The following is a 72,089-nucleotide window of genomic DNA, read 5'->3' as shown; positions in this document are numbered from 1 at the left end:
AGAGAGGCAAGGGAGTATATTAGGAGGGGAGGGGTGATGGGGAAGTTTTGGAGGGGAGGGGTGATGGGGAAATTTTGGAGGGAAGGGGTGATGGGGAAGATTTGGAGGGGAGGGGCAAGGGGGAAGATTTGAAAGGGATGGGGTGATGGGGAAGATTTGGAGGGGAGGGGCAAGGGGGTAGATTTGGAGGGGAGGGGTGATGGGGAAGTTTTGGAGGCGAGGGGTGATGGAGAAGTTTTGAAGGGAAGGGGTGATGGGGAAGATTTGGAGGGGAGGGGTGAGATTGGATTTTGAAAAGTGTACGATTAATGGGAAACGAACATTTATTGCAAAATGAGTTTCTTGAGACCTTCGAGTCAAAAATACGTTTGAGGACGCTGAAGAAGGGGTGGAGTGCAGAAGAGTTTCGGGAATGTAGAAAAAAGGAACTGTAAGAGATGGAATTTTTTTTTGGAATGAATAGATTTGGTGAGCAAGTCGAAAGCATCCTTTTATAGAAGAAGAAGAAGAAGGTGTTATAATATACGACAGAATACAGTTCTTCAGGGGAAAGTTTAAACATTTTTAACAACGTGATCACGTGATCATGAACAATGCGGTCGAAGAACGAACGAACAAATAAGAAGAATGAATAAACGAATAAGAGCAGAGAAGGAAATATATATATATTTTTTTTCTGAGTTGAGATTTTAAACAAGGAAGTATGGGGTGAAAGACTGGGAAAAAAAACAGGGAACGAAAGTAATTGCAGTGCAATCGACGAACCGCTGAGAGAAAAACAAAGCCTCAAGACATCATTGAGTTAATGCAGTACAGTACCGCAGTGCGTACTGAACTGATGTTGTAACTTGTAAAATGTTAGCAGCCATGTCTGCTTTTTACCAACACAAGTCCGGTGCTCAGTGCGCAGTGTGGCCCAGAAGTCATAGGGCAGTTGCCGAACAACAGTCACTACAATTTCATTATTATTTTATAATTTATTACCTTCGCAAAAGCGGAAGGTTATGTTTTGATCGCTGTGTATTTATTTGTATGTCTGTGTGTGTGTGTGTGTGTATGTTATTCGCATAACTCAAAAAGTATTCAACCGATTCGCATGAAATTTGGTGGGATGATAGGTTATTATCCGGGAACCATTTGATTAGATTTTGGAATCGATCGGGTCAAAGGTCAAGGTCAAGGTCATGAAAAGGTCAAAATCGTCTTTTTACCATAGCGCGGTCAATTTGTGTCCAATTTGTATGAAACTAATGCCAAAATGTTCAGAATTCAATGCCCAATCTTGTGATATGCGACATGACACTCTGACGTCATAACCCTTGTTAGCGGTTGGGGGCCAAAGGTCAGGGGGGTCACGCCCTTGCAAAATGTGCGGTTTTTAAAAAATCATAACGCGGTCAATTCGGATCCAAATTGGATGAAAGTAGATGTGTCATTCTTATGTGTCATGATGTTTTCGACTGTTGGTGCAATTTGAAGAGATGAAAAACAGAACATATATATATATATGCATATTTTACAGTTGTAAGGATGCATGTAATAAACTTGGATTAGCAGCCGTAAACATGGTTCTTTCCGTGCAAATCAACGGGACTATGGCACAGTGACAACGAATCAGCGCCGAGATCTTGTAGTCATCGAGTGTCATTCCCTCGAATCTTGCTACACAGATCTTGTAGTCTTTTATTTTGGCAACAAAAGTAGCTGCGGCGAAGGTATGCGCTCTACCGAGTGCCCGTTCTAGTTGTTATTATTTTGATTATTAATTGATGTTTGTTTGATGTTATTTATTGATGATTATTTTGATTTCAGAATCCCCAAAAGTGGACGATTTGAATCATGGAGGACGGTAATGACCAACATTACACAGACATGTCTTTATTGTGAAGACATTTTACAAAACGGTCAATAAGAGTGAGACGTGCCACATTTTTGAAGAGCACCTTCACTGGTTAATAAAACGAGACACAGTGGCCAACCTTATCAAGCGCTTTGAAACCACTGGTTCAGTTAAATACTTGGTAAAACCTGAAAGACCAAGGTCCATCTGCACCGGAGAAAACAAACACGTTGTTGAAGCTGCTTTTAGCCGAAGTCCAAAAAAGTCTACCAGGTGAGCAAAACAAGAAATTGGTATTTCAAGAACATCCATTCAGAGGATGCTTCACGAGCTCAACTTGAAACCAGATCATCCTCATTTGCTCCAGGCTATGACTGAAGACGATCCAGATCGGCCGGCGAGTGGGGTTTTGCAAAAATTTTAGACAAACATGTGTCGAGGATGACACCTTTCCTGAAAAAAGCTTTTGGAGTGATGAAGAAACTTTTAAGTTGAATGGCCATGTCAATCGGCACAACACTGTTTATTTGGCAAGTGAAAATCCACAAGTTGGAATTGGAAAGGATGTCAACACCACAGGTGTCACCGTTTAGGTTGGGATTTGTGCTGCTGGTCTCGTGGGCCCGTTCTTTTTTGACCAGTGACAGGTGAGAGTTATGTGGCTATGCTGAACAACTGATTTCTTACAACTGTTGCTAACTGGCCTAATATTGACGAAATGTGGTTCCAGCATTATGGGGCACCAGCCCATTACAGTATCGTTGTGCACAATTGGTTGGATGAACATTTCCCTCAGCGGTGGATTGGTTGCAGTGGACAAGTTGAGTACCTGCCCGATCACCAGATCTTACTCCACCAGATTTTTTCCTCTGGGGCACTCTAAAGATTGCGGTTTACACTCAGAAACCCCGGACGATTCAGCAACTTAAACAGAAAATTGTTGATACTTGTGCACAAATGACTGTTGATTTATGTTGGCAGGTTATGCTACTCTGTGGTGAAAAGAGTTGATAAATGCATTAATGAGAATGGGCAGCACTTTGAACAATTTTTGTAACAGCCTCTGTTTTGTTGTGTGTCTAAATATCTATTTATGTCTAAATATTATGTTCTGCACATACATTGCATACATATATTATGATCTGCTCATAAAAAAATTCTGCTTAAATGTGGATTCACTGACTGCCCGATTACTTCTGGGCCACCCGGTATATAACTTGGACGATCCTCCTTTTCATCTGCATCCAGTGGCTGCTGGTTGCAGCATTGCTGGGAATGCAGGAGTACATAATATTACCTGGTCAGGTTTAATCCTGATATATAGGCCTCAACCTGAGGCCTGAAATAGTGCCAAAAAATGATTTTCGTTCCGAACTCGTGGGACTACGATTTCTATGCATTGTTTTATTGTATACAACAGGCCTGACCTTGTGTTAAAAGTTTAACTCTGAAATCCTGCCACTTTCCGTGAACGACCACGTCAAACTAGGTCATGTAGAGTCAAAAAGAAGGGTTTTTAGCTCCGGTGCCGACTTTGCGGCCTGGTATCTCCGTCAGTACACATAATTCAGCCTAGGAATTTATGCTAGGCATCGACCCTCCCATGGTTCTGTGGCCCTGTCAGTTTTGAAGGCTCTTCCTTACGCATGCATCATACAGCGGCAATGTAAAAAATGTACTTTTGTCGTACATACCTACTGTAAAATTCAATGAATTTCTCCGAAATTAACCCAAAATATTTTCGAAACCATTAGAGATAATGGTTCTCTAATGGTTTCCTAAAGAAACCATCCTCTCGAAAATGGGTAAGCTTGGCATATGGAAGGGATACTGCTTAATGACGACGTTTCGTGGTTGTCTGGAAAACAACGGATGAAGGGGGCGACACTAAAAATGCCTCCAGATGCATATGGGGACCGCATGATGACCAGGGATAGCAGAGTGAATGTAGAGTAGGCAAGCTTGGTATTATGGTCGGCGGTATGAATCCGATGAATACATGTTAATCCATTGACACAATAAGTATCAATCCATAGATAATAATAAGCCACACACCTGAAGTAAATCGCATGATAGTTTATTCACCGTCGTGTCAATACGCAAAGATACAGGCTTCGATGTATGCGAAAATTCTGAATGTCCACGGGCTCAAGTAGCATTCTTTACGTCAAAACATTACAAAGTGAATGGAAAATGCCATAAACTTAGAACATAAACTTAGAACTTAGATATTACATAATCGTCAATTTGACCGATGGAAGGCTTCAGCGACCGTAAGCCTTTCTTCAACGATTTCCTTCTAGAATGACTGGTGGCCTCACTAACGCGCGCTTGTACCATTATACCGTTGGTATGATGGGTAGTACCTCGCCCAGAAAGTGTCTCTTCCCCGAAATCAATGTTGTCCCATACAAGAATAGTGGGCACGCTCTTTGCAAAGCCATGAGGAACAGAGTCATGTTCATTCACCAGTCGAAGTTCGGCCAGACTAGTTTCTAACCCAATGATTGTGTCAACTGAAGCACTATGCCCGAGCTTATTGATGATAGACAGTAATCGAGACGAACCAGTCAAATGACGAATGGTCATGCCTAGTGCGAGGGATTTGGGTGTCTGTGTCCGGCCCTTAGATTGGAAGCCAGGTAAATGATATCCTAGCAGATTGATGTCAATTTGACCTCAGCAGTATTGTCTACCTTAACATAATTCGTGGCTATGGGATCATCGGACACACCAACAATCCATGCAAGAAGGTTATACAATTCGTTTGGAATAATACCTTTCGCAGAGGACAGCGTCAGATCGTTGGCAGTAGGAGGCCATGGACAGTCCATCACAGTTGTTGGTTGTTGAATCGCATTCTTGATGATGAGCGCCGCTTGATATACAGTCCTCAGTTCGTCTACTTTGGGTAAATGACTTGACGGTTTCTCCAGGGTTTCATCTATCAAAGTGGATTCTGCTTCGGAGGATGAACCGTCTGACTGCCCTGAGGATACGTCCACGAGGCGATCCAAAACCGTACCGGTCGAGAGGACGTCCACAAATACCAGCTGACTTTTGTGCCTTTTATTTGGCTGGTGGAATACAAGCTGCGGGTAGTCTTGCTGTAGCTTTCGCTTGAGCTTGTCCGACCGGTAGAACACACCGAATACACTGACATGAAAGGGACATCAATTAGACCGACTTCGAACCAAGGATCAGGACATTTTTTCAGTGTGGCCGCCAAAGGACACCACCTGTTGATCCAACAAACAAAATACGCAGGAAGGCAAATCAAATCATGATCCATCTACCTGAAGTCTGTGATACCAACTCCCTCTGCTTCAACCCATTTTATGAATAAGGTGACAAGTTTCGTCATCCGGATCACTTCATGATTCTTGATCACTTGTTCTACTACGACCGAACTGCAAAATGCTGCATAGGCTTTTGCATGCAGACCACTGAAATTAGAAAGCAAACGTAAAATGCAGACATATGTATTCATGTGGAGTAACCGGCCATGTGGAGAGATCACCTTGTGCCTTAGGCCCTGTGGAGTCAACTTCACAAAACAGGAAATTGTTAAAGTCACTGAAGAGGGACAGCGAACATGGCTGGCTCAGCCATCTGGCAGATGATGCTGGTATCATTACTTGGCTGGCACATGTGCTGAAGTGTTGCACACATTTCTTCCAGCAGGACATTAGCCAGAAAAACACATCGCTGCATAAATTTCAATTCATGTTCTGGTACAAAAAAATTATTTCACACTTTAGCAGTGGTTTCGAAACTTACCTCTCAGCTGTACTGCTTTGCACTTTCATCGGGGTTTTCCACAAAATTTTACAGTAATCTTTGTAATAAAGCGCGGCGTTACTCGCGCTGCTTGCGAGCAAGGAGGAAGCGGACAAGCGGTAACTTATAAGCGTCTTTATTTCAGGAGCTCACTGTAACACTCGCGCGCTCCGGGCTGCGCGCCCGGTGTATATCATGAGGCCACGCCTACCCCTCGGGCGTGGCCACCGCCCACTTGGTGCGCGGAATGATGTCACCACGCCAGTGGGCTTTTGTGTCCGCCACACGCGCCCCCCCCAGAATTCCCGCGCACCTGGAGGGCCAGTTTGCGGGGCAGACGAATGACCCGGCCGAAGCGCCCCCTGGCGATCGGCGGCGTCCGGGGTGCAGGGATGCCAGGTGGGATGCCCCTGGCTGCCCCTGGGATGGGTGCAGGACCAGGGGGCGGCGGGGTGGCGGGGCTGGGCGGTGCCGGGGGTCCGCCCGCAGGGGGGCGGTCCCAACGTGGGGGTCGGGCCACTGGCGGTGGATGGTCCACGTCGAGGTGGGCCGGCTTGAGGCGGTCTACCGAAACGCGGTCAGGACTACCGCCGATGTCCAGGGTGAAGTGCTTCGCCCCGGTCTCCAGCACGTGGAAAGGCCCGTCGTACGGGGGCCGCAGTGGTGTCCGGTGGGCATCGTGGTGGACGAAGACGTACTCCGCCGTGCGAAGCTCCGGGGCGACGTGCATCGGTGGGTGCCCGTGGCGAACCTCTGGGCGGTCTCTTGCAGAGCGGAGCGCTGCTGTGCCGCGGACCATGGTGCCGTGGAGTCGGGGAGGAACTCGCCCGGCACCCGCAGTGGTTGCCCGAAGACCAACTCCACCGCGGATGCGCGCAGGTCCTCCTTGGGCGCCGTCCGGAGGCCCAGCAGGACCCAGGGGAGCCTGTCGACCCAGCCGCCATCGCGGAGGGTGGCCCGGAGCGCGGCCTTCAATGAGCGGTGAAATCGCTCACACAGGCCGTTAGCCTGGGGGTGGTAGGCCGTGGTTCGGTGCAGCCAGACCCCGAGCCCCTGCGCGACCGCCCCCCAGAGCTCCGAGGTGAACTGGGGGCCGCAGTCGGACGAGATGTCTGAGGGGGCGCCGAACCGGGCGACCCAGGTGGCGATGAAAGCCTGCGCGACATCGGCCGCCGTTGTCGACGCCAAGGGCACGGCCTCCGGCCACCGGGTGGTGCGGTCCACCATGGTGAGGATGTAGGTGAAACCCCGCGAGGGGGGCAGAGGTCCCACCAGGTCCACGTGGACGTGGTCAAACCGGCGTTCCGGCACCGTGAACGGGGCCAACGGGGCCTGGGTGTGCCGGTGCACCTTGGCGCGCTGGCACGCGAGGCACTTCCTGGCCCAGCCGCGGACGGCCTTCCGGAGGCCATGCCAGACGAACTTGTCGGCGATCAGCCTTTGGGAGGCCCTCGCGCCCGGGTGGGACAGGCCGTGGATGGCGTCAAACACCTGGCGCTGCCAGCCCGTGGGCACGATGGGGCGAGGACGCCCGAGGGAGACGTTGCACAAGAGGGCCGCGCCCGCGCCGTCGAACGCCACCTCGGTGACGCGGAGGCCCGTGACGGCGGTCCGCAAGGCCTGGATGTCGGGGTCAGCGGCCTGGTCCACTGCCATCCGGGCATAGTCGATGCCGAGGTGGACTGCATGGGCGACGGCCCGGGAAAGGCAATCCGCCACCGGGTTGCCCTTCCCCGCGACGTGCTGGATGTCCGTCGTGTACTCGGACACGGCCGAGAGGTGACGCTGCTGCCGGGCCGACCACGGCTCGGTGACCTTGCCCATCGCGAAGATCAGCGGCTTGTGGTCGACGAAGGCAGTGAACGCACGGCCCTCGAGCAGATGGCGGAAGTGCCTGACCGCCAAGTGAAGCCCGAGCAACTCGCGGTCGAAGGTACTGTAACGGCATTCGGGCGGGCAAAGCTGCCGGCTAAAGAACGCCAGCGGTTGCCAAGCTCCACGCACCCATTGCTCGTGCACCACGCCCACCGCATAGTCCGAGGCATCAGTGGTGAGGGCAATCGGTGCATCGGGCGCCGGGTGCGCGAGCATGGTGGCGTTAGCCAAGGCGAGCTTCGCGCCCGTGAACGCCGTGTCCATCTGCTCGGTCCAGGTAACGTCGCCTTTGCCCGGCTTACCTCGGAGAGCTTCGTGCAGGGGGCGCAGGAGCTGGGCGATACGGGGCAGGAACCGATGGTAAAAGTTCACCATGCCCAGGAACTCCTGCAGCCCTCTGATCGTGCGGGGGCGCGGAAACCCCTTCACCGCCTCCACCTTGGCCGGCAGGGGGACGGCTCCGTGCCTGGTGACACGGTGCCCCAGAAAATCGATTATGGCGGCGCCGAACCTGCACTTTGCGGGGTTCACAATCAGGCCATGCTGGCCCAGGCATTCGAAGAGCGTGTGGAGGTGGCGTAGGTGCTCTTCGCGGGACGCGCTGGCGACGAGGATATCGTCCAGGTAGACGTAGACAAAATCCAAGTCACGCAGGACACTGTCCATCAGTTGCTGGAACGCCTGAGCCGCATTCTTCAGACCGAAGGGCATGCGCAGGAACTCGAAGAGACCGAACGGCGTGATGACTGCCGTTTTAGGGACGTCGGCCGCCCTGACAGGTACCTGGTGATATCCCCGTATGAGATCAATTTTCGAAAAAATGACCCGTCCCGCCAGACGGGCGGAGAAGTCTTGGATATGCGGGATCGGGTACCTGTCGGGGGTGGTAGCGTCATTGAGACGGCGGTAGTCGCCACACGGGCGCCATCCACCCCCCGGCTTTGGCACGATGTGCAGTGGCGAGGCCCACGCGCTATCGGAGCGCCGCACGATGCCGAGGTGCTCCAACGCGTCGAATTCGGCCTTCGCCATGGCGAGCTTGGCTGGGTCGAGGCGGCGGGCCCTGGCATAGACCGGCGGCCCGTGGTTGGTCTGTGGTGCTCGATCCCATGCCGTACTGTGACGGCCGAAAACGTCGGCTGCGTGAGGGCCGGGAACTCCGTGAGCAGGCGAGCAAACTCGTTCGCCGCCGGGACGGCGCATGCCAGCTCGGTCGGCGCAGAGCTGCTCAATGTGCATACCAGGGAGCTGAAGGTTTCGGCGTTGATTAAACGACGCCGTTGGACGTCCACCAGCAGTCCGTGTGCGCAGAGGAAGTCGGCGCCTAGCAGAGCCATGGGCACGTTTGCGGTTACAAACGTCCAAGCAAAGCGTTGGCCGCCGAAGCAGAGGGTGACATTGCGCGGGCCGAAGGTGCGGATGGTCGATCCGTTGGCCGCAACCAAGGAGGGGCCGCAAACCGCGGATTGCCTGTCCTGGTCAGAGGCGGGTATGACGCTCAGTTGGGCGCCGGTGTCGCACAGGAAACGCCGTCCGGACGCTTTATCCGTGATGAACAGTAAGTTGCCCGTGTGGCCGGCGCTCATGGCTGGTAATGAACGCCGGCCCGGCCGTTTCCCGGCCTGCCGAAGGTGCACGGGGGTCGGCATGTCCGGGCCTTCTGTCCGAACCTGGCATGATAGTAACACCATGCTTGGTCAGGTGGAGGCCCCGGTCGTCGTGCTGGAGGTGGTCGGCTCGGTGTAGCGGCCGCCAATTGCGTCGGCAGTTCGGTCGTCGACCGTGCCGGGTGCTCGGGCGCCATGGGTGTTGCGTCGGACGGCGGTGAGTCACATGTCGCCGCTGCGATGCACTGTCCTGCGGCGGAGATCTTGTCGGCTTCTCTGGCAAGGGCCCGGGGATCTGTGATCGTCGTGCTTGCCAGGGCGAGGCGTACCGGGTTAGGCAGCTGACGGAGGAACAGCTCCCGGAACAGGAATGCCGGAGAGTGCTCGCTGAGCAGTGAAAGCATGTAGTCCATTCGCTCGGAAGGGCGCGTGTCGCCGAGCTCGGGCAGGTCGAGCAGGCGCCGTGCGCGTTCCGCCGATGGGAGGGCGAAAGCGTCGAGGAGAAGCTTCTTAATCGCGCCGTATTTGTCAGCGGCTGGCGGGCTCTCGAGGAGGCTCAGGGCGCGGGCCGCGGTGGCCGAACCGAGCGCTGCTACCACATGGTGGAAGCGGGTGTCGTCGGCCGTGATGCCTCGCAGGGCGAACAGGGAATCCGCCTGTGCGAACCAAACCGCCGCGTGAGCCTCCCAGAAGGTAGGCAGTTTAAGGGCGACTGCCGTGTCCATGTCGGTAGGTCACCAATGAAGGAGCTGGGGCTCCCACGTCGATCGGAAGAATGGACGCGACAAAAAGCTGGAATTCATCCGAGTTGCTTTAATCAAACCAAACACTCAGGCACTCTGAAAAGCCCGTTTATCGGGCAGCAATATATATACATATTATCCCGGAGCGTTTGCCTAGGAAAGGCGAGAGGGGGCGTGGCCCAGCGTCCTGGCTGCGGCCTGGCAAGTTGAGCGCGGGCCTGCCCGGGCGTCCTGGACGAGCCCGGCATGGTGATCGCTCCGCGTCCTTGATAGGTGCAAGGCGATTGTGAAAACCCAGCGGTAGCCGCTACAACAACATCCATTTTTAACGTACGCTGGAACGACCCATTGTCCCTGTGTCTTGTCCTATTGAGGGGGCTGATGTCCCGTCCTTTGGGGGCCCATACGCTGGTTACAGGGGTGGGGGCTGGGAGGGTGGTGCCTGGAGCCCGCGGACAGGGCCCAGGTGTTGGGAGGGTAGGTGTCTGGTAATTATTTCCCCTGATGCGGGGTCTCTACTCTGAACCAGCGGCATCAATCGCTGGTTTGCCTGCTTAACTATTTCTTTGATCGTTTTCTCCTGAACTTTATCCGCTTGCTTCCTTTCTCCTTGTAGTTTTAGTACTTCTCCTGTCAGACTAGCTTGCTTCGACGCTGCCTGTCTTATCATAGCTTCCTCTTTCCACCAACCATAAACCTTCCAATAGTCGGATGGGAAATGTTTTTTCTCTTTTTCCAGCTTGTCTAAAGCTCCATACAGCGCTCCTAATTTCTCTAGCGCAAATGATCCTTCCTCTGGCCAGGAATTACTTAGGTCCTTCGTTAGCTCAGCCCATGATTTACCTGGTCTAACAGCAGCATAACTATGCTTGTTATACATAAAATATGACTGGGTCTTTTTGAGGGGCTCACTCTCCCTTCCTGGTTTGTTTCCCATCTTGTCTGTCTAGGCCTTCCTTCCTGGGATGTTCTTGGTCTTACAGGTGTCGCCCTGCGTCTACCTCACAATCCCCTTTCCTGCTAACTGTCCTACCCTTGGTATTTCAATAAAACTCGTTACTCTGGGCAAAACACCCGTGCTTACAGTTTGTCCATGGCCCGAGCTTGGACGACGAAGAGGAGGATGGACTAAACCCAGAGCGAGAGAGTGAAGCACGTAATTTTTTGATAACCCCAGCACAAAGGCTCACCTTAGTCGAATCGGATGCTGGCCAGTCTCTCTGCTCGATCCCTCCGGGGTCCGTCCTCTCCCTTGACTCTGAGTCGAAAACCCCACTCCTGGTACCAAATGTCGGTGAATCAATCGAAGTTCCACCAAGGATGAAAAGGAGTAACAAGATTTATTAATATACCAAAAACACGATCGCGGAGATGCTGGAAAGAGAAGGACTCACAAAGCCTTCAGACTCTCCAAACATCTGACTCTACCATACCAAGAGTTGAGTTTAAATACAAAATCTAATCTAATTATTCTTCCGCGAAACAAAAGGCAGTTTCAAAGGCATAAAGAATTTGAATTGCCCCATCCTGTCTTTATCGGCTTGAATTGTTAATGAAAACCAGACTCAAATCTTATCCCCTTTCCTATTGATTGAATTGTTCATCTTAGCCCTGGCTCCAAACGTTTATCAGAGAAGAGCTGTTCTCAGCTAAACGAAATAATTATTTATTTAATAACCTAACGTAAGTAAAGCAAATTGCCATCATTTTAATGGTACAATTTCCCACATTTGTTTGCAAAGGAACTGTGCTTCAGTGATATTCCCCATTTTTCCAACCATTTATCGACTGTGGATTGCTGGATGGCCTAGAGGTACGCACGTTCACCTCTGAGTTGTCGATTCTGGATTTGAATCCTGACCCAGCTGTAAACAGTCATCCTGTTGTTTCACAGGCAGGGTAATTCATCAATGTGTGTCGTCCCTCAGATGGATAGTAAATTGGGGGCCCATCTGCTAGCATTAGTGGTGGACTTTGAAGATTTCATGGTGTCCTTCGCAAAGAGTGGACGAGATATCGCCCGCACCCTAAACAAATTCCATATTGTTGCCCTGACTTCCTGCGTTGGAGTTTGTAACCCGATCCTAGAAACCTCTTCGGCAAAACCCGCGCTCTGCATATAGAGCACCGTTGATGTTTATGCCTCTCGGTGCTGCAAATGTTGATATCGATGGCGGACCTTTCCCACAGCGACACCACGAACCCAGGAAGGACCAGCAGCATTCGTATCGCAAGCAGAACGTCACACACACACACACACACTCACACACACACACACATATATACATATATATATATATATATATATATATATATATATATATATATATATATATATATATATATATATATATACACACACACACACACACACACACACACACACACACACACACACACACGTATGTACACAAATGAATGAATTTGGCAGCCATTGCCAAGTTGCAAATAACCCTTATATTTTGCTTTCTACAAGACACTAGTATATCTGTAGTTCACCTGCAGTGGGTGTGGTGGTGTCAGAATGCTAACCAGCAACATTTTGATTGCCACTTCCATCCAATGGCATTCTCTGCTTGAGCATTCTTTATTTGTGCCACCTGCATATGGTTCCATTTGCATTTCGGGACCTTGCTTGACATTTCGCCACAGGAATTTAGACCCCAGGGAAGCACGTGCAAGACACATAGAGGAACCCTGGTGTAGTTCTCTCTGTAGTATGGCGTGCAGCTATATTGCTCCTTCCCAACCTTAAGGGCACACTACTCACACCTGACACTGTTTTCCTTGAAGGCACACGCAATCACCACCTGCAGCTCTCACGACACGTTGCATTACACCATCTACTCTCCTCTTCTCTCTTACCCTCCTCCCTGTTTTGTTGGGACCAATGTAAGCCCCCAGCTTGCCTCCGTTGAGCGAGAGGCCACAAACACACCTCGTACTTCTTTCTATTCTCCCTATGCCTCTTCCTTACCTCGTTTTCCCGGAATGACTGAAGCGCTTGTATTGTAGAACTGCGACTACGTAACTGGATAAGAAGGGCTTCTGTGCTAAGGGTAAGAGCTTTTATTTGTAACAACGCCTTGTAAATACGTGTCTTTGGTTAATTTGATAAACCTTTCCAAAACAGTCCGATTTTCAGCTTCTATTGGTTTGACGTAGTGCGTGAACCGGGAGTTCCCCCTTGCCATTTCGTTATGGGTAACCTCTAGCCAATTTTTTCCACTTACGGTATCGCTTGGCCATTTGATAAATCGCAGTGGAACATTGAGAGCACAGTATTTTATCTGGGGGGCGGGGGGGGGCAGGGTCAATTTGCCGGAAAGCTAAAGTGGATTAGATGCTGCACCCTGCCTGAATTAAACATCTTGGACAGCGTCTGTCATTTGCTTAGCAACCCACTGCACCACGGAATTTTTCACGGTTCGTCAGCTTACAGGATCGATCGTCAGCTGGATAGTTCATTCAAGAACTTCCCTCATCATCCATACTGCTCTAAATCTGCAATGATACATACATACATACATACACTTACACAAACATGTACCCATGCATACACACCCACACAAACATACATATCCACACAAATACACTCACATACAGTGCTCTCCATAAGTATTGGAAAAGTATAGTCACATTTGTTATTTCCATATACTCAAGAAATTTGGATTTGACATCAAAATAGGAATAAAACCACCATTTAGAGGCCATTTTTCCCCGCAAAGCGGGGGTTGGCCTTTTCGGGGACCGTGGTAGTTGTTGTTTTTTGGTCCCCTTTTTGAAGCAATGTTTTACGGCCGGATGCCCTTCCTGACGCCAACCCTTTTTTCCGCCTTCAACGACAAACAGGGAATTACCAGTGAACTGGTACTCAATTAGCCGACCTCGGACGGATGACAGGCTGAGTCAACCCCCGTGGCATTAATTCGGCGATCGACCGAGATTCGAACCCAGGATCCTAGGATCCTAAGCCGGCACCCTAGCCGCTAGCCCAACACCAGGGATTCAACACCAGGGACATCAAAATAGGAATATGAGGCAAAAATACAGAATCTCAGATTTATTTCTTGGTATTTCTTTGCATATATGTTTTACCATTTTAGAACAATAGCACTTTTTATGCTCAGTTCCTCATTTCCCCTCCTCCTCCCCATTTTAGGTAAGCATAAGTATTATAACAAATGATTGACAGGTGTTTCTTGGTGCTCAGGTATTCCTTGTTGCATTGATTGGTCACACATAAGAGCAGTGAATGTCTAGTCTTGGTTTTAGCCTTTGATTTTACCTTGGGAGTCTGCCTTTGGAGTCAGTAAGCATAAACCAACATGAAGACAAGAGAACTGTCTATGAAAGAAAAGGAAGCAATTTGGAAGGTGAAAGAACAGAAGAATTCAATTAGAATCATAGCAGAAAAATTGTGTATAGCAAATACAACAATTTGGAACGTTTTGCAATAGAAAAAGAAACCATGAGTGTACTTAGCAACAGACAACGGTCAGGTTGGCCAAGGAAAACAACTGCAGTTGATGACAGAAAAACAATCAGTGTGATGAAGAAGAACCCTAAAACAACTGTCAGTGACATCACGAACAACTTCCAGAGTACAAGGGTGAACGTATCACAATGTACCGTTCGCAGAAGACTTCAGCAGCAGAATTACCAAGGCTACACTGCACAATGCAAACCTCTCATCAGCATGAAAAATAGAAAGTCCAGCTTAGAATTTCGGAATTTTTTTTTTCCCACTGATATTATGGGGTATTATGTGTAAATCAGTGACAAAAAAAATCTAAATTTAATCCATTTTTAATTCAGGCTGTAACACAACAAAATGTGAAACAAGTACAGATACATTCAAAGTACACCTCACCCATGCCAAATAATTAAATATCCTCCAGCACAGCATTGCCGGGGCACCTCTGGCGCCCGGCAATACCGCCGTGCAGCTCATAGAGACTGTATTTGGAGGTAGAGGTGCTCTAATATTTGATTGATTAATTGCATAATTAAAATCAATAAAAGATTGTCATAAAATATTTTAAAAATCAATTGGCTAATAGCATAACTAAACCACTAGTGCTTCATCCGAAGATGTAACTTTTAGAAATTTAATTAAATAAGTCATTAATGAAAATTAAATAATTAATTTATTAATCAATAAATAATTAATCGATTAATTGATTAATCAATGAATCAAAAATACCCTTTACAGACAAATCACGTGGTCATTGTCATGTCCAAATATCAGCTTCCTAGCTCAAAAGGTGCCTGAGATATTGGCGAGATGAGAAAGAAAATAAATAAATGATTAATAATGAAAATAAATAAATAATAATCGTAAAAAAAATAAAAAATTAATCAATTGCCTCATAGAACACATTAGTCCTTGAGCCCAGACCCCAATTTTCACATATTGGTACCACCCAGAGGGACCAAACCAAATTGCTATTTTCAGCTTGCTAGATGTCCCTAGTTTACATTTTGGTATGATCGCCTTTGTAGATGAGTAGCTTAATGGTGGTTATCACCTCATATATAAACATACCCTGCGCAAAAAAGACGAAACACACGTTTTTCCTTGTACTTTACGCTAAGAATAACAACTTTATTAAGATAGTTAGGAAAGAGTCAAAAGTACATTTTGAGTTATTTTTCAGTAGAAAACAATCTTAAAATGTGTCTTTTTATGAACTGGGATGTTTCACACACTTGAAGGTAAATTGAAATAAATGTGTTCATACACTCAATGTTGTTACTTCTGGCAATGTCATTTCAAAGAACTTTTTATATTTACATGGATTCACACCCTTATTCTGTTTAGAAAAGCCTAAATAATAAAATAAAACCAATATGTCACTTATCATGTCATCACTTAATAACCCAAGTCAAAATTGAAATTTCTGTTACCATGATACACACTCTCATACATGACTGTACACTGCCAAGTTAATCAGTGTCATCATCAGTGTCCGAGTCTGACAACTCTACTTCCAGCTCTTTTTCTCTGGCTTGGTTGGTGCAGGTTTGTAGTTTGCACATGTCTGTGCACTTCAAGCTATATGCCAGGCAGGTACAGTCCGGTAGTTTGCATGAGCGCACACATTTGCAGGACAGCAACTGGAGCACAGCTTCTGGTGCAGGTGATCCACGCATCCACTGCACAGCAAGCTTGCCCTCTTCATCTGTGGTCCAACCACAGTCCTTGGGGTCAGGGATGAATGGGTGACTCTGCAAACATCTCCTCCAGATGGCCGCTTGATAGTTCGCACGGAGGGCATGCAGGAAGAGACAGTCCTCACAGGGAGGCAGCTGGCTAGACTCCACTTCACCACGTCTCGCACAGAACAGTTGGTAGCGAAGCTTGTTGACTGTGGCAGTCTGTGCAGAAGGCATGTAGAGATGGCAGGTGACCTTTTGGAGTTTACTGAACAGCTCCCCAGATACCTCCCATGACTGACCAAGTTCAGCAAAGGCCTCCAGATAGGTCTTGTCAGACTTCATTCGCTTGAAGGCAGCCAACTTGCCACGTCCAGCAAATGCGCTGACTGTATCACAGCCTGTGTAGCCATGCATACCAATCAGTGCCTCACACACCTCACCTCCCAGAGCATGGCTCAGCTTCTGGATGTCAAGGTATCTTGTCCTGGCCTTGGTTCCGCACTTCATGTACATGGGACATGGGATGGACTTGGCAACAGCCAGGCACAGCACGAGGACATCTGTGTCTTCTGCACTGATCACAACGGACCTGATGCCAGATTCTGCTGCATGAACACCATGTAGTAAGATGCGGGTGTCAGCTTCTTCCTGTGAGGACTTTAGCTCTGTGGCCTCCTCCCAGTGCTCTTTCGACAGTTTGTAACATTGATGTCCACAGGTCACATACAGTAACTTGTTGTCAAGCTTCTGCCTGTGTTCTGGCCCCTTCCACGTCTGCACAAGGAACTCGATCAAGCTGGTCTTGTTAGATAAACTGGAGGTGAACTTTCTCCACTGTTGAATGTTGTGCCCAGGTGCTGTGGTCTTGAACTGCAATGCTGTGTCTCCTCCCCTGTTGCCCCTTTCCGCATTTTTGATGGATGTGTCTCTGTAGACATCGAAGACGACATCAATGCGGTGGCTCTTTCCACCTTCGTGGAGGACTTGAGACGGTGCTGATTCTGCCAGCTGTGAGAAGGTCTTTTCATTTCCTTTCAGTTTATGGACTAGGCTCATCCCATCAATGACTGTTGCTGAGGGCTCTGGGATGACCTCTGCTGGAGAAACATTCTTTTCCAACTCCCTGGCAAGGGCAGCTTTGTTGGTCTTGCAAAGAAGCCCATCACCATTGGCCAGAGCCCATGGCAGGGGCTCCAGTGGATGAGCCAGCACGTCACTCATGTGTAGTTTCCTGCTTTCGGCAACAAGTATAATCTGGCCAAACAGTTTCCTGTCAGCTTTGATGACTACTTCTTTGGCAGAGCTTTTACTCCATGACTTCTTTCTGATGTCTGAAAACGTCTTCAGCTTCTTCTTTGACATCTTGTCATGAAACGTTGTAGCTGGGGCAGCTGCTTCCAAGCGCTCTTGTTTGAACGTTTGATATGCCTCCTCTCCTACCTTGCGGGCGTCGAGAAGGTCCTTGGCAACTTCTGCTGGGGCCACCGCACCAGTTGACAGACTGACAAGCTCTCCATGGTCAAGGTTGAATGGATTCAACCAGCTGGTTTCCATCAGTGGAACCATGGACTGGATGTCAGCCTCATCTCTTCTGATTCTTGGCATCTGTAGGTCAGGATGACTGAAGTTGTCATGTTGGCCTACATGAACCATGTCCCTTAGCTGTCTCATATAAGTGCTTCGGTACTCAGATGTCAGGTAGTATCTAGCCACAGCTCCAGGTTTCAGGCTGAACCCTTTTGTGCCTCCAGGTGTCTGAGTGTCCTTGTTGACAGTCTCTTCGATCGTCTGGTCCACAGGTATCCGCCCAAAGGGATTCTTGCAGCCGATCTGCACAGAAAACCCACCTTGCATAAAGTGGGCATGGATGTCAGGATGTTCGATGGGTAGCCGAGACATTGTGGCATAGTAGTAGGTCAGGAACCGGGCGTAGTTCACCTTGTCATGGGCAAAGCACCAGGGAATCATCTCTCGAATAGCTACCAGGTGAAGCATCCAGTTACCTTCTCGAGATGCTCGGATGAGGCCCAGCATAATCTCAACCATGTCTAGGTAAGACATCCAGAAGGCTGCAAGGCTGTTCTCATCTTTGAGGGAGTTCAGGTAGGTTTCGAACAGCTCCAAGATACGTGTGCATGATTCATCCTGAAGCAGGTCCTGCAAGGATGCTTGGCAAACATTGTTGTGGAACTCTCCAATGCTCTTCAGGGCTTCTTCTAGGTGTTGGCTGTCTTCAGGATGAGTGTTCTCTATCCACAGAAGGAAGCCTTTCCAGGCAAGCCTCATCAGTTCTTCATATGCCGTCTTGTGTGCTCTAACTGCCCGGTTGTACCTGCGACCTTCCATCAGCCCAGCCACAGACCCTTCTGCAATGACACCTGATTCAACAAACACATCTCTGAGTCCTGCATCTTCAAATCTCTTCCCTAGGATGGACAGGAGGTTGCAGATTGTGTGGAAGACGCCCATCCTGATGATGATGTTCTTGAATTTGTCATGTTTCCACACTATCTCAGCAGCCTTGGCAAAGAGTGCTTGGTCAAACACACAGACGATCTTGTTGAGCTGTAAGGACTGCATGATGCCAAGTGTTTGCTCCAGTACGTCATTCACAGTTGACATCTCAGTTGCAGGAGCATTGATTGTGGGAAGGTAGCTCACAGTGTCCTGGATCACTGTCACATCATTGCGGATCTGGATGTTGAACCCTGTCCAGCTGCTTATGGTCTGGTTCTCAGAATCTGACATTCGAGTCAGGAGCCATACATGGTTCTTCTTCTTTGCATCTTGAACTTCTTTGTTTGTGTCGGAATCAAGGGTCTCAGTCTAAGGTGGCCCAGTTCGCTGTCCAACATTGTAGGTTGGTAGCATCAATGGGGCAGGACTGATGCTCCTCTTCTTGGATTTGCTGACTGCAGGCAGGACCTTCTGTGGCATGGGCCCTGCAACTTTGGGTTGGACAGCAATACCATTGACCCTGTGAGAGGTGCCTTCTCCACTCTGTGTCTCTTCAAGACGGTCAATGGGATTCCCACCTTACCACCACCCAGGCCAGGGTGGTAAACACACCAGGATGCATGTCTTCTGGCAGTGGTATGTCCTCTGCTGAGCGTTCCAGCTGCTGGACACAAAGAGCTGTGTCAATCTCCTCTACTTGGGAGTAGGAAATAGCATAGCCAAGACTATTCAGACTTCGTATCAGTTCTGTGTTTCCTGTCAGTGACTTCACAGCAAATGGGAGGAGTATGTGCTTGGGTGGCTTAGTCTTGCCACAGGTGACAGCAAAGACTAGATCACTGCCAAAAGAAGCAGCAAGACGCTGGACTCTGTCAGAGGGATTTGCACACTCAGTATCCCCAGTCAGCAGGGTATACAGGAACTTTGTGACAGCTTCAGGGATGACACTTTTCTGTGTATCAGGTGGCCATGACTGTTGGACATCTTGTTTCTTGATCTGATTCCTCAGCTGTATGGCTGCTTTGGTGAGGACATCCATGGATTTGATAGACTGTGCTTCACGTAGATCTTGCTTCATGTCGTGGGCTTCCTTGACAAGGTCATCCATTGACAGGCTGTCTGGATAGAGAAGCACCCTTCCTTTCTCATTGGAGACAAAGTGAAGTGACCCTTCCAGCTCACTTTCAAGCTTGCGACGAACATGCTTCTTTGTCGAGGGTTTGATCTTGGTGATGCCATGGGAGTTCATGGATCTCTCAAGCCTGGCTGTGAGGTCTGTTAAAGGCAATATTTCAGGGTTTGGGAGGAATTCAGTCCTCACATGCATGAACAGTTCCTCATAGGCTTGTCTCTCTGTCTCCTCATAATCTGCTGCCTCACTCTCTTCCTGTTGTACTTCTGAAGAGCTGGTAGAAGACACTCTTCTTGTGTACTCTTTGTAGCACGTCTTGTGGTAATTCCCCTCTGCGGCAACTAGGTCTCTGCTCAGCAATGCAAGCACTCTTAGATCACATTTCTTTATTGCCGCCTTGCGGATGGTGTCGTCTGCTCGTAACTCAAGACACTGCATAAGAGGTTCCCCTGATTTTTGTCCTTTGATGTATTTCGGCTTCTGGCAGATGATGCAGATCTTGTCGTACAGTCTTGAAGTAGGCCTACTTGGTGCATCCCTGGTCCTGGATGATGATCTTCTGGAAGCAGCTTCTGTGGGTTCAGCACTGGCACCTTTGGAGAGGATCGAGTCCAAAGACTTCTTCATGGTAAACATGCTGCGGCATTTGCGATGGTACTGTACCTGAGGTACTTCCCCTTCTTTTAGTCCTTTTGCCAAGTCAAGGACTGGGGCATGCTGTCTGATCTCTGCAGCCCGGAGCAAAGCCTTCCATGAATCCAGGTCCCTCAATGTCACCAGGGAATCAGAGTCATCGTCTGAGCAATGAATAAGACAGTTTGTGCACGGCCGCTTCTTCGGCAGGGTGGTACCTTGATCCATCGACATCACTCTGATCACTGTACAACACTATCTGCAACATACAAAAATATAATATTGGTTAAGATATTAGTTTTGAAAGAAAAGATAATATAAGTATAATTGGTGAAAAAAAAACGCTTAAATCTACCTGCAATTCAAAATGTTACGTTTCCAGCTGGAGATAAATACAATTATTGCAGGCAGTAAACACAATACAATGTAAAAAATAGTGTGAATCACATTTATTTTGTATTTTGCTTTTTAATCAAATGGAAATAACCTTATTTGCATTGTTTTAATCCACATTGGTGGAGATAGAAATTTGACACTGGCGTATCTTTCATTTTTTGCAAATTACACAATGGCGCTAATGACAAAAAAATGAGTTTTAAAAATTATTGACAAAGCTACCTATCTCAAAAGGCTATCATATCTTATTACACTCATATCAACCCTATAAACATTTTAGTACTACTTTGGTTTGGTTCCCCCAGGTGGTACCGATATCTGCTCTGGCCCATGGACTACATAAACCACCACCATTTCATCCAAATCTGTAAGTTAAAAAATTTTTTTTTAGTCATTAATCAATTAAATAAATAATCAATTAATTGATTAATCAATAATTCAAAAATATCCTTTACAGCTAAATCACTTGGTCATTGGCATGCCCAAATATCAGCTTCCCAACTCAAAAGGTGCCTGAGATGATGGCCAGAAGAGAAAGGAAATGTATAAGTACTTAATTAATCGCTAATAATGAAATAACTCATCAATTAATTGATTAATCAAAAAACAAAAAATACCGTTTTTGACAAAGTACTTGCTCACTATTAGTCCAGGAGCCCAGAAGGTATATTCAAGTGAAAAGGGCCGGAACGTTTGACCTCATGGGCTGATGGGGTGGGTCATCCACCGACATCACAAAAATGCATTGCTGCCGGGTCTGACCCGTGGCTTTCCCCCCGAAATCACTCAATTAGTGACGCCATTACCAAAAAAAACTATTTTGCTCAATATCTAGAGAACTATGCATGATAATATCACGAATAAGGTGTCTATACCGATGTTTACATGGTCAATCATTACACTGACATCCGCATTATTGCTAGAAAATGTATAGTTTTCCAGTTAAATGTGTAGCCCACCCGCTCATTAACGACGCCATTACCGAACAACGATATATGGAAAACTTGCAAATGTGCAGTTCACATAATTAACTTGATGTCCTCTTGGCATTAGAAGTCTTCTCTATCACTTTCGTCACTCTCATCACTGTCCTCACTCCAAGCATTATCTGACTCTTCCTCATCGACTGAATTATCTTCCACGCCATCCCCGTCATCCTCATGTGGGCCTGTGAGGGACTCTGGAACTGAACTTCCTGGACACCAGTCTGGTTCAAAGCAGTTTTTAGACAACTTCCATCCATAGTCTGTCGGACTCGCCCCACCAGTTGGATCTATCTGATCAGCTCTCTTCCAGATTCTTGCCACATAGTGCGCCCTTTTCATATGATTATCAAGTGTCTTGGCGCACGGGGGAAGAGAGGCACAGTTTATCTTCTTTATTCTGGCAAGGGGTTCTTTTTCGTCACCACCACCCATTCGCATGAATGCCTTGTATCTGGCTTCATTAATGTCAGAGGTTTTGAAGCCATACAGCATGCAGACAAAGGATGTAACAGCTTGGATCTCTACCTCCTCAGCTGTTAGAGATCGCAATGCCATCACATGAGCTGCATCTGACTCCATCCGCTGGAAGGGCTTCACTTTGCACTTTCTGTAGAAACACGATGTGAAATCACAACCAGTCAAGGCATGAAGGCCGATTAGTGCTTCAGTGACACCAGTCTGTTTCTTCTCAAGAATGGCAGCTAGTTTAGTGACATCAATGTACCTTCGGTGGTTGCCAGATCCATAGTCCATGATGATGTTGATCCCTTCCGACCTTCCAGAAAGCTCAAGCAGAATGATGAAGACGTCCGTATCAGTGGACCGTACTGAATGTTACCAGTGGAAATGTTGTTTGCGTGAAAGGCAATGAGTGTGTCAGCTTCTTCATGTCGACATTGGAGGTGATTCTGTTCCTCTATTTGCAGCACATCATCCTCGTTGTTCTTCATCTTCACACACACACCACCATGTGAAACATAGTGTTTTTCTTCCAAGAATTGAACCATATTGGAGCTTCTTCCATTCCTCCATGACAAACCGGGCAAACTCTTCCTTGAATGATCCACTTTTGAGTAACTATGTGCCACTCTGTCGCTGAGCCTGGTCAGGTCCAGTAATGATGAATGATTGTGGAGTAGTTGAACGACGCAGGTTTCGCTCGGTATCTTTGATTGATGGTGACTGGTACTTGTCGAGCACGAAATGGATTTGCTCCCCACGATACAAACATACTTTTGCCAAAAGATCCTTTGCCATGGTTGCATATGTGGACTTGCTGTGCTGCAGCACGGTTTCATGGAGGATAATACTGCCATCAATCACTGTGGCTGATATTGGGGGAAGACTGGTGTCATCGACAAACACTTCCTGTCTGCTTGAAAGTTTCTTTGTGAGAGATGCCTTGTCCGTGTTCAGGGGAGTTCCATCGCTATGGGCAAGAGAAAGTGGTACTTCAGTAACCGGGTCGCTAAGAATGTGATGCAGATCAAGTGCATCGCTTGTCTCGGCAGCAACAGCTAAGATTCGTCCAAAGACATCCCTGACTCCCTCTGCCGCATTCGCTCTTCGTGCTGCGGTCTTAGATTGCTTCACATTCTCTGCAGCAAAGTTCAACATTTTGATCCTTGCCACGGGCTTCAGAAACCGTGAACAATCGACTACACACTCATCCTCGAACTGAAGTCGAAGTTTTTCCCCCGTTCCAGTGTTCCAAGTAGGAATGTTTTGGTCTCCTCCTTCGCTGCTCTCCCTGATGACACATTGATGAGATCAGCAGGAGAATAAGTGGCGAATGGGTTGCATGTGTTGTCCAAGGTGTTGAAGAGGGCATTCATGTCAGCATTGTCACGTTCCATTCGCCATTTCCTCAGCTGATTAGCTAGTTCCTCCACTGGTTGGAGACTGACCAGTTCACAGACTTCTGTTTGGGCCGTGCTACATTGCGTTAGAGTGATGGACCACCTCCTGAAGGCACTATGAGAATTTGTGAAAGCGGTAATGCCTCCCATGGGAGAAGCAGCATCCCTGTTGATGGTCTGCTCCAATGTCAGATCAACTGGACACCTGGCGTAGGATTGTAATATTTATATATAATAATATGTATATGTATATTATATGTATGTATATATATATATATATATATATATATATATATATATATATATATATATTGTTGTGGATATGAGAATTGTGTTTTTTTATTGTTTTTTATTATTTTTGCTTTATTCTGGACCCTCCTTACTCCAGTTATGTATAAAGGTCAAAGGGCGTCCCATAATTAGGTCATAAACAATCACGTCAGCCAATCATAGATTTCCCCCTTGTTGATAGTTATATCTTTGTTATGTGTATTAGGGTAAGGCCTTGTCTTCCATTAAAATGACACTCCATTGCACCAAGTGAAATAAGATAGATTCCCTTCATTCCCCATTCCCACTCCCAAAACTTCCATTGCCAAGCCTCAATTGCCAGCTACATCCCCTCCAAGCCTCCATTGCCAACTGCACTGGGCAGTTTGCCAGGTTTGCTACAGCTGTGGTTGCTGATTTCGCCCCAAAACCACCATTGAACATGTGCCTGGGGCGGGGAAGAAGGGCGTGCCCACCCATCGTCATCAAGGGCGGAGCCAGAGGGCCGTGCCGACCAATCAGGGCCGAGGCGAGCTGACCGATGGGCGTGTCCTGAAGGCCGGCGGCTTGATCGCCTGAGGCGCTATAAAAGCGCGCGCGCAAGAAGCAAGGACGTTGTTGAGTTGAGTGGTTGGACCAAGCGAGAGACGTGTGTGGTTGGACCAAGCAAGAGACGTGGTTGGACCAATCAAGAGACGTGGTTGGACCAGACGAGTTAGACGAGTCCTGGAGAAAGCACGCGACGTCCACGCAGCAGCAGCAGCAGCCACAGCAGCAACAGCGGCAGCTTCAGCAGCAGCAGCAGCAGCCACAGCAGCTTCAGCCACAGCAGCTTGGGGCCTTGACGGCAGTTTTGAGCGGGGCCGTGAAGGAACGGCGGCTGCCAAACGCGCCGATCGTGCTGCAGTACCCGTGGACCTTCCTCTCCCTCCAGCCATCCACCTCCTGCCTTTCCATCCTTTTGTGTACGTGAGTTTGTTCTGTGTGTCTTGTCCCTGGGTATTAATTAAGCTTGTATAAGCTAGCATTGCACTGTGTCTAATATCTTCTGTATATTATTTTATTATCTTTCCTTCTTCCTTGGTTACTTTGGTTGTAAATAGTAAATAAATTATATTCGTATTCCCTACTTCTGTCTTCTTCTCTTTCACATCCGTGTCGCTTTTGTCTTTTCCATATTGAATATCTGTGGCGCGATCCGGCCAACGTTCGGGAATCGGGTTAGTCGGGGTAACTGTTCGGCCGCGGTGCCATCCGCTCGGCAAACCAACATCCTTATCCGCGGTCCGTAACAATATATATATATATATATATATATATATATATATATATATATATATATGCAATATATATATGCAATATATATATATATGCAATATATATATTTATTATTTATATTATATATAGCATTGTAATAGTTCACCATAAAAACATGGGTATAGACACCTTATTTGTGATATTATCATGCATTGTTTTTCAGATATTAATGAAAATGGGGTTTCCCGCAATGGCGTTGCTAACTGAGTGGGTGAACTAAACATTTACACGGTAAACTATACATTTTCTAGCAATAATGCGGGTGTCAGTGTAATGATTGACCATGTAAACATAGGTATGGACACCTTATTCGTGATATTATCATGCATAGTTCTCCAGATATTGAGCAAAATAGGTTTTTTGGTAATGGCGTCACTAATTGGGTGATTTCGGGGGGAAGCCACGGGTCAGACCCGGCAGCAATGCATTTTTGTGATGTCGGTGGATGACCCCATCAGCCCATGAGGTCAAACGTTCTGGCGCTTTTCACTTGAATAAACCTTCTGGGCTCCTGGACTATTGGAAGGAAGAACTGTGTAATTGTGGTAAGGTGGGTGCGATCATGGGAGGGTGGGTTTTTTGTATACGAGACTTAGTTGAGGCTCGTATAATAGGTAACACATAGAACATAGGATAAAAGGAGCAGGAGACAAGAGGGGGAGAGAGGGAAGCAGAACACCAGTAAAGAACAGGGACATCGGTAGATCTGTGGAAGGGAGAGGGCTGGGGAGGGGTACATGGGATAAACAAGATGGACACTACAGGGGATTTCAGGAAAGAAAACAGGGAATTTGAAGGAAATTGGTTTGGGGTGGATTAACGGGGGTATAAATGATCAAGGTTTTGGATGGGGAAAGATATGAGATGGTGATGAACAGCTGTTTTGAAGACCTGGAGGGAGCAGTGGGATTGAAGAAAGTGTGGGAGATTGCTCCAGAGGCAGAGAAAAAGGGTAACGAAAGTGAAGCTGAGCAATGAATCTTGATTTTGGCAGTTTCACCAGAAGAGGGTTGCTGGCAGATATTGTGCGACCTGCAGGAATATTTGGGAGATAGAGCACAGACAGAGCTGGGGGAGCAAGGCCGGAGAGGAGTCGGTGGAAGACAGAAAGACCACCAACCTGCCTGCGGTGAGAGAGTGAAAGGCCCTCAGAATCAGCTTCATCGTGGGAGATTCCAATGATTCTGAAAGCTTTGGTTTCAACAGCGTGAAGACGAGCTAGGTGTGAGGCAGGAGCACCTGCCCAGATGGAAGAGCAGTATTCCATTGAGCTGCAGATGAAAGCTTTGTATGTGGTGAGGAGCTCAGGTGTGCCAAGAAAGGACTTCGCACGACGTAGGATGCCCAGTTGGCGACTGGTTTTGGAGGCCAGCTTGCAAATGCGGCTTTCCCAGGAAAGATCATGGCAGATAGTGAGACCCAAAAGCTTTTGTGACAGAAATTCTTGGAGAGGATTGTTGAGAAAATACAACAACAACAACAACATGCATTTTAAGGCCATTTTCCCTGCGAGAGCGGGGGTTAGCCTTGCGGCCCCCATGACGATCTTCTCCATTTTGCCCTATTTTCTGCATCTCTCCTTGTTAACCCCCTTGCCTGCATTTCTTCTTCCATCATCTTTAGCCAAGTCTTTCTCGGTCTTCCCCGTCCTCTACTTCCTTCTACATTCATTTCCATCACTCTTCTCAACCAGTCACTTTCATCCTTCCTCAACACATGACCAAACCATCTCAACCTGTTCCTCTTCACAGCATCAATCACAGGCTCTATTCCCATCATCTTTCGCAATTCATCATTTGTCTTCCTCTCTCTCAACGATACTTCGCACATCCACTGAACCATTCGCATTTCCACCCTTTCCAGCCTTCGTTGCTGCTCTACATTCATGACCCATGTCTCGCTCCCATAAATCATAACACTTCTCCCACATGCAGCATACACCTTTCCCTTCAGCTTCAACGACACTCCCCTCCCTCATTGTTGAGAAAATAGATGAGAGGATTTTCTAAACGGACTTTTTGGAGAGACAAGGTGAGTGTGAGATTTGTCGGGATTGAAGGACATGTTACACGTGTTTGACCACTTTTTGATTTCATCTCCAAGTCTGCAGAGAGTGAAGAGGCTGCTAGCTGTCGATCTGACGAACGAGAGATGGAGTGGCAGAGGGTGGAGTCATCAACAAAGAGATAGAGAGGATTTTCAAGAGAGTCTGAGAGATCAATGATGAAGATTAGAAAAAGTCCAAACCTGGCGTAGCATGTCCAAAGCTTAGCATGTCCAAAGTAGAGTGGCCTGGTCTGAATCTAAATTGATGATCTGAGATCAAGCCATTGGAGAAGAGGAAGGATTTAATGTCAGAAGCGATGATGGATTCCATGTCAGAAGCGATGATGGGTGCAATTGTGGGAGTGTGGGTGCAATTGTCGGATGGTGGGTGCATTTGTGGGAGGGCGTGTGAAATTGTGGGAGTGCGGGTGCAATTGTCAGATGGTGGGTGCATTTGTGGGAGGGTGGTGCAATTGTCGGACGGTGGGTTCAATTGTCGGAGGGCGGGTTCAATTGTCGGAGGGTGGGTTCAATAGTCGGAGGGTGGGTTCAATAGTCGGAGGGTGGGTTCAATAGTCGGAGGGTGGGTTCAATAGTCGGAGGGTGGGTTCAATAGTCGGAGGGTGGGTTCAATAGTCGGAGGGTGGGTTCAATAGTCGGAGGGTGGGTTCAATAGTCGGAGGGTGGGTTCAATAGTCGGAGGGTGGGTTCAATAGTCGGAGGGTGGGTTCAATAGTCGGAGGGTGGGTGCAATAGTCGGAGGGTGGGTGCAATTGCCGGAGGGTGGGTGCAGTTGCCGGAGGGTGGGTGCAGTTGCCGGAGGGTGGGTGCAATTGCCGGAGGGTGGGTGCAGTTGTTCGGTGGTGGGTGCAGTTGTTCGGTGGTGGGTGCAGTTGTCGGAGGGGGGTGCAGTTGTCGGAGGGTGGGTGCAGTTGTTCGGTGGTGGGTGCAGTTGTTCGGTGGTGGGTGCAGTTGTCGGAGGGTGGGTGCAGTTGTCGGAGGGTGGGTGCAGTTGTCGGAGGTGGGTGCAGTTGTCGGAGGGTGGGTGCAGTTGTTGGAGGGTGGGTGCAGTTGTCGGAGGGTGGGTGCAGTTGTCGGAGGGTGGGTGCAGTTGTCGGAGGGTGGGTGCAGTTGTCGGAGGGTGGGTGCAGTTGTCGGAGGGTGGGTGCAGTTGTCGGAGGGTGGGTGCAGTTGTCGGAGGGTGGGTGCAGTTGTCGGAGGGTGGGTGCAGTTGTCGGAGGGTGGGTGCAGTTGTCGGAGGGTGGGTGCAGTTGTCGGAGGGTGGGTGCAGTTGTCGGAGGGTGGGTGCAGTTGTCGGAGGGTGGGTGCAGTTGTCGGAGGGTGGGTGCAGTTGTCGGAGGGTGGGTGCAGTTGTCGGAGGGTGGGTGCAGTTGTCGGAGGGTGGGTGCAGTTGTCGGAGGGTGGGTGCAGTTGTCGGAGGGTGGGTGCAGTTGTCGGAGGGTGGGTGCAGTTGTCGGAGGGTGGGTGCAGTTGTCGGAGGGTGGGTGCAGTTGTCGGAGGGTGGGTGCAGTTGTCGGAGGGTGGGTGCAGTTGTCGTAGGGTGGGTGCAGTTGTCGGAGGGTGGGTGCAGTTGTCGGAGGGTGGGTGCAATTGTCGGAGGGTGGGTGCAATTGTCGTAGGGTGGGTGCAGTTGTCGGAGGGTGGGTGCAATTGCCGGAGGGTGGGTGCAATTGTCGGAGGGTGGGTGCAATTGTCGTAGGGTGGGTGCAATTGTCGGAGGGTGGGTGCAGTTGTCGGAGGGTGGGTGCAGTTGCCGGAGGGTGGGTGCAATTGTCGGAGGGTGGGTGCAATTGTCGGAGGGTGGGTGCAATTGTCGGAGGGTGGGTGCAATTGTCGGAGGGTGGGTGCAATTGTCGGAGGGTGGGTGCAATTGTCGGAGGGTGGGTGCAATTGTCGGAGGGTGGGTGCAATTGTCGGAGGGTGGGTGCAATTGTCGGAGGGTGGGTGCAATTGTCGGAGGGTGGGTGCAATTGTCGGAGGGTGGGTGCAATTGTCGGAGGGTGGGTGCAATTGTCGGAGGGTGGGTGCAATTGTCGGAGGGTGGGTGCAATTGTCGGAGGGTGGGTGCAATTGTCGGAGGGTGGGTGCAATTGTCGGAGGGTGGGTGCAATTGTCGGAGGGTGGGTGCAATTGTCGGAGGGTGGGTGCGATTGTCGGAGGGTGGGTGCAATTGTCGGAGGGTGGGTGCAATTGTCGGAGGGTGGGTGCAATTGTCGGAGGGTGGGTGCAATTGTCGGAGGGTGGGTGCAATTGTCGGAGGGTGGGTGCAATTGTCGGCGGGTGGGTGCAATTGTCGGAGGGTGGGTGCAATTGTCGGAGGGTGGGTGCAATTGTCGGCGGGTGGGTGCATTTGTGTGAGGGTGGGTGCATTTGTGAGAGGGTGGGTGCATTTGTGGGAGGGTGGGTGCATTTCTGGGAGGGTGGGTGCATTTGTGGGAGGGTGGGTGCATTTGTGGGAGGGTGGGTGCATTTGTGGGAGGGTGGGTGCATTTGTGGGAGGGTGGGTGCAATTGTCGGAGGGTGGGTGTGATGGAGGGAGGGAGTTTGGATGTGATGGAGAGAGGGAGGGTGGGTGCGATGTGAGAAACGGGGTTTATTAAAGTGCACCAGGCCTGACACACCAGGGGAGAAAACAAGGTTGATTAAAAAAAGGTGGGAAGGACAAGAAGCAAATACACTGATCAGTAGGCTTATTTCTCTGATTAGAAGAATTACCCATGATGAAGTTTGCTTACGTGATACCTTAACTTTTCATTACCACGGAGAGCAAGGCAGAAAGAAGAAGCCACAAGATATAATTCATGTTCCTTTGCACTGCGGAGTGCTTGTCGTTCGGTTCCCGTGCTGAGTGGACCTTTCAAACGTGCTTCGGCGTGCTTTGAGGACTTTCTTTAGGTCACCATTCGTGTCTTTCCGTCCTTCAGCACCCATTGCTCCAGCCTCATATGAACCCATTCTTGGTCATCCATGCAACCACTGACGAATAAATCCCCCTCCCTCCCCATCCCCACCGCTGAACTCTGAGTCCTATACACTTTCTCTGATGGCCTTCGTGCCTCCCTGAATTATCTTTCAAGCTATTCTGTTCTTTTCGCAGGACTCAACTTACGCCTACCTGTCCCTCAGCTTTTATCACCTTGCTATCATGCGTAGCAGCACTCTAATTGGCTCACCACTCAGCTTCTCACAGCTTTGAGCTGCATTTGAGGTTTTGAGTGGCTTCGAGTGGTTTCCAGCAGCAATCGGAGATTGTCCTTCCCAGTGTATCTATTAAATTTGCACAAGTTCACAAGGCCCTGTTTTCGTCTTCCTCGGGAGGGGTGGGGAGCGAAGGGTTGATGCCCAAGATGTATCTTCAGAAAAGAAGCCAGCAGAGCCTCACCCACCTTTCAGTTCTGAGACATGTTCCTGAATGCCTGTGAACTCACACTCCACGCCACCCAGGCAGAGTGGGAGGGAGATTGGCAGCTCCGTCTCCACTGCATATCCTCCAAGATTCCCTACTATACCGTTACAGATAAGATGAACTATATTAGATGGACCCCTATGTACCTTCTCGACATGCTACTTCCTGATGATGCAGCGAAAGCTTTCCAGAAGGGTGCATTTGTAGTCTGTCAAACCAGCGGCAGCTTCAAAGGAATCTGAAGTGATATGTCTACTGAGAGATCCATCAAATAACTTAAAGGTGCTGGTGGTGTGAATTTTGTCATGTCAAGACAGCTAGCACTCATCCACTGGAGCTTGCCACGTCACATCACTGGTGAATTCATGAGTGAGCTGAGGAAGAGGATCGGACACAAAGATGGAGCTGCCGGTGAACACCCAGAACAAGGAAAGGCTGCTCTGACCCGAGATGAGCATGATGTCAAAACTCTGATCCAGCACACCTCAAGCAACAGGGTAAATCCATTCCAAGTCAACGAAGAAACCCCAGAAGTCCTTTTCAACATTGGAACGAGCACGCATGCTAGCACTGCTGTGCAGCAATCACTGCTGGTGGTGTGTTTTCCAATCAAGAGAAAGTGATTGTAAGTGCATCAATACCCAACTGGAAGGACTACCTTGACGTGGATGAAAACAAAACTGGTTTCATCCTGTTTCTAACATTGGACATTGAGACGCGTGCTCAGAATATCCTCCAGGAAGAGCAACTTATCGTCCTGACTGGTACATATGCAGATGCCACTATTATTACAAAGCAAGTCACATCATCATCGACTGATCTACTATCCGATCAAGCAAGTTCAAAAGTAACTGCAGAATAATTTTCATGGCAACTCATGTCATTTACGAAATGTCAGAAGTCAATCGAAGGCGCACTTATCATTGACAGCACAGACACGGATGTGTTGGTGATGGCAATCCATCATCTGCCCAACATTTCAGAAATATCGTGGAAAACAGGGATGACTACAAGTAAGGAAAACATGCAAAGGTTCGTCCTTGTTCATGACATCTACAACCATCACGACCCCACATTCCTACAATTCTTCCAGCATTACTTGCTCTAACAGCCTCGTGTTGGCTTAGCGGTTAGGGTGCTGGCTTGGGATCCTAGGATCCTGGGTTCGAATCCCGGTCGATCGCTAATTTTAACACCAGGGGGGGTTGACTCAGCCTGTCATCCTTCCGAGGTCGGCAAATTGAGTACCAGCTTGCTGGGATGAATGATCCCGGTGTGTACCCCGGTTTAGAATAGGTACACCGTATCCCTGCGCATCGTAAGAGGCGACTAAGGGTTGGCGTCAGGAAGGGCATCCGGCCATAAAAACATTGCCTCAAACAGGGAACCATGATTGTCATGGGGCCCGCAAGGATAGCGGGGAAAATGGCCTTAAAACGATCATTCATTACTTGCCCTTACAGGCTATGATTCCACCTCTGCATTCTTCAACAAAGGGGAACAGAGTGTACTCTAATGTGTGCAGAAGAAAGGAGTGCAATACTTCGAAAATCTGAGCACAATGGATAATGAAGATGAAACTAAGCCATCAATGTAGCTCGATCCCTTGTCACACTCCTCTATGATCCTTCAGAGTACCACAAAAATCGATACACAGTGATCCCAACCAACTACACACAAAACTTGCAACCACCAACGACTTGCCTATTGCCAAGTTTCCACCGAGTGAGCCACACTTTCGACAGCATGTGCGTCGAGCGATGTGGCAAACCAAGCTGTGGGTGATGGCAAGAGATCCGAGTGTGGACAAGAGATCCGAGTCTCCTCGAACCCTTGGATGTGAGGACAGTGAAAATGGCATTGAACCGATCTTGTACGAAGGAATGACTGCATCGGAACTCATTGATGGCTTGGTGTGTGACTGCAAAGGCAAATAGTTATGTGCCAATGAGTGCCCTTTTTATCAAGTAGGGCCCACCTGCACCGGACTCAGCAAATGTGAAGGAGACAATGACAAGTACTAGTACCCTTCTGCAAAGCCGCAATGAGCCGGCGAAGCCAAAGCCTCTTGCCACTATTTTAACCATCACTATGGCATCAGTAGGTTAGGTAGTTTGTCGTAGGTAGGTGTAGTAGGTACCGTACCGAGTTCAAAATGACACCATTTGCATTCTGGAGGCGATTAAAATTTCTAAAATTTCCTTCTTGATTAATTCGGTGAATTCCGTCTCAACTTCGGATATTTCTGGCCGTGAAAAACTATCCCCTACAACCGCGAGATTTCTAAAAACGAATTCTCCGTCAATTTTAGAATATTTGACGCCGTTTTCACCCTCCGAAACGCGTAATAATATTTTTTCAAATGCTCGAATCTCATTGGTTCTGGTGTTTGATGACGATTTTCGTTGAAGATAACGAGGTTGGTCTTAACGTATTTTAATTACTAATTAGAGGTTTCATTAGATTGTGAATCAAAGAATGACAGGTGAAACAAACTCCTATTGAACTTTTTCGCAATTGTTTTATGCAAACTTCCGCATCCGGTCGATGGCGGTCTCCATTGAGTGATTTCATTTTAGAAATATTTTTGCAAATGCTCGACTCTCATTGGGTCCGGTGTTTGGTGACGCGTTTTGTTGAAGATAACCAGGCCCGTGCGGGCCGATGTTGGTCTTAAATTATTTTATTAATACATTGGAGGTGCATAAGATTGTGAATCAAACGATGACGGGTGAAAGAAACTCCTAATGAACGTTTTAAATTTGTTATGCATACCTCCGCATCCGCAAGATGGCTGCCTCCACTGCGCTTCGGATTCTCGAGCCAAGGCATAATCAGGTTTTCAACATAATACGTACTCGTTTATTGACAACACCGGCTTCGCCGGCTATTAGTAATATTATGCTTGTTGTGTTAAGCGACAGACCTGGTTATGCTTCTGTGTTGTTACAGGCTGTAGGCCTACTGTGCTCGCTGAATAAAGCCTACGTTGTGTGACCTAACGAATCAAGCCTATTCCATTCACTCTTCGGCTTACCACGGTAGGTTGGCGGCACGAGTGGCGTGTGGGGACGTGCAGCACGCGTCTGGAGGCACGGATGAAGGCACGGTGTTAGGGATTGCCTGGCGCCATGTGCGGAACCAAAGGTGAGAGCCTGGGTCCGTGGGGGAACCACGTGACCCAGAGGGTACGTAAATTGCAGATGGCATTGGTGTAGAGACGATGTATGTAGATGACAGGACGAAGACTGTGTTAGAGATTAGAGGGGTTAGTGACGATGTAAATTGACGAGTTGGGAATGAATTATTTGTTGGAATTGGCAGACCATAGTTTAGCGTCTTCCTTTTTCTTCCTCGTTGTCCCGAGAATTGAAGGATGAATGGAAGAATGCTTGTGTGTGAGATGAGGTGTGAATGAGGTGCGTGGCGAATTTTTTTTGTTGTGTGGAGGAAAGGATTGAATGAATGATACCAGGTGGGTGTTTGTGGAGCAGAGTACACCCCCAATGGAGACGAACCCTCACCTGCATTGGCATTAGAATAGAGGGGGTTCAGATGTTTTGGAAATGGGTGTCATTCTGCAGTTGGTGCTGGGTGTAGAAAGGTTTGATTTGCAAAGGTGCAATGGTGTTGTTGAGAGGCTGGGAGTGTGGCTCGTCAATGTGTCTCTTGTAGGGGGGGACACTGGGCACTGAGAGCTCGCCGGCCAGGTGAGGCCGTAGGGGTCCAGGGGACCAGTTAGTGTAGTGTGTAGTGGGCGCAGATACCCATGGGAAGGGGCCTGGCATGCCAGGTGGCCTGGTGGGAATCAAGGGGGGAGAGCCAGTGAGGGCATCTGCCAGTAGAAGCCTGCCGGTAGAGCCACACTGCCCAGTATAGAAGATTTCTATATTTGTTAGGGTCGGCGAGTTATGCAGGTAGTCAAATTCAAACTTGTCCCTGACCCATGTGGATTATAATCCACATTCTTCGAAAAGTGACTTCGAAATTCACATTGAAGTACAATTTAACTAATATTTATAAATTGTATTATATATTGTATCTATAATTATAGATACAATATATAATACAATTTATAAATATTAGTTAAATTGTACTTCAATGTGAATTTTGTTCTTAAAGCATGCAAGGAAATGTGCAAAGAACTTCGACCAACCAGCCAACCATCTGTGAAATGACACAGTGACATCCAAGGATGTGAACGCGGAGTTGGAATGTATCCCTCCATTAGTGGGACTTGGGGAGGGACCTCATCAGTTTTTTGTGTCCTCCGTAATGATAAACATATGGAGTTTGGTGCCAGAAAGGCTGGCGTAAAGTGACTTCGAAATTCCAATGGAGCGAGATCAAAGCAGCTGAGATCTATTTAACAGGACCCTCCGAGGCTGCGAGAGAGAATTCTCCCTATGGAACGACGCGTTGTATTTTTGTCTGTAAATTATAACTGTATTTTCGTGTAAAATACTCTCTGCAAGATTAGTAATAAATCTCGATTTAAACTGAGTGAGTCTCGTGAAGTCTGATTGAGTTTTGCTAAGAAAGGTGTCCAAAAGCAGTCACAACAGTTGGGGGCTCGTCCGTGTTTGCAACGCTGGAAGAGATTAACATCGGTCTGGACATGTCCAGGTGATTGTTCAAGGTATGAAGAATCGGCTTGTCCATACGATCCTGCTAGTCTTAAAAAGGGTCTGCAATGAACCTGGTGAGGCTGAATTTGGACACAGATAGTATCGAGAATTGTAAAAGTATTGTTCATGTCAATTGCGTTTATACTTATTAGAAATGTGGTCGGTGGGCATCTCCACAAGGCATACCTCTTCAAGGTATGTGGAAAGCCCTGGAACATTTCAGTAAAGGTGCCATTAATTTCTTTAATGAAGATCCACTGAGATGGAGGTGTACTACTGTATAATTATGTAAATTATGGTCGACCTTACTTGTATATATATATATTTTCACGATTGATTCAAGCTGTACGTTGGTGGAGGTGATGTTCTGATGTCCTGTTTACAACTTTTTGCTCCTGGAACAGAAAAAATCGAGGTTCCCATAATAAATAATGGTAGAAATCTTTTGTCTGGCACCGGTAGAAGTGGAAGGAATGAACAGGGAAGGATGGTACATCCATAGCGATTTTATGTGATTTTTGCGATAACCAGCGATTATTATTATTTTATTTTTTTTGCGATTATTCGAGTTTTTAGCGATTTTTTTTGTTCTGTAAATATATGCCCTAATGCGCTGTTTACACGTGACAGAGATACGTGCTGCAACTCATTAGCAAAGCTGCGGGTTGATCTGAACCACGGGCTGTTTTGATACGCGCGTTTGTATTTTGCGCGCGTTCGTAGAGGAACGGTGGGTAGGGGGGTCGTTGAGTGATGGATCGCATGACTGACACGGGTCTCACACGATTGACATGCGCGTTCGCACGAACACAAAACTATTAATATCTTTGAAACGGCTGGTTCGTTTTTTATAAAATAGATGTCCTTTTGTTGAACAGACCCATGAGTGAACAACGATATTAATCATGATTTTGAAACTCGTTTTGCGTCGGTACATGTAATTTTGCACATTGATGGCCATCGTGCTGCGCGGGTTATTGTATATTTGTGGCGGCACGCATCGTGACATCACTCCCTATATGCTCACACAGGAACGCAAAGTGCGTTCACACGTACATGCACGTACATAATGCACATACATAGTTCACCCGAGTGCGTGCAACGCGCACTCGAGTTTTGCACGGTCATTCACGTGCCCGTCCAATGTGCATGAGACGCGTGGCATTTAGAGATATATATTTGTTATTTTTTTTCTTTCCCAACTTGGAAATGGCCGAGCGGTTAAATATGCTGGGACGAAACCATAGCAGCCTTGGTTCGAATCCCGGCGGCCGTGTTTTTATTATTTTTGGACATATCATTCGTTTTATGCAGTTATTTTATACAAATCTCTGGCAGAGTTAAAACAAAATGAAATATGAATATATTCCATGTTCAGCTAGAGTGATAAATATGGTGGGAATCGTTGTTTTTGGTGAAGGCGTTGGTATACGCATCTGGACAGTGTTTGTGAGCCATGATGGGGAATTGTCCGTTTCGCTGTTCATATAGTACATACGGGATCAGAAGCAAGTGTCTTTTGGTTTTTTTTCTCAATGCAACCTCTGTCTCTCCCTTCCTCTCTCCCCATCTTTCCCTCTTCCCTTGTCCCAGCCTTGTCCCAGCCTTCCTACCTCTCTGCTCCTCATCCCCTCATCCACCCCCATCTCGTCGTCATCTCATCATCATCTCATCATCATCCATCCACCTCCACCCCACCTTCCTCCCCCGCCCCACCCCCCATCCACCCCACTGTCTCTCACACCACCACCCCCCATCTCATCCACCTCACCCCCCCCCCCCCCATCCTCCGTCTCTCAAACCTCACATCAATCATCAATGGGGTTCATAAGATAGGATGTATGTGTTTTGAATGTTTTGAAGATGCAAATGCTTCCAATGGTGCAAATAATTTTCAGAGTTTTGTTGTTGTTGTTATTTTTCTATGCCTTGTCTGACTCCACCCATGAATCACTTCTCTTTCCTATCAAATCCCCATGCTTCATCTTCCCTCCTCCCCCACAATACCTTTCTCTTCCCAATCTACCTGTATTACCTGTGGTTTCCTGTATTACCTGTATTACCTGAGTTTCAAAATAATTTGAGCATGATTGGATCAAAATTGTCAATATTTTGAAGTGATTATGATTTTTGGCAAAACATTTTGAGATGGTTTTCCAATTTTAATTGTCAACAGGTTAACAATTTTGTAGCCACTAGTGAAAGTGTGGCTTTCACTATGCAACCATAGTGAAACATGACATCGGGAAAATTTGAGACTTTTTTTTCCAATGAACTGTCTCATATCTGTCTGATTAATTTTGTTTGACCGTCTCACGAATGAATCTATGTGATGCATGTAAACCATGAATTCCTCCCTTGTGCAACATGGATTGGTGTTGGATGCAATTTATCCCTTTCATCATCCATCTTTCTCCACCCCCCCCCCCAACCCCACCAAAAAGGCTGGTGGGTGCTTTGTGGTAGGGTGTGGTCCAGATCAGCGTTATATAGGTTTTTTGGGGGGTTTTGTTGAACTGACTGAGGTAGGTCTTGCCTGGGGTGGAAATATGTCCTGCAGGTAAACGTTATTGTTTTCTCCGAACCATCGGGCATGGCATGAGATGGCATTGCCCCTTGCCATAAGATATTATATCTTAATTTTATTGTTTTATTATAAATCAATATTGATATTGTTGCGAATATGGAATTTGGCCTCCATATCCGCTTGTAAATATTCCCCTATTTCTCCAATACTCCCCAACTTTCCCCAATCCCCCATTCCCTAGTCCCATTGCATGTAAATAACAATCAGTAGAGCCGACCTTCCCCTTATTCCCCCATTAAATGTCGTGCCCAGGTCCACCGCACCACACGTAGACAACTTTCGGACATCTTGCTAGTTATTCTTAATCTATGTCAGTTAAGGACTCGTTTCCATTAATTCTGACTCTTCGTTGCACCAGAATGTGATTATATGGCATCAGTAGTGAGTTTAGGACCTTTCCCATACCTCCTTCCATCTTCTTCCCCAACAATTACAACAACAACAGAGGAGATGGCGGCGGCGCGGGGGAGGATGCGTCCTCACACCGGCTCGATTAGCGCCATTGACCACGCGCTCCACGGGGTTACCAGAGGGGCTGGCTGTCAGCTCCTCGTCAAGGGCGGAGCCTGGTAACCCCCCCGCACCCAATCAGAAGGGCGGACCGATTCCATCTGGGGCGGAGCTAACGAGCCGAGGGCGTGTCACTCCCCGCCGGATATACGTGGCGACTTAGCGGACGTAAAGAGAGATGCGCCCCCAGCTGGAGAAAGAGGTACCTGCGAGCGCTGAGTCAGATGCGCCCCGCCTGAGAAAGAACGTTGCCTGCGATCGCTGAGAGAGAAAGACCCGCCTGAGAAAGAACGTCCCCTCCGAGCGCTGTGACCTCCCCGCATCTTTGGACCGGACTGTACCCTGCTTTGAGCCAAGAGTGCACCTTGAGCCATCGCTATCTGCCTTTCCTCGCCACCAATCCCCGTGTGAGTCAGCCGTTGTCCCGTTTACCTGTCGTCTGTCCGGGGTTAATATAAGAGTGTGTCTAAGTGCCTGTCTTCCTGTGATATACCTCTAGCCCCTGTAATCTAACCTTTCCTTACGAATATAATTGAGAATCGAAACATTGGTGTCTGTCATTATAACCCAGCCGGGTGTCTTCTTTTTCCTTATTGAGCCAGCGTGGCGCGGCTTCGTCAACGTTCGGGTACAATCGGGTAATTTGTGCGGACACGACGGCCATTCCGCTCGGCCCACCTTAACATCAAAGTCGTGTCTGTAACAATTGGTGTCAGGAGTGGGATTCGGACCCGGGACTAAATTAGTTAGGCCCAAATTTTGGGAGGGAAAATCGATCCGGAGCGCGTACGGCGCTCGACAAAATCGATCCGGAGCGCGGTCCCGCGGTTACTGCGCTCGCCGAAATTATAACGAAAAAAAAAAAAAAAATTTTTGGATTTGTTTTACGAAAACTCGAATTTTGCAAGTCGCGCCATGGCGGATCAAGACGGCTGGGGTCCGGTAGGGGAGAGTGAAGCAGGGTCGGTCCAGGACCAAATTGAGGGACATGAGGGACATGAGGAGAGCGAAGCAGTGAGGGCGGCAGGTTCGCGAAATGGCGCCTCGCACATAGCTACGGCGGCCGCACCCGCTGCACAAGTGGGAGGAATGGCCCAAATGCAGGCCCTCATGGAGCAATTTATGGCGCAAATGCAGGCGTCCCTCAACCTACAGGGTGAGCGATTGGAAAACCAAATGGGGGTAATGGGAAACCAAATGGGGGTAATGGGAAACGAAATGGGGGTAATGAGGGACGCAGCGAGGGGTACTGGTGAGAAGTTAGACAATAATTTTGAGAAGTTAGACAAAAATTTTGAGGGGTTAGACAATGGGATAAAAGAGGTGAGACATGGGTTAGAGGGGGTAGAAAATAGAATGGCTGCCCAGGAGAATCAAATAGAGGGAGTGAAAAATGGGTTAGAGGGGTTAGAAAACAGTATGGAAGGCAAATTGAGGGACATGAGGGACCAAGCGGAAAGGGAAGTTAAACAAATGGAGCAGCAGATAGAGGGGGTCAGAATGGGGGTAGAAACGAAATTGGATGCTCACAGGGAGGAAATGGAGCAGATGAGGGTGGCATCTGGGCAGGAGATGCAAGTGATGGGAGAGGAGATCAGAAGAGGAGTGAGTGAGGAGGTCGGAGGAGTGCGCGAGGAGGTGAGGCACTGTAAGGAGCACATGGAGAAGGAGGTGAGAAAGGGGACTGTAAAGTTACAAGGGGGCATAGAGGACCTGACGCAGGAGGTGGAGCAGCTGACGGTGGGACAGACGGAGTTAGTGGAGCAGGTTCAAAGGAACACTGCGGTACTAGGAGGTTTAAAAGCGACACAGAGAGAACTAAAAGATGACTTGGTGGCGACGAAGAGGGAATGTCAGATGGTACGTGAGGGACTGACAACGAGGTTGGACGAGGTGATAGAGGTAATGGAGACGAAGGACCGGCAGGTGAGGACGCACATGGAAACGGTCAAGGTAGCCTTGGAGGATGAGCTTGAGGAGACGTACCGGGGAATAAAAGAGGTGAAGCACAAATTAGAAGAAGTGGAAGAAGGGATGAGTGAAATTAAGAAGCGACGGAGAGGGGATAAGAAAGAAATAAAAGAGGAGATAAAAGAATTGGTCCAAAGTCTGTGTTCAAATCGTGATGATGTGCCCATTAACCGGACGAGGGATTCGCAGGTGATGGAGGAGAAGCGAAGAGGAAGAGGACCCGGTGTAAGTGGTGACCAATATGGTCGTGCGTATGATGCGCCAGGGGATTTAAGAAGCTTGGGGGTCGAGATGGACCCGGGTGTTCGTGAGAGGCCGTTGGTGAAGTGTGCGACAGGTCTGGTGTGCGAAAAAGGAGGTGTGCGAGAAAGTCCGACTCTGGGGTGTGTGAGGAAAAAGTGCGTGCCAAGGAGTGAGGGTGCTGGCGAAAGTGAGTCGGTCGTAGCGCGTGTGCGAGGGAGCACATGGAAGCGCGGTGTGGTGAGTGTTACAGAGGGTGTAACGCAAGAGTGTGCGCGAGAAAGGTGTGTGACGGACAGGTGTGTGACGGACAGGTGCACGAGGAAAGAGTGCGCTGTCAAGAGTAAGGGTGAGTGCGCTGTCAGGAATGGAGGTGAAAGTAGTGAGAGTGACATGGAGCGTGAGTTAGTTGTGACAGGTGAGAGAGGATGTACACCTGGGATGGAAGGATGCACACCTGGAATGGTAGAGCGTGAGTGGGAATGCACGCTGGAGTTGGTGGTGAGGCACGTGGTTGGGTGTGCGAATGAGAGCACACCTGTGATTGTCACAGAGGAGGTGACCGAGGAGGGGGCGCGAAGAGGTGTTTTGGTGAGGTGTGCGACCAACGAATGTGTGCCAAAATGTTCGGTGGTCAGGTGTGTGACCAAGGCTGTGAGTGGAATGAGTGTACCTGGGTGTGTAAGGAAAGGTACGAGGAGCATGGGCACGGCTGGATGTGTGAGCAAGGAACGGGCTGCGGGGTGTAAGCGTCCAGGTGAAGCATCGACGTTAGACGGGGTAGAGTGTAGAACGACTTATAGCCGAATCGGGCCCTCGGTGCGTGCTGGGCCTCGCTTTGAACGGCCGCGTCCGTGCTCCACTAGGCGGAGCTGGCAGCCCGATAGAAAGGGTCGTCATGGCGACCACTTTTTGGTGAGACGTGCCGGCAGGTCTAGATCGGGGCATTGGATGGCTCCACGCCGAGGTGGTGCGTGGGATCTCGGCACGGGTAAGCCCCCGTCCCTGCACCGAGTGCCGGACGCATCCAGCCGCTGGCACAAAACAACCAGCATCCATTGCTTGGCTTTACGAAGCCGGGCTTTGGACAGGGATTGGCGCACCGAGAGGTATTAGTGAGTCGACTGGGTGATGAGGTTAGTGTTTTGGACCCAAAATTGGAGAAAAACAAAATTTGATGATTGGCAAGGGATTGGCAGTAGTGATTGGCAGATGATGGGCAGTGATTGGCAAATTTTTGATTTATTGAAATTTGATGTGCAAAATTGGTAGTGAGAGACCCCCGATGTGGTGGGATGGCAAATCCACCATCCTTCCCATGTGGGGGGCAAAGGAGCAATAGATTATGGGGTGTATGGCAGTGAAAACTAGCCCGGGTGGGTTAGGTTATATTGATAGGGCCCTAGAAGATGACAGTAGGTAACGTTAAGATTAGTTAGTGACTGATACCTGTAGTGGGGACGCAGGTAGATTAGTATGGATGATAATGACGTGGGAGCGCAATAGTTTAAAAGGGACGACTGGGAAGCGCAAGTTTCAGAAGGGAGTAGTTAGCTGAGATGATGCCGTGTGGTTGAGAGTTGAACAGGTGTGATTGCACAGGTGTGCAACTGGACAGGTGTGTGGAACAGTGTATGAGTAGTGAGTGTTGTGGATCAGCGCGAATGCGCTTGGGGAGAGAAGGGTGCAGGTGGCACCAGGTGTGAGAGCACAGGTGTGCAAGTACAGGTGTGTGGAGAGAGTTGGAGTAGGTGGTACGGAGTGGTGTGCATGGTGCGAAGGTGTGGATGGGGGAAGAGTGGACCCCTTTCACGAGTACCCGGGGCGGGTAGTGTAAGTGCTAGGTAGAGGGTACAGGTAAATTGTGGTTGGATATTGGCATCTGTGGTGCGGTTGCAGAATGGTGTTGTGAATGGGTGCATTAGTGTTGTGGAAATGGCTGGGCGTGTAGCCTGTTAGTGTGTGTAGTTGGTTGGGCACTCCACCACTGTGAGGATGTCGGCCAGGTGAGGCCGCAGGTGGGCTCTGGGAGCCGGTAGAGTTGTGGATGGGGCCCGAGGATCCGGAGGATGGACCCGGGTAGCCCAGTGCCAGAGAGGGCACCGAGTGGGGAGAGTGCCAGAGGGCCTTCCCCAGGTAGTTAGGTTAGGGTGAGGAGCAGGTAAGCTCGGAGGCAACTGCAGTGGTGGAGGTGTGCAGGTGGGTAGACCCACTGGGAGAGGTACACGCCACAGCCCAGAAATTGTGCGAGGGCACCGGGAGATGAATCGGGGGAGTGAGACCCCAAATTGAAGAGCACCACAGTTTGGCCAATGGGAATTGGTTTTTAGAACCCATAGTGTAAGAGGGCCAATGGTTTGGCCGGAGAAAGACCCCGGGTAGTGTAAAGTTGTAAAGTCATTTAGGAAATAGTTAGGATTGATGAACCTGTCGCACCATACGCAGCCACTTACCTGTGGTGATGATGATGACTCCACACCTGTGTTTTCTTTGTTTTGTGTTGCAGGAAGTAAGAATTGTTGTGAGGATTTGTGAGACGCATCACGACGTGGATGAGACATTGGGGTGATTCCATCTCTCCCTCCCTAGGAGGGACTGATGATGAATTGGTAATGGCAAATTTTGATGTTGAGTTGAAAATGGCAAATTTTGATGAGAGTTGAAAATGGCAAATTTGATTGGTTAGGAGGGAGAGAAGACGAATTTGGTTTCTGGGAGGAACGGGGAAGACAGTAGGGATGTTTGTTGATTTGTAAAGTAGATGTTTATGGGTAGTGTTGTGTTTTGTGGATACAGTAAGGGGTAAGGGAGGGGCCATGTAGGTTACCTGGTGGGGGGGGGGGCGTACGATAGGAACGTACCTGTCTCACCTGGTTCCCATGTGCCCCCAGTGTGCATCACCTTACATTGCGTGCACTTTTGCGCCCTTACCACCTTACTCACTTGTCTGCTTCTTTTGTCTCCCACCTCCGAGGATCTGGCTTTGGGGTAGAGAGAGAGGAGAGAGAGGTGCTGGCTGCGCAGTTGTGGGCCTGCACTTTCGCTGTTTGCTGCCGGGATCGATACACCATATGGACCGCAATGTTTGTGGCCACCCACAATGGACCGCAGTTCGTTTGCGGCCAAGCACCACCCGGGGATGGACCTATGGGTCAACGTGGCACCTATGCCATACAGGTGAACCACTTTTAGTTAACACCAAGTGCACCACAAGAAGAGCAAGAGACACCTGCAGGGTTAGGGGTTGTCGAATTTATTTTTATTCCAATGAACAATGGTGACTGCACCGATTGGTGGTGGGGTGGTGCTTTTGATGCTCGGGAAGGGTGCTCTGCACGTTATTAAAGGCCGTCGGCCACAGAGCACTCGTGGGTTGGTGTATCGATGTTGGCAAGCGCGCTCTCTCTATGCATAACATCTGCATGTGTTCCTCCAAAAACAGGTCCTGGATCGTAGTGTAAATAGCAGCGTAGTCTTGTAAATAATGCTCCCTACCGGCTGTATGTGTAGTTTGAGAATTCTTTCCGGATTCGGTTATCCTGTGGGTGTGTTTCTGTGAGGAGAAGGGTGCAACGTCGCAGGGGGACATATTTACTCATTTGTGAATATCTGTAAAACTGTCGCACTCAGGGTAGAGTTAATAGTAGAGGGAACTACATTGCGTGCCACACTAAAGTAGGTAAAAATTTATCGGGTCGGGACGCCCCGAGGGTAGAGAAGGGTGCAATGTTGCGAATATGGAATTTGGCCTCCATATCCGCTTGTAAATATTCCCCTATTTCTCCAATACTCCCCAACTTTCCCCAATCCCCCATTCCCTAGTCCCATTGCATGTAAATAACACTCAGTAGAGCCGACCTTCCCCTTATTCCCCCATTAAATGTCGTGCCCAGGTCCACCGCACCACACGTAGACAACTTTCGGACATCTTGCTAGTTATTCTTAATCTATGTCAGTTAAGGACTCGTTTCCATTAATTCTGACTCTTCGTTGCACCAGAATGTGATTATATGGCATCAGTAGTGAGTTTAGGACCTTTCCCATACCTCCTTCCATCTTCTTCCCCAACAATTACAACAACAACAGAGGAGATGGCGGCGGCGCGGGGGAGGATGCGTCCTCACACCGGCTCGATTAGCGCCATTGACCACGCGCTCCACGGGGTTACCAGAGGGGCTGGCTGTCAGCTCCTCGTCAAGGGCGGAGCCTGGTAACCCCCCCCGCACCCAATCAGAAGGGCGGACCGATTCCATCTGGGGCGGAGCTAGCGAGCCGAGGGCGTGTCACTCCCCGCCGGATATACGTGGCGACTTAGCGGACGTAAAGAGAGATGCGCCCCCAGCTGGAGAAAGAGGTACCTGCGAGCGCTGAGTCAGATGCGCCCCGCCTGAGAAAGAACGTTGCCTGCGATCGCTGAGAGAGAAAGACCCGCCTGAGAAAGAACGTCCCCTCCGAGCGCTGTGACCTCCCCGCATCTTTGGACCGGACTGTACCCTGCTTTGAGCCAAGAGTGCACCTTGAGCCATCGCTATCTGCCTTTCCTCGCCACCAATCCCCGTGTGAGTCAGCCGTTGTCCCGTTTACCTGTCGTCTGTCCGGGGTTAATATAAGAGTGTGTCTAAGTGCCTGTCTTCCTGTGATATACCTCTAGCCCCTGTAATCTAACCTTTCCTTACGAATATAATTGAGAATCGAAACATTGGTGTCTGTCATTATAACCCAGCCGGGTGTCTTCTTTTTCCTTATTGAGCCAGCGTGGCGCGGCTTCGTCAACGTTCGGGTACAATCGGGTAATTTGTGCGGACACGACGGCCATACCGCTCGGCCCACCTTAACATCAAAGTCGTGTCTGTAACAATATGTTATGTAGGTAATATTACCATTGTAAGGAGCTAAGGACACAGCAATCAGGGATTGTGGACCTTTGCCAGGATTTTTTTCCAGTGCTTTTAAGATTGTTGTGTTGACACGATTATGGTGTCTATACCATGTGATCAATGACATGATTGTGATTTTACCAAATTTTACAAAATTGTACAGGTGAGGTTTCACCTGTGATAGAATTTTCCTGTAATTCGTATCAACGAATGTAGAGAAAATCAAAATTGTTCTGTGCAGACAGACAAACATGCGGGTTTAAATGTAATATCCTCTTTTTTAATGGAGGTAATAGGACGAGTGGGAAGCATATTTTCGCTTCTTGGAGAGCCCCCAAGAAGCGGCATTGTGTTTCCTACTCGTAAAATGAGGAATCAGGCTGCATTGAGCTAAATGGTGTCTATTGGATTTTATTAGGATTTTTTTTTTGGCTGATGTTTTTGTTTTGGTGGGTATTGAACAACACACTATTGTTCTTTTGATAGAGCTTTTGATTTTCCATTCTCTTCTAGGTTCCTCTGTAAGAATTGATAGGAAAATGGATTAGAGTGGATATCAGAAGATTGGGAAAATAACTTTGATTTTTTTTTTCGAAAATTTTTTTGATAGAGGAAGAAGATTCATGTTGATTTGATTTTTGATTTGATTTTTGATTTGATTTTTTATTTCATTTGAAGATAGTTTGATTAAAAATGTGATAAAATCCACATTGTGAAACCAATGTGGAATCAATATTTATGTTAATGTGAAGATACCTTCAAAAATGAGCAAGGTGGTAAGTTGACAAAAGTGAAGGAAAGGTCCAAATATATATATATTTTATATTTGTGCTTAATATCTGGCGTGCCCTTTTGACAGGGAACACAATTACCTGGCCTCCGCAAAAGTGTTTTGGCTTTGGTGACAAGGGACCGATACATGGTTCCCCACCTATCGGTGGTCATTTACCCGTCCGATCAGTTTGGGGATCGGTTGGTGAAACGGTGGTACAAAAAGGAGGTGTTCCTGGACTCAGCTGCCATCATAAATTGAAAGTTGGAGAGACTCTTCCTGGAATCACCAGTGAAGAACGACTGTCATACCAACCTCAGAAGACGCAACACACAGGTTACGGTGTATAAGGTGGAATAATCCCAGCAGATTTTATTTATGGTACACACAGCGGTTTGCCTAATACATTCCTATAGGCGAAATGGGAAATAGGGCCTGACAGGGTAGAAAGGTTGAACCAGATATTCCACGAAAAGGTACTTGTACATATTATATGTACAACCATTATGGTGTAGAGGCCATTAGGGAGGTTTAGAATTGGTATTTGTGGACAAAGGGACATGCCAAGGAGTTTCCAAGAGCTGGTACATTTGAGCGAAGTCAATTGGATAGATTAGGACAAGAACTGAAAGCTAGGAAGAGACAGAACCTAACGGTAGGTTAGACTGGAATTCCATCATTGGGACGTTGAATCGAGGAAATGGGAACAGCAAGAAAGGATAACGGAGCTAGAACTTAAACTAAAAAGGACACAGGATACACTGAAGGAGATAAATGCACAACTGCCCTCGAATGTAGGAATAAAAGTGACAGTTGCCCCACCTGATTCCCATTTGTCTCCCCAAAAAGAACAGTACAGAGAATTTTCTTATGATCCAAGGGAAAATCAGAGACCTAATCTACAAGGAAGTAACAGGATAGGTAGCCCTGAAAGAACAGGCAATGACAAGGATAGGTGTTTTAATTGTGTAAATATGGGACACTGGAGACGACGTTGTCCATATTCAAATAGGAGACTAGTTCATAGGGTAAAACCAAGATCAAGGGTACCAGTGCTTACCGGTACCTCAGACAATGATTAGGCCTTCATTGCTGCAGATCCCAAATGACGAATGGCCTCAACAGATTAGATCACTAGACCAACATGAGTAACTGTCGATGCTTCTTGTGTCTGAAAAGTTTTCGGAGCAAGAATGATTCATTTTTTGCTTATTAGCAAAATAATAATTAATTGATTAAATGCCGAAATTGGACACTTTTTGGAACATATAATTAAAATATCCAGGATTAGAGTTCATTCTGGAAGCCTCATATTTGCCAATTATAAATGTGGCTTTAGGGAGCATTTTGGGCAAAACAATTTTTGAATTTACAGAGTTTGGAACAATTGCTTTGCAATTTTTTTTTTGGGAACCAAGTGACAAGAGTCACATGATGATCAGGTGGGAATTTCGGACTATTGTTTTGCATGATTGATAGGTCAGTGGTCGACTGACATGTAAACGGGTGTTTTGTCAAATTTGGATGTTATTGTGGGGGAAAAAAGGGTGATTTCAATGTGGACATTATAGGGTTTTTCTAAGAATTTTTTTTTTTTTTGTCTGTGTATCTGCGTTTCTAAAATTAAGGGACAAATTTTATGAAATTGACACCCATCTTGATCTGCAAATAATGGTTCCAACGCAAACAAATATACATAATGCATGAGTTTGTGTATTTTTTTTCTCTTAAAAGATTGCTGAAACCGACAGTGTGCCTGTCTTGAAATAGATAGTTTGATGTGGATGGGATCAAATATCCAGAAAATCCATAAAATAAAAAATGTGATTTCATTATGATGATTATCTCTTTTGTCAAGGCAGATGGAATACAAAGATTTGATGTGCTGAGTTACAAGCAGCCATTAATTAATAGTAGGAAATTGTGAGTAACCTTGGGATTCCATTTTTGATAAAACTTATATGAGGATAAAGCTATTTATGGATATGAGCTTTAAAAAAAAAATGTGGGAGTACAAAATTAGCCAAATTTGTAAGAGAGTTTTTTTAAAAGAATTTTAAGTTTGTAAGGTCAGGGACAAGTTTGAATTTGACTACCTGCATAACTCGTCGACACTAACAAATATAGAAATCTTCTATAGTTCCTCAATTTTTTCTTTTGTTAAATTAAAACAATTAATTTAAACAACTACCTACAAAATACTCAAACCACAAATTTGGTAATCCAATTTTCAATACCTAAGGCATATACCGTCATCCTGGAAGAATCTGATCATAAAACATTTCTTTCCAAAATAATAAAGCATCTGCAACATTTGGCAATTATTCTTCGAAAATACGTTTTGCTTCAGAACAAATGTTGACTTTCTATTTGAAAAGAAGAGGCTGATCACTTGTGTTTGAAATTCAAGTATGAAACATTTTCTTCTGATGTCTTCATAGCACCTACACTATTTCGCGTAGGATTTTCTGCTGTTGTGATAACTGGGCGGAGTCATAAACTGACCCTGCTCTGCATGTAGCATCCTTGCCACTCTTGCTGTGAGCCATAGTAGTTCTTAAACAAGGCCTTCGTCCAGTTGTAGTTGACTTGCCTCCTCACTCATCATGAGTGGGCAGCAAGTGTTGATGTGATGTTGGTTGACCAGCAAGATGTGGAACAGAGATGCCAGATGCATCCACAACGATGTTAGGACCATGGTGTTCAAGTTGTTCATGGTCCATACCAGGAGCAACCAGCAGAATCGTGCACAGCCGTTGTAGAGGAAGAAGCACAGCCATCCACTTACAGCTCTGCGCTGGTGCCCCGGAAATGGGTGGAGCAATGACACACGTCACCGCATCCAGTAGAAGTTGCAGGTAAGATGTCATCGTCCCGCAATTGCTGAAGTGATGAATGTTCGAGGCATTCGAACAGAAGCAAGTGATCGCCTTTCTTCCATACGTTGCAGTGTGATGCAGGCAAATGGTCACATAAATTTTCCTTGGCGAAGGTAAGCATCCAACTCCAATCTTGCAAAGGAGAAGGCCTTCATCATTCTTTGAGAAGGAGGGTGTATGCCAAGATTAACTTCATTTTTTCCCACAAATTTTCTTTCTTGAACTTCTTCCCAATGCCGTTATCACTCCATTTGAGATGTGATCTGGTCTTATTCTTCACTCAGCCACATCTATATCTGCTTTCCACACACACCGAATCAGGTAGGGTACATCTTGACATGAAATTACCATGTTTTAACTAATTATGTATATCTTATAACAGCTTCACATTCAACAATTTGCTGTTTTCCTTAAAACATTCAAAAAGTTATATTCATTTATATGCTTCACACGAATAATATCCAAATCAGGTATGTATTTATTACTACTAAACTAAGAATAGCATTTACAGTTGCTTTCAGGTTAATATAGTTTGAAAAATTAAACTCATGCAGTTTTTTAACACTACTCAAAGAAAATAAATGCATTAATAATGAGTACATATGATTAAAATCACAAAGAGGAATATCTAATTCCCATCAAATTTTGCAAACAAGCAAACAATGCATAATGCATCCATTATCACAGTTCCTCCCCCTTTAAAAAAAAAAGAAAAAAAAAAAGAGTAATTAATGCTGTTAACTACTAGTATGTGCCTTTCAAATGGTAGCCTGTGGTGATATGAGTTCACTGATTTTGTAAAACTGACAATTCATAACATTTTCGTTATGCCATTATCTTTAACTCTACTGTACTCATTTGCAACATTACTTGATTCAATCTTTTTATCTCGGTGTTCATATCATCATAAAAGTCTTTCTATCTTGGTTCCACATTTGTTTCTATTCTCATCAACATCCTATAATTTATCAATTTGTTCCAACACACTGTAACCAAGGGTTTTAACCAAGCCTCTACCAAACTATTTCCAATTTTAACTCAAAATGCTAGTTAAACAACAATTCGGAGAATTAACTTCAAAGGGTCAACAAATTCATTTTATAAACAGATCTAATTTTCATCTAATAATTTTCCTTACCAACTGTCATATTGTAACACTTTAATAAACCTTCGAAAAATGTCTCCCAAATCAATAAATTCCCTTTTTACTTTCCAAATACTCATCTGTAAATTACGTATTCAATTACAGTTTCTCCCAATTTGTTTGGCCTGAATGGCCGCAGAAGTCGCTGCCAACATGCAGTACCTTTTTTTATCTACCAAGCAAGTATTCTTCCACATAAGACCTCTACCAAATTTTTTAAATCTGGGATTTCTAATTCTATGGATGCACACTCTCAGGATATTTCAGGCTGCTGTTAAAAATCCACTGCGATAAATTAATTCCTTTACCCACAATTAATTAATTAATACAAATTGAGGATATTATCCCTATCACATTCATTTATAGATTCATTGTTTTATGAAAATCAATATTCGTTAAAGTCTGGTGTTACATTTTTCGGTATCAATTTCAGCAAGATTTTCTTTACTAATCTTTTTTCCCATATCATCTACGCCTAATACATATACATACAACACAATTTATATGCTGATAAAATTCAAGTTTATATACATATCAAAAATCTGTGAACAGAGTATTCTGGGTTATTCTGGTCACCTGTATTTATAACGTGGGTTATTTTTATTGTGCCGATTATTTATTTAATTAATTTGTATTTCCTTAACCTTATTTAAACATTGTTAGTTTAGTTTGTTTAGTTTATTGCTGAAAAATGGCAAATAGGAATAGTCAAAGGACTGCTGATCGTGTTAGTAATGAGGGGTTATCGCGTAAGCATGGGCTGTGCCTTGTTCCGCCGGAAGACGTGCAAATGGACGATGTTCTACTTGCAATCGGAGATTTGATCGGGATGAATAACATTCGTGCTGCGTCTCGAATGAACCACAAAGTGGTGGTTTTTGTGTCACAAGTAAGCCTTGCAGACATCGTGGTGCAGAACGGGTTAACGTTGGGGAACGACCAATTTGTTCCGGTATCGTTCATGGACACGCCCGTGGTTAAAGTTATTTTAAGTAACGTTCCGCCCTTTCTGAGGAATGAAGAAATCCTACGTAAATTAGGGGAGCATGGAATGGAACCCGCTTTTCTACTCTTCATTGCATTTATCGCTTCCTCAACTTCCTTCTCAGTTATCTTCTCTGCCGGTCCTAAAACTGGGTTACTCTCTATGTTGCCATCCCATTCATTCTCTGTATTCAACAGCATTTCCATATATCTTTTCCATCTTCCTTTAATACCATCTGGGTCCACAACGATTTGTCCCACTTCATCCTTCAAGCAACTCACCCCCATCACATCACACCTCTCTTTCGCTATCTGCTTTGCAATCCTGAATACAAATATCATGAAACATTTACATTTTGTAGTCCATTGTATAATTTAAATAAACATAAATGCAAATTTCGCATGTGGAAAAAGTAAGTACACCCCATGAAATGTTTTTTAATCTTTTTAACATATGTGGACATAATATCAATATTTGATCTTCATTTAAACAGTATCTATAGATAAAGGTGATCTAATTGAACAAAAAACAATGAAAAATTGACTTTGCAATAATTTATTCAACAAAAAATTAACAGAGATGCCATTTCCTTCTGTGGAAAAAGTAAGTACACCCTTGGCTCTAATAGGTGGTATTGCCCCCTTTGGCAGAAACAGCCTCAAGTAGGCGTTTCTTATAACTGTCTACCAGTCTCTGACATCGACTGGGAGAAATTTTTGCCCACTCCTCCATGCAGAATTCTTTCAGTTGTGCGATGTTTGAGGGTTTTCTTGCGTGCACAGCTCGTTTCAAATCCCCCCACAATATCTCGATGGGATTTAGATCCGGGCTTTGACTTGGCCATTCCAGAACCCTCCATTTCTTTCTTTTCAGCCATTCCTTGGTGGATTTACTGGTATGTTTAGGGTCATTGTCATGTTGCAAGGTCCACCTTCGGTTGAGCTTCAACTTCCGAAAGATGGCCTCACATTATCCTCAAGCCTCCTCTTGTACAATGAACAATTCATAGTGGATTATATGATGGTGAGCTGCCCAGGCCCTGATGCAGCATAGCTGCCCCAAACCATAATATTTCCACCACCATGCTTTACAGTTTGTATCAGGTTCTTGTGGTCAAATGCTGTCTTTGGTTTTCGCCAAACATGTCTTCTGGTACTGTGGCCAAATAGCTCTACCTTTGACTCATCTGTCCAGAGCACATTGTTCCAGAAGTGCTGGTCTTTGCCTAGGTGTTCATTGGCAAACTTTAGTCTTGCCCTGATGTTCTTTCTGGACAGCAAAGGTTTCGTCCTGGCACACCTCCCATGTAGATCAAATTTGTGCAACCTCTTTCTAATGGTAGACTCGTGCACTTTGACATAATTAGTGGCAAGAGCTACCTGTAGGTCCCGTGAGGACATTATGGGGTTCTTAGAGACTTCTTTCAGCATCTTGCGGTCTGCTCTCGGGCTGAACTTGCTGGGGCGGCCTGGCCTGAACAAGTTGGCAGTTGTTTGGAATCTTCTCTTGTCGATGATCTTCCGGACAGTCGAATGATTGATTTCAAATTGTTTGGAGATCTTTTTAAATCCCTTCCCGGACTCGTAGGCATCGATAACCTTCTTTCTGAAGGCCTCAGAGAGCTCTTTTGATCTAGGCATGGTGACGTCGCACACTTCAACAACAAAGAGCAAACCAAATTAAATGTCTGAGATTTAAATAAGACAGGTTCCTCCAAGATCCTCTCTAACGATGTTCTAATCATTTGCACCTGTGCTGGTGCACCTGATTCTAATTTTAGGTATTTGAAGTCGTGATAAATGTAGGGGTGTACTTACTTTTTCCACATGCGAAATTTGCATTCATGTTCATTTAAATTATACAATGGACTACAAAATGTAAATGTTTCATGATATTTGTTATATTATGTCACCATAATCTATCAATATTGTTGAAATGAAGATCAAATAGCTGTATGTTGAAATATGTTGAAAAAGTCAAAACTTTACATGGGGTGTACTTACTTTTTCACATGATTGTACATCATAGTCGCGCTCCTCTCCCCTGTTGTGATAAATGATTCCATTGAGATGTAAAAAAATTAACGATGTGTTTTGTCATTATTACCCCACAAAAACACAGTGACAGTGGCACTCCCCCCCCCCCCCCCCATACACATCTGTTTTATACTATATCATTGTTGTAATTGTCACTCATGCCTTTGTGAGAGAATATTACGAAGTGTTACCAGCCTCATTGATTCTGCAATTAGGATTGAAATTCAACACCCTACTTATACTCAAGGCAAGTAATTCATTGTTCAAAGTTGAAATGCACAGATGTGGAATAAGATTGATAGCTTGGTGCCAGTGATGAGCTGTAGCTGCAAGCAAATTATTTCTGACAGTTGCAACTGCAAAGTTCTGTGCAGAGTAGACCACTTCCATGAAAGGATCCTTTGGCTGCAGTGGACGAGGGATGTTGTCTAGTGCACCGACAGTGTGTACCCCGGTGTGTACCCCGGTTTAGAATAGGTACACCGTATCCCTGCGTGTCGTAAAAGGCGACTAAAAGGGTTGGCGTCAGGAAGGGCATCCGGCCATAAAAACATTGCCTCAAAAAGAGAACCATGACAATTACGACTACATATGGGCAGGGTACAGCCCGAAGTACCCCGTAGGGGACCCCACTCCCGCTCGTCAAAACTCAAGGTGGGGAACCCGATCGAAGCAAGGGTGGAAATCATTCCATTTATGACGACGAAACGTCTGATGCCCGACCTGGAGATCGGTTTCTGAGATTTGGGACATGGAATGTAGGGACAATGTCAGGGAGATCAGGAGAAGTGGTGGAAGTATTGGTCAGAAGAAGAGTGGACATATGTTGTGTGCAGGAGACGAGATGGAAGGGAAGTGGTGTGAGAATGGTGAAGGGTAGGCAGGGACAGAAATACAAGTTTGTGTGGCAAGGGTGCCCGGAGGGCGTGAATGGTGTTGGTGTCCTGTTTTCTGAGGAGTTTGTAGACAGTGTGGTGAGTGTGACTAGAGTGAGTGATAGGTTGATGATGGTGAAAATGATGATTGGAAAGCTCTTGGTGAACATCATCTCGGGATATGCTCCGCAGGTTGGTCGGAGCGATGAAGAGAAGGACAAGTTCTGGTGTGCGATAGAGAAGCTGATGGAAAACGTGAAAGATGAGGAAGTTGTTGTGGTAGGAGGAGACCTAAATGGACATGTGGGAAGGAGTATGGATGGTTTTGAGGGAGTTCATGTGGGTTATGTATATGGTGTGAGAAATGGAGAAGGTGAAAGGATTTTGGAGTTTGCTGAAGGAGCTGATTTGTTGATTTGTAATACTCAGTTCCAAAAAGAGGATAATAAGCTTGTTACATACACGTCAGGTGGGTCGACGACAACCGTTGACTACCTGATGGTGCGTAGGCGAGATAGGGGGCACCTCCGGGACACAAAGGTGATCCCGGGGGAGGAGGCTGTTTCATAGCACCACTTGGTTGTTTGCGACATAAGGGTGAAAGGTGCGAGGAGAGCTCGGCGGGTGAAGTACCAACCGAGAATGAAGGTGTGGAGGTTGAAAGAGGTGACAGTGAGGGAGGCATTAAAATAGAGGCTGAGTATGGTGGAGGATGATGTGGTTGAGCTTGAAAGTGGTTGGATGTCAATGAAAGATAGTCTGTTGGGAGCCGTTGGTGAGGTATGTGGATGGACAAAAGGACCACCGAGGCACTCGGAAACATGGCGGTGGGATGATGAAGTTGGAAAGAAGATTGACGAGGAGAGGAAGAAGTTCAAGGAGTGGCAGAAGGCGAAGGGTATGGGGGCAGAAAAGTCAGAGCACAAAAGTTATAAGGCAGCCAAGAAGGCTGCAAAGAAAGAGGTAGCAAAGGCACAGGAGGCATGTCGGAAAATGTTCAGAGAACGCTTGGATTCGGAAGAGGGTCAGAGAGCGGTATTCAGGATTGCAAAGCAGATAGCGAAAGAGAGGTGTGATGCGATGGGGGTGAGTTGCTTGAAGGATGAAGTGGGACAAATCGTTGTTGACTCAGATGGAATTAAAGGAAGATGGAAGAGATATATGGAAATACTGTTGAATGCAGAGAATGAATGGGATGGCAACATCGAGAGTAACCCAGTTTTAGGACCGGCAGAGAAGATAACCGAGAAGGAAGTTGAGGAAGCGATAAAAGCAATGAAGGGTAGAAAAGCGGGAGGGCCGACGGGAGTTGTGGGAGATATGTTGAAGGCAGCGGGAAATTGGGGTGTGAAGAGAATGACATAGATCTGCAATCTGGTGGTGAAAGAAGGCCGCATTCCTGTGGATTGGGAACTGAGTACCCTCGTCCCTCTATACAAGGGGAAAGGTGACCCTCTGGACTGTGGCTCGTATCGAGCGATAAAGTTATTGGAGCATGGAATGAAGGTATTGGAAAGGGTGTTTGAGAGGAGGATAAGCAAGAAAGTGAAGATTGACGAAATGCAGTTTGGATTTATGCCAGGAAGAGGAACGACAGACGTGCTTTTTATTGTGAGGCAGTTGCAGGAGAAGTATATGGAGAAGAGGAAGAAGTTGTTTCTTGGGTTTGTTGATCTGGAGAAAGCATTCGATAGGGTTCCAGGTGAAGTAGTGACATGGGCATTGAGGAAGTTAGGAGTGGAGGAATGGTTGATCAGAGTAGTGATGGCAATGTACAAAAGAGCGCGCACAGCTGTAAGGATGAAGGACGGGAACAGTGGTGAGTTTGAGGTGAAGGTGGGAGTGCATCAGGGGTCGGTACTAAGTCCACTACTATTTGTAGCTGTGATGGAGGTGCTGGCTCAGAACGTAAAGGAGGGTTTACCATGGGAGTTGTTGTATGCAGATGATCTGGTGTTGATTGCAGAAAGTATGGATGGACTGAAGGAGAAGATGAACAAGTGGAAGGAGAGTATGGAGACAAAAGGTCTGAAGGTGAATATCGGAAAAGGAAGGTGATGGCAAGTGGTAAAGCATGTGGTGAGGTGGAAAAAACTGGGAAGTGGCCGTGTGCTGTGTGCAGGAAGGGTGTCGGAGTGAATTCCATTCAATGTACAATGTGCGCTCCGTGGGTTCATAAAAAATGTAGTGGTTTGAGAGGGTCATTAACCATTGTGGCAGCTACATTCAAGTGTAAGGTGTGCACAGAGGGAGCTGCAGATGGAGGATATGTTGAATTGGATCTTGGAGATGGCGTGAAGCTGGACGATGTGAAAACATTTTGTTACCTTGGAGACATGCTGAATGGAGAAGGTGAATCAGACTCGGCAACGGTTGCTCGAGTGAGATGTGCATGGAAGAAGTTTCGGGAACTGAGTGGCGTGCTGACGAGGAGGGGAGTGTCATTGAAGCTGAAGGGAAAGGTGTATGCTGCATGTGTGAGAAGTGTTATGATTTATGTGAGTGAGACATGGGTAATGAACGTAGAGCAGCAACGAAGGCTGGAAAGGGTGGAAATGCGAATGGTTCGATGGATGTGCGGAGTATCGTTGAGAGAGAGGAAGACAAATGTTGAATTGCGAAAGATGATGGGAATAGAGCCTGTGATGGATGCTGTGAAGAGAAACAGGTTGAGATGGTTTGGTGATGTGTTGAGGAAGGATGAAAGTGACTGGTTGAGAAGAGTGATGGAAATGAATGTAGAAGGAAGTAGAGGACGGGGAAGACCGAGAAAGACTTGGCTAAAGATGGTCGAAGAAGAAATGCGGGCAAGGGGGTTAACAAGGGGAGATGCAGAAAATAGAGCAAAATGGAGAACATTGTCATGGGGACCGCAAGGCTAACCCCCACTCTTGCAGGGAAAATGGCCTTAAAATGCCTGTTGTTGTTGTGCACCGACAGTGAAGGGGCCATTCTTGAGAATAGATGGGCACACAATTTGATCAGCAGTGAACTGGTCACACATTGCAGATGCCAATTTATTCTCCAGCTGCAGGACCTAGCTATAGGAGATGCTCAACCCCAGTTTAGCCAGTTAGTCAACAAGTGTTGTGTTCCTCGTCAGTGTGTGAATATTCAATCCAATGTAGACAGGAAGTGGAGGCTCTCACTCTGGAGACTGTTTTTTGGGAGTGGCCCCTTTCTTGCATCTTTTCTTCGAATTGTGGAGGTATAACTGAGCCGTTGTTTGACTGGCCTGAGTGTCATCAACATTGAAGGTTGTTTTGTTTTTTTTCAACAAAATTAGAATATAGTGACATCACTGCGACAGCAAATCAGCTTATGGTTGCTTAAATGTCATTGATTACATCACTCTTCAATTTCCTGACCCTCAAAATGTCCAATTTATGGCTTGGAATCTCATCACAATGCTTCACAACCTTATTTTCTGCATTTACTTGCTCTACGAGTTCGGTAGTAGATTGTGACGTCATAAAGTACATTTCCTGTCATCCGATTTTTTTGTAGCTTACCCTCTTTTTGGTTGTAACACATAGGCAAAGCTTTGGTGAAAAATGATGCTTTTGTCCACTGTGTAACAATCCTTGCCATTTTTGTTGCTAAGGTAACTCACTCTAAGAAGTAAAGTGGGCTATCCCACATATATATATATTTATGAATGATCGTTTTAAGGCCATTTTCCCCGCTAGAGCGGGGGGTTAGCCTTGCGGGCCCCATGACAATCATGGTTCCCTGTTTGAGGCAATGTTTTTTTGTTTTTTTTATGGCCGTATGCCCTTCCTGACGCCAACCCTTGGTCACGCTCTTACGATGCACAGGGATACGGTGTACCTATTCTAACCCAGGGTACACACGTGGATCATTCATCCCAGCAAGCTGGTACTCAATTTGCCGACCTCGGAAGGATGACAGGCTGAGTCAACCCCCCTGGCGTTAATTCAGCGATCGACCGGGATTCGAACCCAGGATCCTAGGATCCCAAGCCGGCACCCTAACCGCTAAGCTAACACCAGGCTTATCCCACATCTAGGACCAAATTGATTTTACATGTGCTGACGTAATCTTTAAATGTCAGTACACCTTTGATGTTAATGGAAATTTTCAACAGAGTGTCTGAAGCTTCTGATCTCTCTATCTCTATTCAATGGGAGTAGGAGGGACCTGAACTTGGAACCCAATTTTGTTAAAACAATTGTTATGTAGGATAGTCCAGTTTACTTATCACCTGCTCCATTATACCCTGAAATTATGGTGGTGACAGGTGGATAATAGGTGCAAGCAAGCAGCCTCCTGGACTAGACATCGCTACCTTTAGAAACGTTTGGAGAATTTGAGTTATTTTTATTATAGAAAGTTTATCATGTGACCGTATTATGTTTTTTCGGCCTGCTTGTCTGCAATTTGCCTTGGCTAATGTTAAATGACACATACGCTATTACGCTATTAAAATAATGTATGTGCCATTTACAAATCTTTCTTCTATGTCTTTCCTCATCCCTGCAGAGAAAAAGGACACATCAGGTACTTTGGGGTGATCCCTCTACTTTCTACTACTATTCGTGGAATTAATGGTTTGATTTAATATATTGATCTGATTACCTTAGAGATTTTGATTTTCAATATTTGTCATTTTGATTTGCTTGAAGTGATTTCAACCCCATATATTAATAACACGTAATAAGAACTACAATTCTATATTGCAACGTCTTGTACCGTGAGTGGTCGATTTTCAAGTTCGCCAAATGTCAAATTAATAAACTTTAATATAGACATTGAATAATTTTAGAAAATAAAACTAAGTGGTTGATGTTCATGGGGTTTTTTTGTGGGAGGAGGAGAAGACACATTTTCAATCCCCCACCTCTCCATTATATAATTATTATTATAGTAGTAACTAGTCTTACTTACACCTGGCTTCATTGACGGTTTTAATCAAAGGATAGCGGGCAGGTGGTACTTATCAAACATATTGCATGTCCATCTGTGAGTCTCGATCAGAATGAGGATGTAAAATTAAGTGAAATGGGCCAAAAATGATATTTTATAACACATTGTTGTTGGTGTTGTTGCTACTGTCACCATGGCTATGGTGGTTGTTGTTGTTTGTGTGCTCCTTCCATGTACTATTGTATAATACTAGGGCATGCCCGTACTATATATATATCTAAAATTATATCCCCCCCCCTCTATTTACATGAAATGGTTTGGTTCATGAAATGTTTTGGTTCATTCGCAACGCCAAAGCGAACGGCGAACGCTTTACATGAAATGGTTTGGTCTATGAAATGTTTTGGTCCATTCGCAACGCCAAAGCGAACGGCGAACGGCTTGCGAGTACAGTGACAATCCCCCCCCCCCCCCTCTATTTACATGAAATGGTTTTAATTAGTTTTAAAACATAGTTTAACGCCAACATATGGCATGCCCGTACCCGTACTATCCGTAATGGCGCACGCTCTCACAGGAGCTCCGGAAGGTCGCATATCGCAGGAAAGCGAAAGAATCGCAAATTAGTTTTAATTAGTTTTAAAACATAGTTTAACGCCAACATAGCGCCAACATAGTTTGCCGACGGGAAATAAATGAATACGCTCTCAAATGTGCCATCCGAGGCAGAGTCTGTTCGCCACGTTCGGCACACGTGATAGCTCGCTGCTCTCTGATTGGTTGAATCGTTTTTTGGACATAGCTCGGTAACTACTTCTGCGATTAATTTAACACCTTGAAAAGGCACATCCTCGGGTCCCCAGCAATATACCTGGCAAGTTTCAAGTATATCGGACCCGTGGTTGTCGAGAAACAGCGGTCACAGACAAACAAACACACACACAGACACACACACACACACACAGAGATTGCTGGAATTATAGATAGATATACAAGCGGGTACCCCCACCCTCCAGGCGGAGTACCCATCTTGGCCCACCTATGGTGGGCAATCTGCTGCGGAACGTTCATGGAAATGTACTTTCGAATTTTTGTCATTTTTGAAAGAAATTGGATGGATTGCAACATATCATAGTCCATATCATAAGATATTAAAAGGAAGATGATTTGTAATACCGGCCACCACCAAAGGTGGCGCTATTTCCGCCACATGTCAATTTTGGAGTTTCGGTGACATCCACGATTCCTCCATTGAAGTAATATTTATATTGCTTCGAGAAGTATCACTGTATATTATTTTTTGTGCTCCTTCCATGCCTGTCACACTTTATTCTAAGTAGTACCTATTGTCTAACCATTGGAACCACTACATTAAAGCTCCAGGTCTTCTTTGTCCATCCCAAAAACGCTAAATTTCATGATTAAACCACCACCAAGTTTTGATCCAAGTACTAAATGGATTATTATCTTTCCAACTGTACCATATATATTATTCTACAGCAGCAGGAATTATTTAGAATAAAGTGTGAGGGACATGCGTGCGGATGCTGCTCCTTTTAGTAATATAAGATTACTACGATAGTAATTATTATGGGAGTGAGGTGCCATTTATGGTTGTCTTGTTTGCAGGAAATGGTGGGGTTCTTGCTGGGATCATCACGTCAGTTCTTCTCATTGCCCTGGTCTGCAGCGTCTTGTATTGGGCATTCAAGAAAAAGCAGTTGTGCTTCACGCAAAAAGCTGAGTTAACGTGAGTACAGGAAGGAATTGTTACAAAACCCCAAAACAGGTCTCACATAAAGAGAGCTCTTCGTGTTGGTATTGGTCACAATTTGCTGTTCCAATTAAACATCATACTATTTGATAATGTGAGGCCCACTTACATTTTCCACTTTCTCTTCCAGGCTCAATGACAGCAAGGAAGTGACGACTGCTGAAACCGAGAAATTTGACATGGAGGATCCCCCAAGGGAAAACGTGTGATTCATCCGAGTTTACGATCAAAACCAGGAAGCTCGTGCTCTGTGTACATAAAGAAAAAGAAAAATGCAAATGTCAAACCCTCATCTTTTAATTCCAACTTTAACCCCAAACTTCACAATATCTTCGCCATCTAGAAATTCCCTTGCAAGGTCTGGTCTTGAAGCATTCCGTATTCTTTCCAGAATATTTTTGTAACCGCTCTGGAATCATTCCAGAATAATCCGGCAAGTTTCCATGAACCTTCCCTGAACTTCACAAAATTCCAGTTGTAGGTTCTGCCTTCTACTGGCATGTTCTACCTGCAGGTTTTTCTTGTAGTGACGTTTTAAACTGTTGCTTTAAAACCTCTGGAGTAAGGGGTTCTTGCCATCATTTAGGTTTCTCAACTCATTCCCGGATCTCCTTCAAACCCTGTAACCGACTTCATAACTAATGTAATCTTCTAACAACCAGCTTGACACAACGATGCTAGATTCGCTTTCAAAATAAGTTGCTTCTCTCTCCTGATTCATGCAAAGACTTTCAGTTTCAACGGCTTTAAGCCGTCCAGCTTGTATGATCCGCTTGTGTGATCCAAGTTTCAACGGCTTGTGTGATCCAAACCTGTTGATTTTAATTCCTCTTCACATCATTGGTCATTTCCTCACAATCTGATTTCACCGTCTCTAGCTAGGCCCTGTGGGGTTGCCATCATCAATTCGAGATGAAAACCTTTGGTGCCCAGTTTTGCACATTCTAATTGACTCTCCCAATTGTTTTGAAATTCGTTGCAAGTCGAGGTTAGGCCTTTTATTGACTCCTCAAGTTCCTTCTCTTTGATCTGCTCATTGATGAGCATCTCTCAAACGTTAAATATTCAACCCTTTTCTACCTCATCCACGTCCTTCCTTCATTATCCATATTCAAGGTCACCACACCATTTCTCGCCTGTTGTGAGGGGTTGCTTTTGCCAATTACTTTCCAACTCGCTTAGTTATTTGCCTTTTTTTATTTTCGCTCTTTGCCACGTATTTCGGTGCACCTTTGGGTTAGGCTCCTGAAATGAGGAATCTTGCCAGGTATGTTACTTACTGTAATCCTTCACCTGTAATGCTGACCTGAAGCCAAGGTTCAATGAAATCTCTGAAAGTGAGGATTACAAGTTGTACATTGATCGGGCTTTAACTGCCGACATGACCTCACAAACCCAAAAACACAAACCGGATGGCCATGTTGGTTTCTGCGCCACATATAACCAAGACAAAAGCGTGTACATATCGAATGTATTGTTCCGTTTGTTACTGCAAGATTGAAAAAAACCTTTATTGTGAAATTTCAGTTGTTTTTGGAACATGGTGGTGGGAACAGTTACACTGCCTTTGCAGAGCGCACTAAGGCCCACTGGGGCCGCCGTGTTTCTTAGCGCGCCGTCTGCATGACTTTCAATGACTGTTAATGTGTCTAAATTTGTCTCTGCGCATGCTCTGTATTTGAAAGAACATGGTTTTGTTCAATTTCTTTTCAGGGTGTGTTTGTGTTGGTGAATCAATCGAAGTTCCACCAAGGATGAAAAGGAGTAACAAGATTTATTTATATTCCAAAAACACAATCATGGAGATGCTGGAAAGAGAAGGACTCACAATGCCTTCAGACTCTCCAAACATCTGACTCGACCATACCAAGAGTTAAGTTTAAATACAAAATCTAATCTAATTATTCTTCCGCGAAACAAAAGGCAGTTTCAAAGGGATAAATAATTTGAATTGCCCCATCCTGTCTTTATCGGCTTGAATTGTTAATGAAAACCAGACTCAAATCTTATCCCCTTTCCTATCGGCTTGAATTGTTAATCTTAGCCCTGGCTCCAAACGTTTATCAGAGAAGAGCTGTTCTCAGCTAAACGGAATAATTATTTATTTAATAACGTAACGTAAGTAAAGCAAATTGCCATCATTTTAATGGTACAATTCCCCACAATTCCTTCCTTTGGCTCCTTTGAGGCAATGTCATCAAAGAGACGATTTTAATGTCAGCATGTAGGCATTTCTTTGTTACCTGTAGTCCATCCTCTGTACACCCGTTCGTGCCCGAGGAAATCTCCAACAGAACCTTGGCCCAGCGTAGGCCTGCCTTCGACAACCTCTATCGTTGGACTGAGAATGTAAGACTTAGGAAAACCGGGAACAAAGATCCAGCTGCCATGCTTAATCTAGCGGGGGGATATTGTCACCAATCAGCCCCTTGTGGCTGGTCTGTTCTTTTTCTACATCTTCAAGGACAGTTAGATCCGAAGCTAGGTCAACGGGGATTAGACTGGCACTGAGAGCTTGCAAAACATATAGAGAAACAGGAGTTGGTAAGTCCTGCACCCGTCGGTGATTTTGTAAAAAATCATCACAGATATCATATTCATTGCTATCTAATGACACATCGTCCATGTACTCGTCCATGTACTCATTCAGGTCGGCAGAAAGAACCATGGTCTTCGCTGGCGCTTTCTTCAACGTCTATCCTGAAAAATATTTCTTTACACATACAAGCACTAAGGCTTTCATTAGTGCCCCCCAAATTACTACCCCAATTATCACCACAAGTGCGGTCAACAACCATTTAACAATCGTGCCTGTCCATCCTTTGAACCAATTTGCGATCCATCCGACATTCCAAGAGTTTTCACGTGAGACGCGATCAATAGTCAGCGCGTGACTAGTCTTTCTTAGTCTTGCTATTGCAGCTGACACGCCCTTGGATGGATCCGGTATGTACGTGCAACATTTTCCTTCTATTACACCGCATACCCCTCCTTTTTCTGCCAATAGCATATACAAAGCTACCCGGTTCTGCATTACAATCGTGCGCATGTGAACGACTGTGTCCAATAATTCGTTATGGGCTGTAGCGGTGTCGTTGGCTACCTTTTCCAAAATTAAGGCCATCTTATCTATCCAGAAGCTACTCATAACGGTACCTGCTCCCCGGAAGAAGAATCCTAACACTTTTTCCCATCCTGCTCCATGTAACTTAGTTGTTCTGTCTTCGTTCAAAATCCATCTCTTGTAGCACCTATTTAGAGATTTTGCCATCTAGATCGTCTAGTCTTTCGACGTCGGGGAGTACTGATCCTAGATAACAAGTGCCACCCCAATTATCTGGTAGGTCGGGATACGCTTTATCATCGCATATGAACATCATCCCATGGGGCGGAATCAGGTGGCTGGATAGACACTGAACTCCTGTTGTTGCCTCATTGATCCTATTACCCCCCCTAGAGAATGATATTGAAGGAACTGCGCTCCAACGCGAGTCGAAAGAATTGACGCGACCAAAGACGGAATTCGTCCGAGTTGCTTTATTGAAACAAAACAGCTCAGGTATTCTGACAAGCCCGTTTTTCGGGCAACAATATATATACACATTTATGTCGGGAAGTTTGCCCGGCAAAAGCTATACCGGGCATGCCCGGGTATCAAGGGCGAGCCTTGGAAAGGCGAGTCTGGACCTGCCCGGGCGTGTTTGGCTGCGGCCTGGCAAGTCGAGGCTGGGCGTGCCCGGGCGCTCTGGGCGAGCACTGGAAAGGCGATAGCGGGCATGCCCGGACGCTCTGGGCGAGCCCTGGAAAGGCGATAGCGGGCATGCCCGGACGCTCTGGGCGAGCCCTGGAAAGGCGATAGCGGGCATGCCCGGACGCTCTGGGCGAGCCCTGGAAAGGCGAGAGCGGGCATGCCCGGGAAAGACGAGACCGGGCGTGCCCGGGAGGTTCGGGCGTGCCCGGGAACAGTGAGTCCGGGCATGCCCGGGAGAGGCGCGTCTGGCCGTGTTCTGGCCGGTGCAAGGCGATTATGTACATCCAGCGGTAACCGCTACACACGCCCCTCCAGAATCGACCTGCACCGGCAGGGTCAATTTAAGGGGGGTCCGGATGACCCGGCCGAAGCGACCCCTGGAGGGTCATGGGGAGGGGTCTGACGTGGTGGTGGGTGGTCGAGCGGGGGGAACTGTGGACGGGGGGCGGCCTTGCCGCGGAGGAAGGGCCAACCGTGGTGGTTGGTCGACGTCCATGTGCGCCGGTTTGAGGCGGTCCACAGAAATCCGGTCCGGCCGGCCGCCGAAGTCGACGATGAAAGACTTGTCGCCCCGTCGCAGGACCCGGAAGGGCCCGTCGTACGGCGGCCGGAGTGGCCCCCGGTGCGCGTCATGACGCACAAAGACGTACTCCGCTGTGCGAAGCGCCGGGGGGACGTAGGACTGGGGGCCACCGTGGCAGGACGTCGGCACGGGGGCAAATCGTCGGGCGGCCTCCTGGAGGTCCGAGCGCTGGCGAGCGGCGGACCAGGGACTGGTAGCGTCAGGCACGAATTCGCCCGGGACGCGGAGTGGCTGGCCGTAGACGAGCTCGGCGGCGGACGCCTGCAGGTCTTCCTTGGGGGCCGTGCGAAGGCCCAAAAGGACCCACGGCAGCCGGTCGGCCCAACCGTCGTCCTGAAGGCTGGCCATGAGTGCGGCCTTCATGGAGCGGTGAAACCGCTCGCACAACCCATTGGCTTGGGGGTGGTAGGCCGTGGTGCGGTGCAGCGTGACCCCCCAACGAACGGGCGACCGCGCCCCAAAGCTCAGACGTGAACTGTGGGCCGCGGTCGGACGAGATGTCCGCTGGTGCGCCGAAGCGCACGACCCAGGTGGCGATGAACGCCTGCGCCACGTCGGCGGTGGTGGTGGAGGTGAGGGGCACGGTCTCCGGCCACCTGGTGGTCCTGTCCACCATGGTGAGCAGGTGGGTGAACCCCCGCGAGGGGGGCAGGGGACCCACCAGGTCCACGTGGACGTGGTCGAAACGCCGTTCAGGCACGGCAAAAGGTGCCAGCGGGGCCTGGGTGTGGCGGTGGACCTTGGCTCGCTGGCAGGCCGTGCAGGCGTTGGCCCAGTCACGGATGTTTCGTCGAAGGCCGTGCCAGACGAAACGCGCCGACACCAGCTTCTGAGAAGCTTTCCGGCCCGGGTGAGAAAGGCCGTGGATGGAGGCGAAGATGCGGCGCTGCCAGGAAACGTGCACGATGGGGCGAGGCAGGCCCTGGGAGACGTCGCAGAGCAGGACGGTGCCCGCGAAGGGGATGTCGGCCAGGCGGAGGCCCGTGTCCGCCACGCGGAGTGCCTGCACTGAGGCGTCGGTGGTCTGGTCGGCCGCCATGAGCGTGAAGTCCACGCCGAGGTGGACCACGTTCGCGCTGGCCCGCGAAAGGCAGTCGGCCACGGCGTTGTCTTTGCCGGCGATGTGCTGGATGTCCGTGGTGAACTCCGACACGGCGGAGAGGTGGCGCTGCTGGCGGGCCGACCACGGCTCCGTGACCTTAGCCATTGCGTAGACCAACGGCTTGTGGTCGACGAAAGCCGTGAACGGGCGGCCCTCCAGGAGGTGTCGGAAATGGCGAACGGCCAGGAATAGCCCGAGCAGCTCGTGGTCGAACGTGCTGTAGTTTAACTCGTTCGGCCGGAGTTGCCGGCTGAAAAAAGCGAGTGGCTGCCAAACCCCGTCCACCCATTGCTCATGGACGGTGCCCACCGCGTAGTTGGAGGCGTCCGTAGTGAGGGCGATGGGCGCGTTGAGCACCGGGTGAGCCAGCAGCGTTGCGTCGGCGAGGGCCCGTTTGGCACTGGCGAAGGCCGCGTCCATGGCCGCGGACCAAACAATGTCATGCTTGGCCGGCTTGCCCCGGAGGGCCTCGTAAAGGGGCCGCATGAGCTGAGCAGCGCGGGGCACGAATCGGTGATAAAAATTCACCATGCCGAGGAACTCTTGGAGGGCCTTGATGGAACGGGGACGCGGGAACGTGGTGATGGCCTCGACCTTGCTCGGCAGCGGCACGGCCCCGGTCTTGGTGATGCGGTGGCCCAAAAAGTCAACGGTCGTCGCGCCGAAGTGGCATTTGACCGGGTTGACAATTAAGCCGTGCTCGCTGATGCGACCGAACGGTGTTCGGAGGTGGAGGAGGTGCTCGGCGCGGGACGTGCTGGCGACGAGGATGTCGTCCAGATAGACGAAAAGAAACGGCAGGTCGCGCAGCACGCCGTCCATCAAGCGCTGGAACGCCTGGGCCGCGTTCTTGAGGCCAAACGGCATCCGCAAAAATTCGAACAGGCCGAACGGCGTGATGACGGCCGTCTTCGGGACGTCGGCCGCCCGGACAGGTACCTGGTGGTAGCCCCGTATCAGGTCAATTTTCGAAAAGATGACCCGTCCCGCCAAACGGGCGGAAAAGTCCTGAATATGCGGGATCGGGTACCTGTCGGGGGTGGTAGCGTCATTGAGACGGCGGTAGTCGCCACACGGGCGCCATCCACCCCCCGGCTTTGGCACGATGTGCAGTGGCGAGGCCCACGCACTATCGGAGCGCCGCACGATGCCGAGGTGCTCCAACGCGTCGAATTCGGCCTTTGCCACGGCGAGCTTGGCTGGGTCGAGGCGGCGGGCCCTGGCGTAGACCGGCGGGCCCGTAGTGGGTATGTGGTGCTCGATCCCGTGCCGCACCGCGACGGCCGAAAATGTCGGCCGCGTGAGGGCCGGGAATTCCACGAGCAGGCGAGCGAACTCGTTCGTTGCCGGGAGGGCGCACGCCAGTTCTGTCGGCGCGGAGCTGCTCATTGTGCACGCCAGGGAGCTGAAGGTCTCGGCGTGGACAAGGCGACGTCGTTTGACGTCGACCAGCAGCCCGTGCGCGCAGAGGAAGTCAGCGCCCAGCAAAGCCACGGGGACGCTGGCGGTAACAAAAGTCCATTGAAAGCGCTGGCTGCCGAAGCAGAGGGTGACGACGCGTGGGCCGAAAGTGCGTATGGCCGAGCCATTAGCAGCGACCAAAGAGGGGCCGCAAACTGCGTCCAGCCTGTCCTGCTCGGAGGCAGGTATGACGCTCAGTTGGGCGCCGGTGTCGCACAGGAAACGCCATCCAGACGCTTTGTCCCGAATAAACAGCAAGTTGCCCGAGTGGCCGGCGCTCATGGCTGGGAATGAACGCCGGCCCGGCCGTTTCCCGACCTGCCGAAAGTGCACGGGGGCCGGCACGTCCGAGCCTTGTGTCCGAACCTGGCGTGGTAATAACACCACGCCCGGTCAGGTGGAGGCCCCGGCCGTCGTGTCGGAAGCGGGCGGTGCGGCGTGGCGGCCGCGAGTTGCACCGGCAGTTCGGCCTCCAACCGCGCAGGGCGCTCGGGCGTCGTGGGCGTCGCCTCGGACGGCGGCGGGCTCCAGGTAACCGCGCCGATGTGCTGGCCCGCCGAGGAGATCTTATCGGCTTCCCTGGCGAGGGCGCGGGAATCCGTGATCAACGTGCCAGCCAGGGCGAGGCGTACCGGGTTAGGCAGCTGACGGAGGAACAGCTCCCGGAACAGGAATGCCGGAGAGTGCTCGCCGAGCAACGAGAGCATATAGTCCATGCGCTCGGACGGGCACGTGTCGCCGAGCTCGGGCAGGTCAAGCAGGCGCCGTGCGCGTGCTGCCGGTGAGAGGGCGAAAGCGCCGAGGAGGAGCGTCTTCAGCGCGTCGTATTTGTCAGCAGCCGGCGGGTGCTGGAGGAGGCTCAAGGCGCGGGCCGCGGTGGCGGAACCGAGCGCCGCCACAACATGATGGAAGCAGGTGTCGTCCGCGGTGATGCCTCGCAGGGCGAACTGGGAGTCCGCCTGGGCGAACCAAACAGCCGCGTGAGCCTCCCAGAAGGTAGGCAGTTTAAGCGTCACTGCCGTATCCATGTCGGTAGGTCACCAATGAAGGAACTGCACTCCAACGCGAGTCAAAAGAATTGACGCGACCAAAGACGGAATTCGTCCGAGTTGCTTTATTGAAACAAAACAGCTCAGGTATTCTGACAAGCCCGTTTTTCGGGCAACAATATATATACACATTTATGTCGGGAAGTTTGCCCGGCAAAAGCTATACCGGGCATGCCCGGGTATCAAGGGCGAGCCTTGGAAAGGCGAGTCTGGACCTGCCCGGGCGTGTTTGGCTGCGGCCTGGCAAGTCGAGGCTGGGCGTGCCCGGGCGCTCTGGGCGAGCACTGGAAAGGCGATAGCGGGCATGCCCGGACGCTCTGGGCGAGCCCTGGAAAGGCGATAGCGGGCATGCCCGGACGCTCTGGGCGAGCCCTGGAAAGGCGATAGCGGGCATGCCCGGACGCTCTGGGCGAGCCCTGGAAAGGCGAGAGCGGGCATGCCCGGGAAAGACGAGACCGGGCGTGCCCGGGAGGTTCGGGCGTGCCCGGGAACAGTGAGTCCGGGCATGCCCGGGAGAGGCGCGTCTGGCCGTGTTCTGGCCGGTGCAAGGCGATTATGTACATCCAGTGGTAACCGCTACAATATAGCCGTTATATTGTGGGTGTGCTTATCATGAAGTACCACTCATAGTGTGATCCCATTTTCCCCCTTTCATATCTTCCCTGGGAGAGTGTATGCACATTCTGATTTCCCCATACGTAAATGGCCAGATCCTTGGATGGCTAACCCTCGCTCTAGCGGGGAAAATGGCCTTAAAACGATCATTCATTCATTCTTGGAGGCATACTATACCCTTTTGTGGTTTAACCCAAATGGGGGAGGGCCTATCAGCCACATGAGCAGCCATGGAAGGGCGATAGTTAAATGGTCGATTACAACCCTTATTGTTATTAACACCCTCTCTTTCCACTGTGGTAACAAAACATGGGGAATCGATGGGTTGTGAGCAGAGATCGTTAAGAGACGGGGGTAGAACGATCATTTGTATCCCAGCAGTGCTAGTTTGGGGAAATTTCATACATGCCCAGCATTGAGTCCTATTCTGAATTGTTGCTCCCTCCCTTACCACTTTCCAATATGTGTTCTCATCATTCCTCACTCGGGCGTCATCTTGAGGTTGTGGTTTAATTGTAATTTCGAGTTTTGCGATGTCGACATACTGCTTTCCCCAGTTTCCTAGCTCTACACCTGAACTTCATAAACATACTTTCCTCTAAATGTGTGCGTGTCTGTAGCCTTAAATCGGGTGACCCCCATTTGTATCCTGGCTGTTCCTCCACCTCGAGCGTGGTTACTCCCCAGGATGATTGTATCTGAAATTTTTTAAATACCTGTTTGAACCTACTTCTATTCAATGACGCTTCCCACGTTACGGTTCTCCACACACTATGATGGCCGCTTATGATTGTTTCATGAAAACATGGTAGTGATATTTCCTGCCCCATTACTACGGTGAGATTTTGTGTTTCCCAAATACCCCCTTGTGTGCTACCAATAGATGGTCCAACGCCCCTGACGCATGTCACCGTTGCTATCAGAAGCATCATTCCTGTGGCTGACAACGTCATTATTGTGTTGTGGTGTCTGATGCTGGAATAGCCAACTTACAATGCGTAGCGTGGATCCAGGAGGGTTTATCTTTGCAGAAGACTGCAGTCGGTGTAGTCAATATTACACTACTCACAATAAGTTAGGGATATTGGCAGGTTCTTCGGTGTGGTTGATTTTGTGTATTAATTATGTTGAAAATAGTTGTTGGTCCTAATTCTATGGTTATTAATGAGTGTGACAAAACACAGCATTCTTGATTTCAATACCATAACCCTAACCCCTAGAAAAAAAATATAAACTCACTCCCACAATATCCCTAACTTATTGTGAGTAGTGTACCTTGAATGGCCCCGTCCACTTTGGTTCCAGGGCGTTCTTGCGAGTGAAATGCTTCACAAGCACCTGGTCTCCAGCTTGAAAGTCGTGGATGGCATGGTCCGTTGGTTCGGGCAACGCCTCTCGTACTCGTGCGTGAATGCTGCGCGCCACATTGGACAAGCCTATGCAAAACATTAAAAGCATGTCATCCATCACGGGCAAAGCAAGTTTTGACATGTCCACCGGGGCCGAAACAAGCAAACTCATGGGCCGCTCCATTAATATCTCGTGTGGGGAAAGACCCGTGGTGCGCATAGGGTTTGACCGGGTGCTCAATAACACGAGTGGAAGAGCTTCTGGCCATTTCAAACCCATGTCCGTGCAAATTTTTGCCAGCTTGAGTTTCAGTGTTCGGTTCGTTCTTTCCACCTGTCCCGATGACTGTGGGTGGTACACGCAATTGAAGGATTGTTTTACCCCCAACGGCTTTAAAATGCCTTTAATTACGTCTGCCGTAAAATGTCCACCCTGGTCCGAAGATATTTTTTGGGGGATCCCGAATCGGCACATGAAATCCCGCACGAGGCGCTTGAATACTGTCGGGGCATCTGACTTGACGCAATGATGCATGGAAAGGCCTCGACACATTTTGTAAACATGTCTACAACAACTAAAATATAACTGAACGACATGCTAGGCTTTATGTTTATGAAATCGACTTGGATGTGTGCGAACGGCCCCCAGGGTTTTGGGGGCTCAGCGTCGTGAGCGTGTTTCGGTGGTGCCCCCCTATTGTGTTGCTGGCAAACCACGCATGACTGGCATATGAGGGATGCAATAGGTGACAACCCCGGTGCCACCCAGGTGTATCTTACCTGCTCGATCACCCCCCTCTTGCACACATGGCCATTCTGGTGTGACATGCATGTGAGCCAGGGCAGTAGTTTCTTAGGTGCTATCGGTTTCCCTTCTAGGGTCCAGATCTCACCTTTCCTGGGCCGTACTGCCCCCCTTTTTACCCAGTCGTCATGTTCAGCTGTTGGTGCTCTTCCTTGCAGCCTCAGTACGTCGTTACTATCCGGTACGGCATTTGGGCTCGAGGCAGGTGCTTGGGCAGTCTGCGCGAGCACCCCTTTAGCCCGCGTAACCACCGGCATGTTCCGTCCTACGCGTTGTTTGGCTGCCATACCTGCTGCCGTGTCCGCCCTGGCGTTGCCCCTCACAACGTCCATGTCCAACCTCTGGTGAGCACGGCATTTTACTACCGAAATGGTGCGGGAAGCGAAATGCTTTGAAGTCAGTCCTCGACCAAATCGCCGTTTTTTATTACTGAACCTGCAGATGTGAGAAAGCCACGCATTTTCCAAATTGCTCCTTTGTCGTGAACTACCCCATGAGCATAAGCCGAATCTGTATAAATGGTGACCGCAAGGCCCGCAGCCAGGGTGCATGCTCCAGTTATGGCGTACAGCTCCGCCCGCTGGGCCGAAAAGGTAGGTGGAAGGCATCCACTCTCTATTGTCTCGTCGTCGGTGCACACCGCGTACCCAGACAGCAAGGAACCATCCCATGCGTGCCT

General features: G+C 47.9%; 1 protein-coding gene across 2 annotated transcripts; it reads left to right on the top strand.

Moving 5' to 3' along the window:
- Positions 1-12,766: 12,766 nt before the first annotated feature.
- On the top strand, positions 12,767-62,401 carry LOC137439543 (uncharacterized). Of its 2 annotated transcripts, none has more exons than XM_078768133.1 (5): positions 12,767-12,904; positions 33,576-33,677; positions 58,538-58,555; positions 60,551-60,671; positions 60,826-62,401. In XM_078768133.1, exons 2-5 carry the CDS (start codon positions 33,662-33,664, stop codon positions 60,902-60,904), a joined length of 234 nt encoding a protein of 77 aa, XP_078624259.1. In that variant the 5' UTR covers positions 12,767-12,904; positions 33,576-33,661; the 3' UTR covers positions 60,905-62,401. The 2 variants fall into 2 exon arrangements, 1 of the variants encoding a protein (XP_078624259.1); XR_013621348.1 differs by lacking the exon at positions 12,767-12,904 and adding an exon at positions 25,274-25,288.
- Positions 62,402-72,089: the final 9,688 nt, after the last annotated feature.

This window comes from Myxine glutinosa, chromosome 14 (assembly GCF_964187855.1).
Source record: "Myxine glutinosa chromosome 14, kmMyxGlut1.1, whole genome shotgun sequence".
Lineage (NCBI taxonomy): Eukaryota > Metazoa > Chordata > Myxini > Myxiniformes > Myxinidae > Myxine > Myxine glutinosa.
The sequence above is the reverse complement of the archived record's forward strand: the minus strand, read 5'-3'. Positions and strand labels throughout refer to the sequence as shown.

What these genes read in the sequence shown, in the direction of transcription:
- LOC137439543 (XM_078768133.1), top strand. An exon ending in ACGCAAAAAGCTGAGTTAAC is followed by an intron (nt 60,672 to 60,825) that starts GTGAGTACAGGA and finishes TTTCTCTTCCAG; the next exon opens with GCTCAATGACAGCAAGGAAG.